This window comes from Thalia democratica, chromosome 1 (assembly GCF_965202585.1).
Source record: "Thalia democratica chromosome 1, ktThaDemo2.hap1.1, whole genome shotgun sequence".
In the NCBI taxonomy this organism is placed as follows: domain Eukaryota; kingdom Metazoa; phylum Chordata; class Thaliacea; order Salpida; family Salpidae; genus Thalia; species Thalia democratica.
In genome coordinates, this window is record NC_139165.1 from 46,626,255 (window position 1) to 46,698,343 (window position 72,089).

At 25.9% G+C, this 72,089-nt stretch overlaps 4 protein-coding genes across 4 annotated transcripts in view; 2 read left to right on the forward strand and 2 right to left on the reverse strand.

The window, feature by feature from the left end:
- Positions 1 to 5,321: 5,321 nt before the first annotated feature.
- On the forward strand, positions 5,322 to 13,307 carry LOC145842866 (leucine-rich repeat-containing protein 51-like). Its single transcript, XM_082950346.1, has 5 exons — positions 5,322 to 5,445; positions 7,993 to 8,106; positions 11,138 to 11,346; positions 12,320 to 12,468; positions 12,761 to 13,307. The coding sequence occupies exons 2-5, from the start codon at positions 8,013 to 8,015 to the stop codon at positions 12,885 to 12,887; spliced, it is 579 nt and encodes a 192-aa protein (XP_082806472.1). The 5' UTR covers positions 5,322 to 5,445; positions 7,993 to 8,012; the 3' UTR covers positions 12,888 to 13,307.
- Positions 13,308 to 18,947: 5,640 nt separating this feature from the next.
- Positions 18,948 to 35,067, forward strand: LOC145836623 (uncharacterized). Its single transcript, XM_082944413.1, has 27 exons — positions 18,948 to 19,738; positions 20,727 to 20,906; positions 21,465 to 21,699; positions 21,938 to 22,182; positions 22,566 to 22,779; positions 23,433 to 23,684; positions 24,538 to 24,594; positions 25,112 to 25,226; positions 27,902 to 28,048; positions 28,343 to 28,443; positions 28,876 to 29,003; positions 29,330 to 29,414; positions 29,609 to 29,669; positions 29,999 to 30,075; positions 30,421 to 30,564; positions 30,741 to 30,894; positions 31,182 to 31,447; positions 31,563 to 31,648; positions 31,873 to 31,996; positions 32,183 to 32,270; positions 32,536 to 32,624; positions 32,752 to 32,883; positions 33,435 to 33,613; positions 33,853 to 33,994; positions 34,194 to 34,346; positions 34,726 to 34,780; positions 34,946 to 35,067. The coding sequence occupies exons 1-27, from the start codon at positions 18,948 to 18,950 to the stop codon at positions 35,065 to 35,067; spliced, it is 4,422 nt and encodes a 1,473-aa protein (XP_082800539.1).
- Positions 35,068 to 44,227: 9,160 nt separating this feature from the next.
- On the reverse strand, positions 44,228 to 51,913 carry LOC145832813 (somatomedin-B and thrombospondin type-1 domain-containing protein-like). Its single transcript, XM_082940101.1, has 6 exons — positions 51,767 to 51,913; positions 51,288 to 51,414; positions 47,608 to 47,787; positions 47,295 to 47,391; positions 46,289 to 46,425; positions 44,228 to 45,116 (listed from the first exon to the last, which is right to left on the reverse strand). The coding sequence occupies exons 1-6, from the start codon at positions 51,875 to 51,877 to the stop codon at positions 44,962 to 44,964; spliced, it is 807 nt and encodes a 268-aa protein (XP_082796227.1). The 5' UTR covers positions 51,878 to 51,913; the 3' UTR covers positions 44,228 to 44,961.
- A 19,577-nt stretch (positions 51,914 to 71,490) lies between these two features.
- LOC145831407 (uncharacterized) overlaps positions 71,491 to 72,089 on the reverse strand; it is an 11,207-nt gene continuing 10,608 nt past the window's right edge. Inside the window, exon 18 of the mRNA XM_082938665.1 lies at positions 71,491 to 72,064. Within this exon, the coding sequence (XP_082794791.1) occupies positions 71,946 to 72,064 (119 nt within the window). The 3' untranslated portion in view covers positions 71,491 to 71,945. The remainder of the gene's footprint in view (positions 72,065 to 72,089) is intronic.

Sequence of the window (72,089 nt, forward strand, 5' to 3'; positions counted from 1 at the left end):
TACTCGTTGTAAAAAACAAATTGTATGTTAATTGTTGTAGAAGAGACATTTGTGAACTTTTTGACAACGTCTGTAAAAAGTTTATCGTTTTTAAGTTTGCTCATTTATTAAAATTAACAGGTATGCGACGATAAGAAATAAAATTGTTATGTTTCAAGAAGATATTCATCAATAATATGATATGATGTTGATATGGATAAATTGTCTGAATTATCACTTAAAGTTACAGAAGATCTAGAAAAGTTTTCTTGTGTCAAACTACCGCAGTGTTAGAATTCTTTAAAATATATTTACTTTAGGGTTTCTTACGAATATCTTCCAAATCCTAAAATGTTATTCTTTTAAAACTAAAATCACTTTTTTTATATTTATAAAGTTTATTCGTATCATTATTTTTGATAATAGTATTTGAGGTTTTCTGGCTGTATCTTAAAATAATGATTTTTTAACTGAATTAGATAGTACAAATTGCTTTCTAAAATTGTAGCTGTTTAATTTTATCTGGTTAGTTGGTTTTTAAATTATGTCCTTCCAATATAAAAGCTTATTTTAATCGTTAAGTTTTCTTTTGGTATTTTTTGTTTAAAAAATATTTTTAGGCATATTTAAGTTAAAGATTATTTTGTAGTTTTTGAAGTTCCCTAACTTAATATATTTCACAACTTTTGTTGTAATTGATATCTATAATACAAAAACACCCAAATATTAAGGAAGTAACTTTGAAACCAGGTGCACGTACTTATTTAGTCCTAGATAAGACGTTAAAAGGTATTCTTGACCCGATAGTCAAAATTTAGTTTCATACACCAGGTCCTAGTATTAAATTATTTTTAGAGTTAGTTTTTTTGTCATTTAACAAACAATTTTATAAAGGTTGTAAAAAACTAAAATTAAAATTTTGTTTTAACCACGTAAGTTAGCAATAAAATACAACAATTTTTTTATCTTTTGCATTACCAATATACCGGACAGTGAAAAAAAGATTATATGTTATCTCAGCACAGAAAAAAGGAACTAAAAACAACCCGTTAAAATAAAACAGGACAAACATTGAATTAAATATTAAGTAGGTTATTTCAGACAACTATAACATTTTTCGAATTTAAGTGATAAAATTTCGCTAAACTTATAAAAATTTATATTGCCTCAACTTTTTTAAGTACACTTCCGAAACAATTTAGATACAAAAATTCATAGAAATATAAATTGTGTACGTGTCGACTTACAGGTTTCGATTTGATCTTGCAATGTTTAACTGTTATAAACTGACTTTACCTCCGAAATTTCAAACATAATGTAGTCAACTCTAACGGCGTCGCAAGGTATTTTATTAGGGGTGCAGTAAGTTATAAAAACTCTGAACCTAAAACTAATCAAGACCTTATAATATTATTACTACATCAGTTTGTAAATGTACCAAAAATATTTGTTTGCTAGAAAACTCAAAGTAACTATAAATAAAAAATGGAAAAAAATACAACTTCTTTATAATTATAACTGATTTTATGAAATAAAAACTATTTTTCTCCTGCAACTTTTGCCAGAGTTGTCCATACTCGAGTTGGCTCTGCTCGATTTGGCTCTGCTCGAGTTGATTCTGTTCGAGTTATTTCTGCTCGAGTTGATTCTGTTCGAGTTATTTTTGCTCGAGTTGCTCATGCTCGGTTTTTTCCTGCTTGAGTTCTCCTAGCTTTAGTTGCCCCTGCTCAAATTTCCCCTGCTCGAGTTGCCCCTGCTCGAATTACTTTTGCTCGAGTTACCCCTGCTCAAAATCAAATTTTCATTATCTGTTATATTGTTTTAGCGTTGTAGTGATTTTTCAAAAATACGAGATCATAATTTTTTATTTAGATGGTGCTGAAAATTAGTGCAGATCCAGCGTTAAGCTACTTAACAAATTTTGTGTTGAAAAGTTGTACACATTTAAGATGCAGCTGACACAAATATAGTTTGCAACTCTAATAATTAAAAAATTTTAAATACAAAACATGAAAATAAAAATGAAATAAATTGCAAAAAAATTAACTACAGTCATGTGTCCTTTTGCTGTATTTTTGTACAACCTCATGACTACATTACTTTCTTATTTTTTTAACTAACATAAAAGTTTTTATATCATTTTAAAGCTCAGTTCCTTAACTTTAAAATAAATTCACTTTTTTTAGTTTGGGTTAGTGTAGGGGTGGGCAACGTAAATAGTTGACGGGCCGGATCCAGAAAAATATAGTCTTCAGCGGGCCGGATCATTTCAAGTTAGTAATCTTTTGGATTCAGCTGGATCCTTTTTAGATACGGATCCCATTTTAAACATATTATCCGGATCTGGCTAAATACTAATTTTAGACAAAGATCTGGATCCGAATGGAAGCTAATTTCAAAAAAATTTGGATCCGGTTAGATGCTTATTGATCGGGTGTTTCAGAATTTTGAATCAATACATTAATTACCAAGGTTCTCAAGTATGAAATTTTATGTTAAATTTAGTTAAGTATTCATAATTCTATATATATTATAACTCTTGGACCGAATTAATACTAGTTAGTTCTAGAAAAATTATAATTTTGTTACTAAAAGTTACTCGAGCCTAACATTTCAAGCTAAAATATAAAAGAATTGCTAACTATTCGAAATTAATTAATTTTGGAAATCCTTACCTGGAGTTTATAGTAATAATATTTTTTCAAAAATTAACAAACAATTCAATATTAAACTACTGTTATTTAATTTAATTAAGCTAAAGAAGATTTATTACATTTTTTTGCATGTATAAAAGAGACAAAACAAAAAATAATTCTGATATAATAAACAGTTTTACCATAAAAAGCAAAAAATAAATAAATAAAATATCTCGATGAAAAACTTAAAGTTGATCATGTATTAGAGTTGTTTAAATCTAGTTGCATGAAAGTTTTGGAAAATCTGCAAGTGCACAGAAAAACCGATTAGGTTTGAAGATAGCTCATTCTTGTTAATGTTTATGGTCGGAAATGTTTGTTTTTAAATGTATGAAGTATCGAACAACACAACTAGTTCCATGGTCATCTTTAGAAGTTTACAAACTTTGACTCGATAAATAATACATAAAATCTATCTAAAAATCTTATAAAAGCAACAAAAATTATATGTTTGATTTCAAATTTTCTTATTAACTTATTGAAAGAACAGTAAAGCCTAGATATCAAACTACTTTGGCTTGAAATTTTAACACTTTTACTTTCAAAATATCAAAAAGTTATAATTAACTTACTAAATTTAACTAAAATCTGTACTTTAAAAATATTAATCAAACAGTGCACCTAAAATACTTTAATAAGAGTACTAACATAAAATAACGAAATATTGAAAAAAAAAAAAATTAATATATATTTTTAGCATAACAAACATTTTAGTTTAGTAGACTTTTAGATTAAGATCGATTTCACTAGTGAAAATATTACTAAACGAAAAACTAAAACATAAAACTGTCACTTTATACTTTAAATGTTAAGTTTAAAGAATTTAGCAAGAATAATTACACTAAAAAGAAATCAATGAGACATTTTTGGATCATAAAAGTTTTTAACAAGTTGTTTAAAATCTGGAAGTTTATTTGAAGTAGATATTCTCAGTAATGACTGCAAATTGGTATAAGTAAGATTTGAACACAGCACACTTTTGTTTATATACATGGTTAAGAATGTTTGTTTGCAAAAATATGTAGACTCAAACAGAACAAATAACTTCATTGTCATCTTTTTAAATTAACAAACTTTTACTTGTTAAGTGAGTCTTAAAATCTGTCAATTTTTCAGTTTTGAACTTTTCTTTTTGTGTACTACCACATTGAAGTTCAACAGTTCTAACAATATTACTAAGTACATTTTCGGTTTCAAACGTCGACGGTGATGAAATAATGTCTATTCATTCACTTAATTGTTCAAAGTCTGCAAAACGACGACCAAACTTATTATCAAGTGGAACTATTGTCATCAATTGGTCATCACTAAACTTAACCATATAATTAATCAAAAAGTCCTTTATGAAAAAACAATAGCAGAAAAAGTGCAAATGGTAGTTTAAACTTAAAACATTTGACAAAAGTTTAAATTTGAGCAGTTTGACCTAAAAAAATTGTCGATGCTTAAAATGATATCTTTTTTTTTACTTTTTTAAACATTTAAAAAACAACTCAATACTTATCTGGAAAAGACAGCAATTTTTGACACTTCTTTTTTTTAAGAAAACATTAAGGTAGGTAAGATCATCAAAATTAGTTCAGCAAACAATTGCTTTTGGATAATTTGAGAAATGATTACTTCAACTGACTTCAAACAGAATAATATACTATAACAAAATAGTGTTTTATCACCACAAAATAATAAGCCATTTTAACAAACGTTTTCAGGGTCAAAGTCTTACAGTTTTGTTTAATGAAATAGTTCAAAAACGGTTTTGTACAAGTTTTGTAATAATTAAATTGGCTAGTCGGATTTTATATAAATTTTGAAAATGCTCTGCGGGCCGGATCATCCACTTACGGGCCAGATCAATGTTGTCCGCGGGCCGGATTCCATTTAAAATTAAAAAAGGTTCGGGGGCCGGTCATTTTCACTCTGCGGGCTGGATCCGGCCCGCGGGCCGTACGTTGCCCACCCCTAGGTTAGTGCATCTGAAGCAGAGCTCCATGAAAAACAGTGTTTTTAAAAGCTTTAACTTAGAAAATTAAACCTACTGTTCACTTTCTTTTTCTTTTGTTTGTTTATCTAGGCGGAGTAACAGTTTCAGAGTTCCACCTCACGAAACGCCCTGATCAATGCCAACTTTATTTTTTACAAATCGGCAAACATTTTAATTTTTGTAATTAGTTTTCTGTAAATTCAACCCATTTTAATTATTCTATAGAATTGTTTGTTTATTAACGACAAAAATTACGCTCAATTAATTGATCCTAAGACAAAGTGCACGAAATAATCTTTCGGTTATCAAGTTGTACACCGCTTGGATACCTTTTAACGTCTTGTCGAGGATAAGTAAGATTATGTTATTTTTTTTAAATTTAAGTCTAGCTTATCGTTTATTGAGTGAGATTATTAGGATTTAGAATTAATTGGTTGTATCACCATAAAGTTTATTGTAGTTTGTAAGAGCTTTTAAAAAGTCTTTTAAAAGTAAGTTTATAAAAAAAAATTTAAAAACATAAAAATTTTAGAGACTTTAAATTAATATCTGTACAAACTGTTGTAGTGACGTGAGTACACGTAACTTTTTTGGAAACATTGAGCTCACAATATTCTTTTTTAAATTATAAGTTATTCATTTATGATTTCTTTAAAATTTTTAGACATAAATGTCAAAGTTGTCCTGGGAAACATTTCTTATATAAATGCTTATTTAAACAATTTTTATATGACTCACATCACACAGTCAAGATTGTTATGTTTGTAAAGTGGAAAGTATTGTTATAGAGTAAGTTGCTTTTTGTCTACTTTTGTGTTGTGGTTTTAGTTCATAAAACTTAGCTAATTTCTTTTACATAGATAAGTACTTCTTAAAATGATGACAGTTATGTCTTTATACTTAAAAGTTTCACTTAAACTTTGTGTGTATTTTATTTTATTAATTGTTAATATTGGGGGTAAATCACTTTTTTCACAATTTGGTCTAGTTTTATTGAGTTTTAACTAAGCCTCAAGTTACTTTTTACACACTTTAAAAACTCAAAACAGTTTTTAAGATATAGTTGCTCAAAGTCTGAGAGTACAGTAGGTTCCTTATGGGAAGTAAAAACTAAAATGTTGAATAACTAGAAGTCACAAAAACATATCTTTTCCTATGTTTTTTGAGATAAATACAGTGCTTATTCATTTATCTGGACTTCACTTATCCGGCATTTACTTATCCAGACAGTTTCAGTCGAGAAGAAAGTTTTAAAATTTTCGGTTTTTTTAATATTTTTAAACAATTTTATTTAAAATACGACTTAAAGTTTATATTTAATTTTTTTTTGATATTTGATTAAAACTTAAGTTTTTTTTAGAAAATAAATGTATAACAGTTCTTTTATATTTAAATTTTGATTCAAACACTTTTTGTTTAAGATGAGGTGCATGACAAATTTTATTTAATTATTTATAAGTTATACAAGTTTGACACACTCAACACACCAGGTTTTAGAAATGGACAACACATCATAAAAAAAAAACAAGTTGCTTTAATTATTTAAAATAAACCAGAAGTTTATAAAATGGTAAAAAACAATGTGGCAAAGTCTTTTGTAATGGTTTAACATAGGCATAATAAATTTAGCATAGGCAGGTTGATTTTCTACAACATTTTGAAAAGTGAAGAAAAGTTTAAAGCAAAATAAGAAAAGCTAAGCTGTTTTTATTTATTATGCATAGCATAATATACAACAGTTATATTATTTTATGAAAAAATATTTTTGTACTTGTCTACAAAAATGGTTATCCGAACATGTTTACAGAAAATTATTGCCCAACATGTCTGAATAAGTGTATAAGTACTATACCTCAAAACTTTAGGAAATGTTCTATGCAATATTTAGAAAAATTAGTTGCAAAAAAAAATAAACCTTAAAAAATTTATAACAAATAAAAAGTTTATTTTTGCTTTAATTTTGTATAAGATTATTAATTGGTTTAATAGAAAAAACATTTTGAGAAAGATTTTTCTAAATACTGCAAAGAACATTTCCTGAAAGTTTAAGGTAATTATCTCAAAAATAGTAGATAGATTTTTAGTGAAATAGTCTAATTTCTCCGTTTTAAGTTTAAGCTTCCCATAAGGAACCTATTGCACTTTTTGTCTTTTACCAGCTATATATCAAAAGTTATTTTGAGTTTTGAAAATTTGTAAAAAGCAAACGGTAGCTAAAACTTAATAAACATAATCAAATTGTTTAAAAAGTAATTAACCTCTATGGCTTAAGTCTTCTATTTAAATAAAATTTTTTGTTTATTTTGAACACTGATGAGATTTTTGAGCGAAACTTAATTTGCCAAATAAACTTTTGTAAACTTAACAACTATATTTGTTTTTCTTTTACAAAGTTTAGATTTCTAATTATTTTCAACAATTAAGCGTTTAATAAGTCTAATTTTTCAGTTATTTTAAAAAGTTTAGTGTATAATCATTAGTTTTGCTTTTAATCTACTTTCACTGAAATATAAATATTTTGTGTTTAAATTAATTAAAGTAACTTAGTAAAACATTTAAGAGGTGAAAAACTATTTAATGTGCAATAGGGTGCATCTGTTGTCCCTCAAAAATTAAAATTTTGTTGTAGAGCTTAGTTTAACTTTTTGTGTGTGGCAAATCACATAAAACAACAGATCAAAAATAAAGTTTTCTAGCTATTTACTTTTTTCTAAAACAACCCCTATGTAAACTGTATGGGACCTCAAAAATTCAACCTTCAAGTTTTTGGCTGAAAATTTTTGTATATGTAGCAAATATCACAAAAATACATTCTACGTGTTTTCAAGACAATTTTAAGAAAATATGTAGGCACTTCTTGATGTTCTAAAAAATATTTATAATAAAACAAAGATAAAAAAAGTACATAAAATTTAAAAATTCTTTTACAAAACTTTATTCAAATTTCTGAAAATGTGTAGAATGTCTTTTTGTGATGGTTGCTACATTAAAAAAAAAGTTTTTAAGTTTAAACTTTAAGGTCCCATACATTTTACTTAGGGGTTGATTTTGGAAAATGTAAATAGTACAGTGGTTAAAGCTAGAAAGCTAATTTTTTGTGCTGTCTTTTTATGTGATTTTCACGTACAATAATTTAAACTAAGCTCCAAGGTTGGGACATCAGATGCACCCTAAACTGTGCAATAAGCTATACGTTCGACTTGCTACTTTTAATGGATTTTTTATTATTCAGTTGTCTTATTTCTTTAAAAAAATATTAAGTTGTTGATAATTAATACACAATGGTTTTAACTGTTTACTCTTAGCTGATACTAATGATATATCTTTGTTTTACAGTGACTTTATGTATGTGAACAATGGATACGAAACAAGAGGAAAACAATGATGAAGTTTATTGTACAGAGATGAAACAGCTTGACTTGTCATTTAAAGATTTAATCACACTGGAAGGTGGTAGAAAAAAGTTTGTAATATTAGAGTTAAATAATTTTTAAACAATATGTTTTTATAACTGAACTTATTTTCTAAACCAATATTTTAAGTAAATTGAAAAAAAGTCTTAATTATATTTGTCCTAGGGCAAGCGTCCAAAAACTTCAGCCTATGGGAGAAACATGAGTATGCGGCCTGCAATGTACTTTTTAAGCTAAAAACATAGGAGTCCAACATTTTTTCTTCAAAAATTGACATTAGCTCTTATATGAAAGTTTTGAGTACAAACTAAAGGCCAGTTTTTATAGAATTAAAAAATCTTATTTAACTTAAGAGATATTGTAGTTTTTCTAAAAAGTTTCCAATACAAGTGTATGGACTGCAAATTTTTAGTGTCAATTTTCTCGGAAATTTAAAAAATCACTCGACATCTATCTTCTCCTTAATTTTTTAAGCTAGAGACCTCAAGCTTTCAGAAAACATTCCATTTACACTTAAAAAGACTTTTAATTTTGTGATTTATTAAATATTAAAATATAAAATTTTAAACAAAAAATATAAAGTTAAGATGTTTTTTTGAAAAAAAAATTATACATTTTTAAATTTAAAAAAAAAATCTGGATTAAATTTATTTTAATGTTAGTGATAGACTTTCTGTGAAACTTTGTAGAAGATTGGTTAAAAAATGAAGGAGAACATAAGTTTCTAATAAAATAGTATTTTTTGCTTTTTGCGCTTTCTATTAGGAACCTACCTAGCACACCCACTTTCATAGCTTGTATCTCAAAAGTTACTTTGAATTTTTTTAAGTTGTTAAAATTATCTGATAGCTCACATAAAACTCTTCAAAATAAGATCAACCTGTAAAAGTCAAGGTGGATCCCTTCCTATGCCCTTAACCTTCTTTGACTGCTTCCACCAACAAGAAAAACAATTCTAAAATGTTTAACATCCCTAGTTGTTTTTTTTTAAATTGATAGAATAACTTTTTTTAACGCTAGCAAGGGACATATCTCCTAGATTGAAACATTGCTTAAATGATGTTGAAAAGAAGAGACTGCTGATACAGTACATAAGGTTGCTGTAGCATGTCTGTGCACTTCCTTGCTTTGTATAATGGCAGTTATAGCAAACAATGACCTAGACATATATCTTCAGTGCTAAGAACTTTTTTATAATGTCATGATCACCTACCCCTGCAACTATCACATCTTTTATTACTTTTCTGTATAACTTGTCACATTCTTCTTTCCACATTCACACCAACTGATTGTTGTGAAATTAAAAGTTTCTGCTTTGCTGCAAACACGGGTTGCAAATGTTTTAAATGGTTTATATTAGTTTTAATGCAAGTTCTGCTCTTTAAGCCCAATTGTGACTTTTATCACCACTACTGACTCCATCAGTTTGGCTACTTATTCTCCAGAATTATTCATTTGCCTAGGATCATTTGCCAACATTAGATTACCAAGTTTGTCATGCATGCTTTGAAAAAGCTGTATGCTTGTATTTTGGCTGCATATGTTTCACCCTGTTTTTAATACTTTGCACCTGCAAATAAAGGCAAGCCATGTTTCTTGGCTGATCCCTTGGTCAACTCTTGACCGAATCAGTGTAGGTTCATTAGCATTTGATTACCCAGAGTTCTGCTCATGTTCTACTTTGTGCAGGTCAAAAAGTTTGCGAACTAAAACACATAGTTGATCTGGCGTCTGGTAGTTGCATCAATGAATTGGTAACTTTATTACAACCATTCTCAGTTTGATTTTTTTTTGAAGAAAAACACCTCATGCTAAAGTACTTAATTAGCAATGAAAAATCTGAAACAATAACAAGTATATTCATAAACACACAAATCTAACACAAACATTGACATACAATAAAATAAGCTACAGTTCCATTGTTGTACAATATTTGTACATCAATAAAAATCGATGGCAAGGACATCAAAAAAAAAACTTTGCATACTTTGGTCAAAGTTTTCACTGTTTGACACAAAAATCAATCATTGCATTGGTAATACCTCATGCATTTTTCTTTGACTGACTGTAAAATTTTGGGATAATTAAAAGTTAAGTATTTGCTATAATTTTAACTTTTGTTGTGCCTGTGAATGCATCTCTCTGCTTTACATTAGCAAGTTGTGAACTTTTTGACTGCACAGGAACAGACACTACTGTCGTCAAACTCTACATTTTTGAAATATCAGCAAGTACAACCTAATAAGCTTAATGTCATCAATGAATGGTAGGTGTTTGTAAATTACTGTAACATTAAGTACTGTTGTATAATATGCAAAAGACTCAAAGAGAGAAAAAAACAAGGCTTTAAGAAACTTTAGCCCGAAAAGGAATCAGAGTTTATTCTATTATATTTATTTACTTTAGTTTTTTATATATTTTTTGTATCACTGTTTATGCTTTTGGTGTTATGTATTCTGTACCTGATTGATTTTTGAGCACAACATGCATAACCAGTTTTGGTTGCTAACAGGCCTTTGTTTACAATTTTTAATCAAAATATTATAAATTATTTAAGGAATGTTTAATAAAAGCTTTAGGTGTCTACATCAAACAATATTAAGCAGTATATATTTTGAGTAATTTTTTAAATTTAAAAGAATTACAATGAAAAAATTGAAGTCCATAAGTTTGTATCGGAAACTTATTTTGAAACTTACAATACCTTAAAAATTAATAAAAAGTTAAATTTGATGAACAAAAAGTTCATGTTTTACGCTTTCATATAAAAGATAATGTTTATTTAAATTTCTTGCCTTAACTTATGATTTTCATCAACTTGAAATATTACAACAGCTAGAAATTTAAAACACTAATAATATTTCTTTTTTCCTTAAATTTGTTCATTTTGTAATTATACTATATTGTTTATTAAATATCTTACTTATCTCTAGATAACAGTTCAAATATTAAGCAGGACCAAATTGTTTTTACTTGAATCTAATTTCTTCTTTTATAAACATTTTTGTAACAAAATATACGCACTAATTTCAACATAAAAAATTAAAACTATAGTTTTTATCAACTAGGGCTGGAAGATGAAATGAACTACATATTTTCCGAAATGAAGCCGAAGCTCGTAAAGGGAAACAAACTGGTAACGGAAATAGTCAAGCTGAACAACAACACGCTGAAGAGTGTTGACGGCCTTGTCGCCCACCTGAGCAAGTACATAATGCACCCACAAAACATGTCCTGGATTGACCTGTCCTTCAACCATCTCACCAACATTGACTCGGTTTGTATATATTAGTTTTTTTTTAAGTACTAGATGTTAAATGTATTGTTTTAAAATTTGTTTAGTATGTTTTAAACATAACTTTAATGACAAAGTTTTGCGTTTGTTGAAATAAGATTTTCTTGAATTTATAATGTTGTTAAAAAAAAACACTTTAATGCATTTTATTAGCTGTTATATACTTTAGCGTTTTAGTAGACCTATACAAAAGTATTATAGATTATTTTTATTGTGATTAAGAACTTGTTAAATGATATTCAATTAAAGTTTAATTTTTACTAAACTATTAAAATATAAAACTTTAAAAGATAGAAACTCTTTAATTTAGTTTTAAAAGGTATGTTGAAAACACTAGTTGATGTATACAACATTATATGATCTTTATCGTTTGTTAATCCAGTTAAAAGAAGATTTTAGTAAAGTTATTGGCACATTCTTGGTTAAAGTTGGTTAGGGGTAACGGTTTACATTTAAAATTTTTAGGTAATTTAAATAGGGGTTTAAATGCTGTAGATGTACTGCTCTACTTATATCATTTGCAGAAAAATATAAATGAAAAAGTTCAAAAACCTTACTACTGCAGCCAACCTAAACAGTTAAGTTGTACAAAAGTGTGTTGTCATTTTTTTACTAACCGTGGAACTTGTTTACTTTTCGAAACTTTATCCTCTTGGACTTGTCAACTTTTTTGCAAACATATTTTGATACACTTTGATACATTTTAGTTTTATAGTTTATTTTTAAATTTAATTATTTCCTACCATGGTTGCACTTAGTTATTAAATATCAATATTGACTATTTCATAGACCTGTGGTAAATAGAGACAGAAGACAGAAACTTTAGTGAATTCGCCTAGTAAATTAATAAACTAAACTCACTTTAACTTTTATTTTTAATAGCACAAACTGAGTCTTCAATTCTAATATGTCTATTATATTAAAAAAGTTATCAAAAAATTGATTCTTCTTATAGGTCTTATCTAAATTCATAAACTTAAGAATTCTGTATCTTCATGGTAATAAGATAAATCAACTTGATGAAATTAGCACATTAAAGCCACTAAAACGTCTTATAAAGTTGACACTCCACGGAAACAATATTGACATGGAGCACAATTACAGGTATATTATGTTTGATTGTTATAATGTTAGTTTTGTAATTATTATCTTTAAAAAAAAATGTTGTTGTATAGCTAACTAACTTGTTACTTATGAGATTCGTGTAATAGTTAGTAGTTTTTAAAAAAAAATAAGTTGAAAAAATTTACCAAATAAATTAAATGTCAAATAAAATAAAATATAATTTGTATTAAAATAACTTTGCACTTTAAAATATTATAGTATTTGCAGTTTTATAACGTTAAACTCTAATTGCCATCTACCAAAAGTACCAACGATAGTTTTTTTTTCGCAGGCAAATAGTTCTGAGCACGTGCACCGGCCTCAAGACGTTCGATTTCAGCGACATCACCAAGGAGGACCGCATGCAGGTCGCCACGTACAGAAAGAGCGGGAAGAGAAGCAAGAAGCATTCCTCGTGATTTTTCGCATCACATTGCCATCACTGTTGTCTGAATCGGAACATTTGTGCATTCAATATGTTTTTGCAATTTTCATTTGACAATCTTTCCTCTTTTTTCTTATGAAGTCGTTATTGCGTTTAACTTAACATTTTGGTTTTTTAGTTGCAATATTGTAAGACTCGAGATTGGTGACTTTTTACTGAATACAATCTCTAGCATTTTTTAAAGATATTGATAGACCAACGAATTTTGACATAAACAGCTAGTAAACTAGTTCTAATGTCTTTTGATAATTTTAAAAACCTCTGTTATGGATGTGTAAAAACTAGAAGTTTATCGATAAAAAAAAACGATTATAAAACCTATTGAAAAAACTAAATCAGATAGAATTGATAATAAATACATTTATTTAGCTTTAAAACTAAAGCTACTTTACATACGAAGATTAATTAAGTAAAAATAAGTTAAAAATTCAGTATTCTATAAATGATATTTTAGTATAAAATTTAATTAATCCTGCGCTTTGTACATTTTGATTACTAATGTGTATAAGTTGTTTTTTTAATGAGAAACAGTCAAATGTTGTTTTATACCCAGTTTGTTTTTGTTTATAGTTGTTCTAAATTTCATAATAGGTTTTTAACTTAGATGAAAAAGTAATACAGTAAATAGTAATTCAAATTTTTAAATTTTATTAACAGAACAATGTTTCACTCGTTTGAACTAAATCAAACGAGTGAAACATTGTTTTTTGTTAATAAAATTTAAAAATTTGAATTGATCTTTTCTCCTTATCATTAAGTCGAGAACTTTTATTGTGATCTATAAAGTAATATGTACATAATTTTTAGTAAAGCAATTATTGTTAAGCATAAATAAATTTAAATTTATGCCGTTAGTTGAAGATTTTCCAACTAAATTACTTAAGTTCTAATGTAGCTTGTGACTTTAGGTGGCTCTTATTTTTGTTTGTTTTTAACTATGTTGAAGTATCAGAATATTTTAAACAATTGTGATTGCAAACAATATTTAAAAAGCTTATATTACATAAAATAAAACAGAAACCTTCTTTTTATAAAGTCTATTAAACATCAGTTAACTTTTTTGTTCTCAATATTAAAGATAATAAAATTGCATAAGCAATATAAAAACTAAAACAATATTTTGTAAAGTAGTTAAAGCTCTGTCAAAATTTATGCTAAGTTTAAACACTTGCACAACATTTTAATTCAATTGTTGTAAGATTTTTTCTGAAATAATTTATTTAAAACAGCAGTTCTAATTTGTTTTAAAGGTTTACAACTTAATGAAAAATTAATCCTCACTTTAAATTTGACCTACTTATCAAAAGTACTGTTTATTTTGTCTAATGTGATACAAAAATTTTGTATTTATTATTATATAAACAGTATATGAACTATAGATCAACTTTTTAACTATAATGTAAATTTTTAGTGCTCAATTAATCAATTTTAAAAAGCACTAGGCTTAAAAATAGAATAAGATTTATGTTTTAATATAAAAAAATCTTCAAAAAATTATTCAAAACTTGTTAGTAAGTTAACACAATTAATCTAAAGATTAGTATGCTACAATGTTATGCACAATTATCTTTGTAACTATCTTCTACATTTACAAATTAATTCTTATAACAAATTTGATCCTAAAAATGTTTCTCTACCGTTTTTACGTTTCTGTTAGCTTTTCAAAAAAGCTGATTCAATTTATTAGTCAAGTTTGATTTTTAATAACTATAGTTAATTATACTGTTTATTAAACGATAGAAAAAAAGCTCTCTGAAAGTTTGATCTAAGGACCTGGTCTAGTAAAGAACCTTTCGGTTATCGAGTCGTACATCACGATCTACTGCTGTTAGTTGTTTCAAATAGTAAATACCTATACTTGATAGAATTCGCTATTATAGAATTGAAACTATAACAGTAAAACAATTGCGTACTAAGACTTCACAGGTAAAAAGTCTATTTAAATTTTAAGCCTTGAGAAAAACAGTTTCATGTACCGAACACTCCTAATACAATAATACTAAGATATATTTTTAGATAAATTGAAGCTTATTTACTAACTTGAAATTTTTTGACCTCGAATATACGATAAAAATTCTTTTTTTTCTTTTACTTTTTGTTCTTTTTCAATCTAAAAAGTTTAGATCATTCACCAGTGTGACCAGCAAAATTTTCAAGAATTTTTTGATTTTGTTAGACATCCTTTTTTTTTTTAGTTGTGGGTAATTTTCAAAAAAGAAAAGTTTTTCATTTTTTAAATTAAAAATTGCTTTAAAAACTTAAAAATATCATCATTAACATAGTTAAAAAGCTGTTGTGATATCTATTTTTGTCAATGCCAAAGTTGAGCAAAAATTCTTATAAAGGTTTTATTGTGCGCTACATAAGTTTATCTTGTTTATTATGTTTTATTTACAATAACTCTTTAAAAATATTTAATTTGAAGTGAACCAAAAGTGTGTGATAAGTTTTTCTTCGTTTTCATGTATAAACTCATTTTTTAAGTGTTGTTTCAAGTTAAAGCAAAAGTAGAAATTAAACAGTCGTAAATTTATAAGATGGTATTTTCCAAATCTAAAGAGCTTCTTAAACTTTTATTTTTGTAAAACTGCTGGTATTAGAAAATATAAAATACAAGCGAATAAATCATTATCAAATGAATTTATATTGTATATTAATTTTTAGACTGTTTTCATTTTAGAGTTTTATATTTTCCCTAAAATAAAAGCTGCTTAAGTTTATCTTTTTTCCTATAAAAAAATTATTGTCTGCAGAAAATTACTTTTCGTTGTAAGAATCCGGCCCATAAACAAAAATCTCTGGTCCGCTTCATTTTTTTTACTTTGAAAACAATTTGTGCACCACAAATAATATTAAAATTTTTATATGAAACATTTTCAAATGTGATCTTATTAACAAAATATGTTTTTCATAGGCATCATTTTAAAAAATTGTACTTTAAAAAAATAAAAGCTCTAAAACAGCAAATTGTAATGAAAATATTATCAATAAAGTGCAACTGCATTATTTTTTAAGAAGTACGGTCATTGAAAAGTTTTTACTGGTAAATCTGGTCCGATTATTTAAAAATTTGCCACCTCTATTTTGGACTACAAACCTCTACTCATGACTATGTTTTTTAACGTTAAGAATATGTTTATTCTAATTCATTTAGTTCTAATAACCGTATTTACTTTACAACTGATTTAAACCAACAAGTATCTAAAATGAGTAATAACTTGGCCTTATCAAATTAAGCGTTTTTTGACGTATCTGCATTGAGCTAGCAAAACAAAACTATTTTTGATAAATGAGTTGAAGCTTGTTTTGTCAATGATAAAGTTAATTTTAATATTGTTATCTTTAATTAAATCAAATGCATCTTTAGAAATAGTTACTAAGAAAAATAGTTTGATGAATACTGCACTGCTTATAAAAATATGGTTTTACTTTTGAAAAAGTATTCATGTGAAAATTAAACAAAACTCGAAATACCGAAGTGTATAGGACTAATTTGTGTAAGTTTTTATAACCGTGACTTAAGAGTAAAACAAAATTTAAAACAATTAGAATTTGCGCACCAAATAAAAAATAAACAAGTTTTTGAAAAAATCAAAAAGTAATGAAAATAGTAAACTTTAAAACGTAAGTTACTTTAAAAACCATTAAATTTTAGTCTGCTTAATAATCAAATATTTTTCATTTCAGCTATGACCTAACTGTTCATATATGGTGTTGGTGATCTGTATAGTTTCTTTTTGTTTTTTTACACTAAATTTATTAAAGAACACATAAATATTACAAGTCCTGGACAAGAAGTTAAAATGAATCCGTGATGTGTGATTCGATAACCCAAAGGTTTTTTCGTGCAACAGGTCATAGGACCAAATATTTTGATCTTTTTCTTTTGTAGTTCAATAAACTATACAACTACATCAAAATTTAACAGGCAAAACAACTTCACATTTCATTTAAGTTTTGACAAAGAATTGAGATACGTTTTAAAAAACTTTAAGTATTAAGCTAATTTTTTAAAGTAAAAGGTAGAAATTTTTATCTGTTGAAATATTTAAAAAAAAAGAAAATATTTTTATGAATTACGAAAAAGATTGATGTAAAATGGTTTTATAGTTTAGTTACTTGGTTATACATTTATTTTGATTTTAATAAAGACCAAAGGTAATATACATAACTTTATATAGTTAAGAGTTCTAAATTATTAAAAAGCACACTAAGCGTATATAAAAAATATTTATTTTTCAAGAAAGTAAAGAAAAAATAATATATTTAATTCATAAGCCTACTTTTAAAACTTAACTCCCTTAAAGTAGTTAATGTTTAGAAAAATATTATGATCAGTATTTAGTCTTGTTAAAAATAAAGCTTCTACTTTTTAAATAGTTATAAAACATTCAAAAAATTTAAGTTATGTTTTAAAATATTTAAAATAGTAACTTTTAAATTTTGAATTTAATTTCACTTAACCAAAAACTTAACTTTATTTATTTCTTAATAATGAGTTTTGCATTAAATAAATTATGCAAACAACGCTTTGTTTGTAGCAAAATTCTTTTTTTTTTCTGGTTGTGTTTAAAACATTATACAGTTTATTTTTAGCTAAAGTGTTGAGAAAATTGCTTTACTTTTTGCCACTAAACAACCACGCAAAATGAAAAAAACTTAATATAAAGTGTTAAGAAAGCAGATGTTTTGTTTTATTTACTATTTAGGGTTTTAAAGCTCATTTGTCTTAAAGCGAAGAAAAATGTTAGTACAGTTTCAGTGCGCATTTATATATATAGTACATCACATTAAATATTTATAAGTATTCCTAAGCGCAAAATTTTCTAATTTTTTATTGTTCGAATCATAATGCATCCTATAATTTGGCTTGTCTCAGATGTTAGTTATTCTATCCTTGTCTTCAAGCTGTAATCTTCGTTTATTTTTACTTATTAACTAAGCAGAGTAAATTTCATTACAGCTAAAAGTTTGTTAACAGAATTTTTAAAGTGTGTTTTTTGTTTAATGTATACATTTAGGCATTAAGTGTCTAAGTTGAGTTTACATAAAAATAAGACTAAATTAATTAGGTCATATTATAAATATAAAATCATAAATTTTGAAAGAATTACAGTACTAAGTAAGCATTTCAGTAATGAAATAAATCAAGCATTTATCTTTTTTACCTCAGTAACTTATTTTTATTCAAAAAGTATATGTATTTAGATTTTTTAAAAATAAAGTATTTTCGCTTGAGATTTTTACTATGTAACAAAAAGCTTTCGTACTTTAAAAAAACTTTTAGCAGATTTTTTCTCACTAAAAAAATTTGATTTTTTACCTTAGATTTATGCGAAAATATTTTTTTGCTTATTTAACAGTTTATATGTAAGTTATACAAGTTGTACATAAAAGTTTAGATATAGTTTTATAAAGTTTAAGTCAAATAGTTTTTATATAAGTTTAAAACTTTAACGTAAAACCTTTAGGCACTTTAAGCGCAAATTGGCTTGTTTTTTTAATTGAATTATTTTAAAGTATTTTTCCTTCATCATTTTAAGATATTTTTGCGACATCAAATTTTTATCAATGCACTTACAACAATTTAACACAACAATGGTATTTTACGTCGCAATGTTGTACTATGACTTCATAGGATATGACGTGAAATGTGATGAGTTTTTATCATTATACCTTCTTGTAAAACTTTTAATTACTAGTTTAACTTTAAAAAACATGTAAAATTTAACAACTAAATAAGTTAAGTAACATTTAAGTCTGAGGTTCGTTGCTGGTATTTTTATTGATTTTTTATAAAATAATCTTTTTGTTATTTTTTATAAAATTTGATTACTTAATGCTAATTTATGTTTTTTTACAAGTTTTAAAATATATTTAAAATGTATTTAATTTCAAAGCAAAAAATTTTGGTATTTAAATCTACTGTGTTATATTGTCGAATACATATTATTTATAAATATTTGACAAATGTATGTTTTCAGAATTACTCTATAAACACAAATGAAATAAGTAACAAACGAAAAAATAAATAATGTTTGAAGAAGAAGACTACATGGATATGGGGGAGACCCCTCAACTGAAGCTGACTCCTTCCACCCTGGAGCGTAAAGCAAAAACTGTAAATCACCCCGAACCGCGATTTGATTCAGACTCGGACGATTACGCGGACATGTCGCAAGCCACTCCCCGGCGCCATCAAGCGTCACCGGTCGTCATGCGCAAGAACAGCGTGAATTCCCCGCACAAGCGCGTGGCGAGAAAAATGACGATTTCAAGCAAGTACGACGACAGTGACTACGCCGAGTTCTCTCCAGCCCGATCCGCTGCAAAAATGACGACGCACGAAGAAGACTACGCCGTCATAAACGAACAACAGGAGGTTTACGCCGACATGAACGGCGTCTCGACGAGGTCCACGACCGTCTCCTCCTCGGCCAGCAGCTTGTCGGCCCATAAAAGTTACGGCGGTTACCAAGCAACGAGGCCTAAGAGCATCTCGATTACGCCCGACAAGAGGAACAACTCGGCGCCCGATATGAACCCGAGTTGCCACGACAACCTATACGCGGACATGTCCTCACCCTCGGTCGTCAAGCGGCCGCACGCCAGGAGCGACGGGCCGCTGACCAAGCCGCCGGTCTACTGGAAGGCGTCGCACGCCAACAACAAGGCCCAGTCGGCGAAGATGCACAGGAAGAAGTCCCCGGTGAAGGTGATGAAGACTTCGGAGAGCTTCAGGAACAGGAGTTCGGCCCTGTCCATGAGCAGGGACAGATTGGAGGAGCTTGGAACACTTTCTAGAGCGCAGCAACAACGTAAAAGGTTAAACTGTTGGTTTTTGGAAGTTTAAAATTACTCGTAAATGCTTTATTGTGGTATTTAATCAGAAAATTAAGTTTTGAGGTATTGTAGATTTGAATTTTTAACAAAATTACTTTACTCGTGATAAAAATTTAAAATCAGTTATATATAAAGTTATATAAATTTAAATATAAGTTTGATTTATTGTTAAAACTGTATATAAAAAAACAAATTTAATTTTTTCAACAACTTACAATTTTAAAAGTTTCGATATAACTTACCTCGTAGTGATGTTTGTCTCACTGTTTTAGCAAAAGTTTTAGCTGTAATAGCTTCTTAACTGTTTAAAAGTTTAAAGTATTTCGAATAGTTAACAAAAACTTATTAAAACCTTTAAACCATTATTGAGTTTATTTGCAAAAAATATTTGTAAGTAAAAATAGTCTATTTAAACATTTTTTATATTGATTTAACTACCAAATTAAAAAAAAACTTAAGCTAAAAATAGCTAAAACTATTGAAAATAATTTTAACAGTTTTCTGTAGCCTAATTTTGTTGTTAATAAATAGTTTTTTTAAATATTTGTTATCTTTACTGTTTAACAAAAGCTTTATGCTGTATATAGTGAAAAACTACTTTTATAAGGTTGAACCATGGTAAGGATTTATTTGCAAATTTCAATTTTTTGTTAAAACCAAGGACGTAGCTTGAACGAAAATTCAGACTTTTACTTTGTATAAAATTGTAATTTCTGTTATTATAAAATAGCTAATTTTTTAGTTTTTAATGATGTCTTTTTTAGTTACAGATAACCAAAAGTACTTTAAATACAGAATATCAGAAACTAAAATAATTTAACTGAATCATAGCGATGTAGGAATATTTAAGATACGTCCCTGGTTTAAATTAATAAACAAGTACTAACGAAAAAATAGTTTATAATAATATGTGGTTTGTAAAGTTAAAACAATTAAATCATAAAATTTACTTTCGACACTTAAACAACAGAACAGTCCCACAACACAAGGCAAACAGGGCAGCAAAAGCCGTGCAGAAATATTTGCAACTTTCGGAAATCGAGAAAAACATGTCGCAGATTCAAGTTTCGAAACTGAAAAAATCGGCCACCATGAGAAACATGTACACATCCACGGGGCACAGAAGTAGCGGCTCAACCACACTTGACAGGTATTAAAACAAGCGTTAAAAAAAGTGTTCTGTACTCAAAATACTTTAAATGAGAAACCACGGAAAAAACAATAATAGTGTATTTGGAACTTTTTTAAAAAGCAAACTTGTAGAAGCTTTCGAAAACTTAAATATAAGGTAACAGCTAATTGTTTTAGTTTTTTTATGAGTTAATTTTATGTTATGGTAATATGTACTTAGTTGTCAAACAGAATCAAAAGTGAAAGTTTTTGTTCTATTTTTTGTTTAGGACATTCAAACTTAAAAAAATAGTTATATTTTAAAAGTTTTGAAACGTTGTTAACATTATATTCATTTGATATTTATGAGTCATACAACATCTAATCTTTAGTTTTTATTTTAAAATAATTAAGTAAAAAATACCCAAATAAAAAATTTAAATGCAACATAAATATTGTAGACGTTAATAATAACTTGTTAGAAAGTTACATTACAACATAGAAAACTAAGTCGTAAGTATTTATTCAGCTTAAGAATAAGGATGTAACACTTAATTTCATTTTACTAGTTGTAACACTAGACTTACTTTTATTTAAGAAAATACATTGAATGGTTGGCTAGAAGCAACGAACAGAAGCAAAAAGTAGTAAGTAGCAAGAAAAGTGTAGAAGTTTTAGACACCACCGATGACTTTCAAGACGAGCACAATGGCTACCTGTTCCAAAAGAAGAAAGCAAGCATTTTTTCAAGATCTGAGGGCAACTTATCACTAAGAAGAAAGCCAAAAACTAAAACTTTGCTTGGAAACGGGAACAACAACAATACTGACCAGGTTTCTATTTTTAGAAAAATTTAAAAACCTTTATATTTCCCGGAAAAATGCGATAGACGCTTAGAATTTTTTTTTAAATACACAAATACAACAAATTGATCAATATAAATTGTATTTCACAAAAGGTGCAAACCATAAACGAGTACGAGGTGAAAAAATAGCGAAAGATGTTTAGAAAACGTGTATAACTAAATAAATACAGTATATATAAACCAATAAAAATTAAGTTGAACAAAAGGTTCAAACTATCAACGAAGACGAGGTGATAGAAATAGAAGAGCCGACCGAGAAGCCGCAGCCCAAACCGAAGAAGAAGGGCAAGTTCTTCTCCGTCGCGAGGAGCTTCATGGCGAGGAGCGACAGCAAATTGAACAAATACGCCAACTCACGTGAAGTGTTTGTCGTCCAATCAGAGGGGGACGCTCGTCACGTGACCACTGATGACGAGGTGGATAGCTCCAGCACCTTGACCACTTGCAACAGGTTCGTTTATTGAACGACAAAAAAAGCGATTTTGAAAAATCGTCCAAGAACCAGGTGTACGAAAAAACCTTTCGGTTTTTAACCGGCGCTGTACGTGCTTGCAATTCAGTTAAAAAAACAATTAAACTTTGCCTTGTCTTTGAAGCAACTGTTATTTTATTCAACGTTACACTATACGGTAAATATTATTTCTGATTTCTTAAACAAGGTCTCTGGAATAAAAAAAAAAACTTAACTTTTAGAACTACTTGTTTTTTATCTTATTGATTTTGGAAAATTAACTATGAAAAATAAATATTGCGATCTAGCATAACAAAAAAATTACTAGCTAAAAAATTTACTTGATGTAAGTTATAATTTTAATTTCAAAAAAAAAAAAACAGTGGCAGCAAAAGATCTACAATTAAGAAGACGATGTCTTTGGAGCGTTTGGGATCTGTTTCTTCGGTCGGATCCAGAGGAAGCAGAAGAAGAAACGCAAGATCAGATCTCATCAGTCCTCGTCACACAAAAAACTACGGGGATCCCAACCAGTTCTTCGTTAATTATGACATCATAAAGGGCTTTGGATTACGAAGGAAAAAGAAACAGCATCAAGTTAACTTTTTCATTTTATAATTTATAAAAGTTTAATTTTAACTTCTTAACTTAATATTAAAAAATTTACAAAAGAAACCCTTAACAAACTTATTTTTAGTAATAACAGAATGTTCCATGCCGTTATTTTATTGGTTCTTTTACAAAAGTATTTTGATTTTAAATTTGTAATCATACTTTTTCAAATTAATTTTGTTTGCCAGTAAATGTATGCTAAAATGCCTTATAAAAAGTATAAAATGTTTAACATGAACGCAATAACTTTTAGTGTTTGTTTTTTATGTTTTTAACGTGGCAAAAACTTCTTATTTTAAATTCATTTTAATTTGTTTCGTTATTTTTTTTTCAACTTTTATGTAGCTAAAATAAACAGGTCTATTAACTACATGTAATAATGTTTCTATAAATTTAATCATTATGCTATCTTTGAGATAATTTTACTATGTGCTAAGTTAAGAAAACCTGCACTTTACCTTATTTTTTTCAATAGGGCTCTTTTAAGGGACTTTAATACTATCGTTATTGTTGATAATATAAAAATAATCAAAGTATCTATATAGTATGTGCTCGACCTACTAAAAAAAAATTCTGAAACAATCATGGTCAATTTATTGAGCTAAAACCTAATACATTGACAACTATCAAACTATCAGGTAAACGTAAGGTCGTACGGAACACTTTTCGGAACTTTAAGAAGAAGAAAACGAACAGAATCAAGAAGTGAAAGCCTCAGACACTCCAGAAATCCGCTCGACGAAGGAAGCCCGCAGAGAAGCAAACCTGACATCAGGAAAATGTTTCCCCAGCAAGAATTGGTTTCTCCCGAAAGATTAAGAGTTGATTCTTCTGATCGGTTGTCAAAATCTCCGAGTAACTACAGCGAGTCACCAACACATACGTTAAAAGTTTGTTTGTATTTTTTTGATCTAAATTTAGCTTTTGATAAACACTATATACAATAGTTTACTTATATTTAAAGTAGTTTGAGCCGATAATTTATTTTTAAGCTTGTTCAAGGTACTATTTTCAAAAATAAAACTAAACTTTATTTTGTTTAATTATTTTTATCATTATTAAAAAGTTTGTTTACATTAAGTTCTACATTTTTTTATCAAGTAGCTTGAATATATTACAGAAAATAATTAACATGTACATTTTTGTTGTCATATTCACTTTATAGGCTCTTTTTCAAGAGATATATTTGCTTTTGTTAACAAATGGAACAGAAAATAGTGTATTTTATTTATTTTTGTTTAATAAAAAAGAACTTTTGAACAGTAATTTAAAAACTAGAATTTTTAAAGAGAGCCTAGAGTCCAGTTGTATATTCTAAATTTCACACTGTCTTATAAATTTACCGTTCTTTTATTTTTGCGTTGCCTCTCAGATAAGTGAAAATCTTAATAGCTTTTATTAATTATTACTAAAAGTATTTCTAAGTAAATGATAAAGTTACATTTCAGCTAAAATTAACTAAGTAAAAGAATGTGTATATATTATTCAAGCACTTGTTAAATTAATAACTAGTAAAATGTAGTTTTAGATAAAATACTGTTAAACTCACTTAAAAATAACTGGTTATTAGTCAAATAATTGTTATTGTTTAGTTTTCATAACTTTATTATTTTGAAATTAGTCACATGATTTGATTTTTACTAGATTACTGAGATTAAGATTTAGCTTGGACTAATACATAACTCAATAACATATGAAACTAAGAAAAAGTAACTACTTTTGTGACGGTTATTAACATCACAGGCTGGAAGCATACATAACAATGAGATGATTATTGATTTTCTTGACTCGAAATCTAAAGTAAGTCTTACTTAAATACAAGCTTTACTTAAAATTAATATTTTTTCCACTCTAATAAATAAGCCTTGATTATCTTTTATTGAAACTGAAAAATATAGCATTTTATGTATATTTTAATTTAGTACTAAAATTAGTTTTGTTCGTAGTTTTCTAGATATTTTTATCAAATAATTTTAGTTTTGATAACTTTTAAGTTAAAGACTTTTGATATTGGTTTGTGATAAGTGTATGTTTTATAAAACTTTTTTTTTAAACCATAATGTACGAAAGCACTCTAAATTTAATGTATTTTACTTTTAGAGTTGTACAATAAAATATTCATTAAAATAAACTATTGAGTTTCTTTTTTATAAAAAACTTCAAATCTTCCTAAATTTTAGCTTTCTATGTAAACTATTAAAACACTGCATGTAAACTAACTATATTAATTTTACAAATCTAAATCTTTGTAATATATGTGATTTTTACTTAAAACTTTCTAGATTGAAAAATTAATGTTTGTGTTACAAAATATCAGGATAACATGTCACTACTTGAAGCTTCGAAAATTGTGTTTGACAGACTTCACATGAACTCACCATGCACAACCGACCAACTGCATTCAGACACACTTTGCGTTTGTAAGAAGCTGAGTGAGTTTCAAGTTTGCTTGGTTTTTTCATAATTATTTATTTATAATGACACATTTTAAGGAAATATGTAAGTTATAAAGTACAAAGATTTTATAGGATTGTTTTTGAAATGCATTTATCATTAGTTATTGAGTTTTTATTATGATAATTATTTCTAAAACGTGAAATAGATTTAGAATATAATGAATTCTAAAAAAGGTAAAAATGCAATAGCATGCTACATATTTTAATTTATCTTAAGAGTTTTTTTGTATTTGATTAATATTTCTACTTACTGAAAGTTAAAAAACAGCTTTTTATAAGAATAAGTGATATGTCATAATTTTTTTTTATTATAAAACATAAACCTCGGTTAAATTATTAAACTAAAGGTACACTTTGCATGAAGTGCTTAAACTTATTGTTACTTTTTTTTTGCTTTTAATTTTTTTCTTTAATCTTTAAGTTTAAACTAATATCTTTTTTACGTAAATAAACTATTTTTTACTCGAAATTTTTTATTTACTAAAGTATTAGATTTGCATATCAAAACAAAAGTTTTTATATAGAGCAATAACAGTACAGCTTGTTTATACATGCTACTTATTTTAGATCTTTCAAAAATAAAAGACTGACACTTTAAAAGCCTGGTGACGTGCACATAAAATATATATTCATAAAGGTTTAAAACTCGAGTTTACATTATCTAAACTTCTAGGAAAACTGTTGTACATTTTGACTACAGTAAACTTTTTCTTATTGTAACAAGTAAATACATACAAAGCCTATAAGTAGATTTTGAGTTTTAAGTTATTTATGTTATGCTTAATTTTACAAAAAACGAAAAAAAAAAAACAATTGTATAAAAGTGTAAATATTAAATTCAAGAGATGGTAAAATAAATTGTATAGAAAAAATTTAGAAGCTTAATTCTAGCCTTAATATAACACCCTTTGTTAAGTTTTTATTTGTAGATGTTAATTTGTAATGTACATTTGAATTTTTTTTTGATGGCATATTTATTTGAATATTTGGAAAAGTAGCACTTTCTATTTATCTTTTAAATATTTAGCTATATATAATATATGTATTCAAATACTGCTACATAAAATAAGTTTAAATAGAAATTGTTCATGATAAGTTAAGTCGTATAAGAATATTAGTTTGATTATGTCGTTAACTGGTTCCTACTAATTAGTAAACATTTTATTTATGATTTTTCGATGTAAAACTAGTAAACTTAGAATTTTTTTAACTGTGTAATTTTATTTTTTAAAACATGACTCACCGAAAGGAATTATTGATTATTAAAACTTTTCGCAACATAAACTTCTGACCTTGCAACATTTCAAACCTATATAACCTTTTTCTTAACTAACAAAATGTTAAAACTTTAAACATAAATATTTTTTAACATTTGCTTTTTATATAAAAGTATTTATTTTATAACAAATATACAACCTAATTTTTAACACAAAATAAAATAATGCTTTGAAAAATAAAAAATATTCAAAAAGATGAACTGCAAAGTATTTTTAATAAAAATCATATACATTTATTACTAGTTAAAACAGATAAAACTAGATAGAATGCTTAAGTTTTTTTTTATATTTTAACTTTTAGTAGTATATAAAATTCAAAAAATTAAAAAAAAAAGTGTTTTGTTTTTTTATTAATATACTGTAAAGTTTTGTATTTATTTTTTTCTGTTAGTAATTTAGTGAAAAATTCTAAAAATAGCAAAAAGTTCTTTAGCTGAGTTATAATTTTGCAAGCTTACGTAATTTAAAAGTGTTGCAACGTAATTTTTATTTATTGTATAAGTTATTTTAAATATTACTAGTTTATCCTACAAGAAATAAACTTGTATTTTATTTACTTACATAAATTACAAACTTCACTAAAAAAAATTTTATTGATACAAAAATAATTAACTTTTTTTATTCATTCTTTTTTAAAGTAGACCTAATGCGATCTATTACTTTAGATCAGAATTTAGCTGATAGTTTTAATCACAAATTAAAATCAATATTACAAACAGTGTTGCGTAGTTTCACCTTAGTTTTTTCATGTGAGATTTTTTTTATATAAATAAACTATTAACGTTTTCATATTTTGTTTTAAAGCAATCTAATTTGACAAAGTTACTTTACTGTTGCTTAAATTAATTTAATTAAAGTTTTGGTATAATTAAAATAACAATATTTTAAATAAATGAAAATACGGAATACTTTTATCAAGATACAATACAACTTTGCACATAAGTTTTTTTTGCACAATGCTCACTAGTGTGCTTTATTGACAACTTTCGAAAAAACTGGTAAAAATGGTTTGTTTTTAAGCTAATTTTGTTTTTAAACTAATAAAATTTACCTATATTAGAGAGTTATTAACAGAAGTCATATGTATTTTATAATTGCTGTTCTTAGTATTAACACTTATTTCGTTTTCTTAAACTATAATTAAAAAATAGAATATTTTCTAAAAGATTCAGCAATGATTTTTTTACACAGAGGTCTAAAACACATTGAAACTTTCAAATGAGCTGTGAAAAATTATCTTTAAAAACTATTTATAAAAAACAAATCATGAAAATAAAAATCATTTTTTAAATAACAACTTGTTGCATTTCAACGTCCAATGTACAAACTTAAAAACCAACTCAAACTTACCATAACGGTAACAAAAACGCACAGTATCGGGCCAAGTGTTGGTAAATTGGCTGCTTCAATGTGTTCGATTCGTGCATCAAGACTGCATGATTAACGTGAACGAAGATCACGAAAAAGAAATAACAGTTGGAATGTGGCAGTTGCTTGTTGAAAAAGACCTTCTGATCAGCAGTATGTTTGCAGTTTGCATACAAATATAGTTATTGTAAATCTCTTAAAAGTAATAAACTTTGTTATCAGTGTAAGTTTATAAACATTGAGTTTAAGGCATATTTAATAAAGAAATTATAAGAGTGTAAAGATTGGTTTAGTCGAAAACAAACTGTATCCCAAGGTTACGTCGTTTTAATTTTGTAAAAATAATTTATATATACATAGGGTCCTTTTTGTAAGAAAACTAAGTATAACAACATATAAGCACTGTTTTATAATTTATTTTTCAACTTAAAAAGTGTTGTATAACAGGTGAAAACAATTTTGAATTTGTCGAAGATTTGACAAAGTATAAATTCAGTTCTGAAGTGACAAAAGATTACAAAAGTAGAGCTGCTATTCAGTCTGACAAGGTTAGTTAACAATGCACAATAAAAACATAACAACTGTTTATACTACGTCAAAATAGTTATACACACATACACTACTTTTAGCGCTAGCTCTATTAAGTAATTTTTTGTTGAACTAAAGTATTTAAGTTACTAGCTTATGATTCCAATAACAATAGAAATGTAAATTTTAAATTGTCTCTATACATTTAAAAAAACTTTTTTTACATGTACGTTTGCGTACCAAAATACTATTTAATTTATCATTAAAAAATTTGATTATTTACTTTAATTCAAATATATTGCTAGTTCTAGACATGACATTAAACTGTATCCTAGTGTATGACTCGATAACCGAAAGGTTTTTTCGTACTCCAGGTCCTTTGACCAAATTTTTAAGCGATTTTTTTTTTGTTCAATAAACAATATTTATAGTAGAGAGCATTATAAAAACAGTGTTTGGAGTTAGTCGAGTCCACTTCGGGAGTGATGATCTCGCAAGTGAAGAAGAACGAAATGGAAGCTTTCGATTTCCTCCGTGCTGAGGCGCCTGACGCTCTAGTGAGAGCTGTGCTGAGAAAAACGTGTGTAAGAGAAAATAATTTGAACTAAACGTAACAAAAAATATACATACCTCAATTGTTTTTACTTGTTTCACAACTTTGTGTTTAAAATGTTTATATTTGATGACATTATCGGTTTCATTATTACTAAAAAAATTAAAACTTTTTCCAAAAGCTTCTTATTTTAGTTTTATAAGTATTCTAGTTTGAAAACAAGATAATAATAGACTGTGGAAGTTTAAAACAACTTTCTCAGTTAATACTTATATTAAATTAAAGTGAAATTTATAAAATTAATTTTAAGTTATGAAAATTGTGTTTAAAAATGAATTAATGTTATGTTACAGACCTAAAAGCAGAACTATTGAAGATTTGCAAAAAATATATGAGGAAATATGCGATATGAAGGCACTTGCTTTATTAAATAACTCTGTTAGTAATAATTGATACCAAAACATATAACAACATTTTAATATTTTAAACTAAGTTATGTGTTTTTTACTTTTTCAGCTTTTATTGAGTAATTTTTACGTTAATTTAAAATAAGTAAATCAAAAAAACTTTATTGAGCTTATATTTTTATTAAATTTTTATTAAATTTTTCTTAAATTTTATTAAAATTTTAGATAAAAAAAGAATTAGCACGAGTGGCTCAAATAGAAGTTTTTGAACACAGCAATTCAACTGGTAAGTATACATTTGTTTTTTCATGTTAAAAATTTTAGAATTGAAAGCAAGTGATGTTGTTTTACAAAACTGAGTCAATTTAAACGTTTAAAAAATATATATATATGGCCTGACAGCTTCTTATAGTTTATAACCCTGCGTATAAGTATTTTTGTATGCATATCATTATATAGTAAATAAACTACTTAGTGTTAAGAAAAAAAAATCTTGCGATTAAAACAACCTTAGGAGCATATTTTATAGCTCTTATAACTTATAAGACATATAAGTATTACACTTCTTGAAGAATCCATATAGTCTTTGTATAGAAATATAAAATTTACAAACAGTTTTCAAGCAAGGAGACGCAGGTACTTGCTGGTATATTGTCCTTAACGGCAAGTTTCAAGTTTCTGTAGATGATATGGTTTGTTAGATTTTAATTATATTTTAAAAACTCAATATTTCTATAAAAGATACAATTTGATTATTTTTCAAGTTAGCATTATCGAATTTTTTAAACTTATAATCATAAACGTTTTAAATGTTTTTAACATTCATAATAATCTTCGTATGTTTTATATTCAATTGAATTATGTTTGTTTTGTAATTGGAATGTAAAAATCTTGAAAGCAACTTTTATAGTTTTTTAAAATAATTATTGAAAATTTTTATTTAAATTATAAGGATACAGAACTTAAATGTATGTAGTCAATTTTTTTGAAATCATTAAAAAATCCATAATATTATAAAATATTTTTAAATGTACTAGGTAGTGTGCTCGTATAGCGAGGGGGAGGAGTTTGGCCGACTTGCCCTTGTAAATGGTACTAAGAGAGCAGCTACTGTTACGTCACAATTGCCAGACAGTCAGCTGATCAGAATAAACAAAGACGATTATGCGAGAATTGTAAAAGTTTGTTAATTTAATAACATTTTATTTTTGTAGGTTCGGAGCTATTTAGAAGTATTTTTAAGTTTGCTACAATTTATTATAATATAAAACTAGAATGTAAGCTTTAAGACTATCTTTAAAAAATTGATCTGCCATTTATTTTGTTAAAGTAACAGTATTTCTATTAAAATTACTAGGACTTCGAAGAAAACACAATATCGTTAAAAGAAAACAATGAAACTGTTTTGATTTTCCAAAAGACAGCAAGTAGAGTCGAGAGTTCGTCAACATTGGGAAAAGAAGTTGAACTTCAGCAAGTTACTGGAGAGAAAGGGTACACTATTTCTTTAGGTTTGTTAGTTTGTAATAATCAATACAAAACAGGCAAGGTACTTTGAGACCAAAAACAATAACTTTTTTGTAAAAGTATAGCAGAATATGTTACTAAATTATAAATATTGTAGTTTGTATAACTTTTGTGTATAAAAAACTTAAATTTTAAGTACTTTTTTTTTAAATGACTTGTTGTTACAGAAGATTCGATATTGAATATTTTTTGTTTTTATACTTAAATAAAATTTATGATAAACTTAAATGTTATTTTTCTTATCATACTAAGTTTGAAATTAACTATGAAGGCAAGCCAGAAAAGATTTTGGAATACATAATAAGAAACACTCCCTTGTGGATATGTGGGGATCCTGACATCGAAGATTTCATTCTGACGTACCTGACTTTTATGACGACCAAAAAGCTGTGCGACTGCCTGATGGAACTGTACACGCGAAAATTTCCAGATGAAGACCAGGACATAAAGAGGAGAGTCGTTTATTTTGTCGTTAGGTGGAGCCACATTCACACCGACTACTTCGTTGAAAGGATGTTCGATTCGTCATTTTTACACGTCAGTTTGCCGACATAAACATATTACTATCAAAAATGCCTTCGAAAGAGTATTTTTTTCAATTTATAAAGCTAAATAAAAATGTTTAAAAATAATTAGAATATCTTATTTTTAGGCACTCGAGGATGCAATACTCAATGATGTATCAAAAGATGAGAAGTATAAGCAGCTATCAGAAGATTTCAAGCAACTTTGGTTTCAGTCAGTTTCTGTATATGCAAACCGCTAAAACTGTTTATAGTTTATGTATTTTATGATAAAATAGAACATTTAGTAGAGTTTTTAGTTAATAACTTTGTAAACTGTTAAATGCAGTATAAAACCGAGATCAGTAAAATCCTAAAAGAAAACAGTTTGAAAACAGTTTATTTTTAATAGAAAACAGTTTTTTCAATACTCAATTTAAAGTCGACACTTTTATACAGATCAACTCCGATGTCTTTGGTTCCTACTGCTGGAAAGCCTCTGATGAAACACAATGAAGTATCTATGGAGATCCACATTAACGACATGACATCCGTTATCATTAAAACTTCTTTAAGTTTACAGGTTGATTTTTATATTGTCTATAAGTATCTTACTAATTTTATGTGAATGTTAACCAAAACAAACAAAAGCTTGTAGCAGATATATGAAAGTATTGTTTTATTCATTATTTATTTTTGATGCGTTATCTGTTTTGTTTTTGATAAAATAGGAAAGTTATTAATAAAATATTATTTATAACAAAATCAGGTACCCGAAATAGTTAAAATAGCCATAAGAAAGCTGAGGTTGAATAAAAAAGAAAACTATTATTTATATGAATGGAAAGAAAATGGAGGTTTTAATTTTATTAATGACTAAACTTAAAGTTTTTATTGTTTTAAGTTTACAAATATTTATTATATCAAGTAAGTTTAGACTCAAACTAGTAACATATTTTTAAAAAATTTTGAAAAAAAACTAAAAGTAGCTTTAGTTTCTGTTCTACCTATTGACTATTAATTTATCTTTCCTTTGAAAGAGTTTATTAAAACCTACTTAATTTAAACAACTGTTTAAAAAGTCTTATGTTAAATTAATATACTAATAAAAAAAAACTACAGAGTTATCCAGTATACCTACAAAAACAAGTTCGGTTCCAACAAGTCTTTCAACTAACAGTAGGTTATATCTTGGAACCGAAAAAGAAACGGTATGTCGTTAAGTACAGTTAGGAACTTGCAATAATATACTATAGGTTGTAATTGAAACATACTTCTTTTAATAAAAAAAAGTTTGTTATACCCACATTTCAGTAACAACAAATAATAAAATTGTAGAAAAGATCGCATATTGAACACTACGAGCCTCTCACAGAAGAATTTATCGACGACTTTTTAGATCTACCGTCCCAGGAAATAGCATACGCAATAACTTTTGATGACGTTCAACTTCTCAACAACACCCACCCAGTTTGTTGAAGTTATATCAAATAACAATAAGCTACTTTAAAAATAAATTTGAATTATGAACTAACTTAACTAACTCTTTTTGAGCATTCGGGTGCAAAGTTTTAGGTGTTACTTTTAACGTAATATAAACAGTTCTATCAATAAATTAAAATTTCATATTAAGTAAATCTTTTTATTTTGTTACTGCTGACGTTTTAAATCTAAAAGTAAGTTTGCATATATTTATAAATATATATAGTTTGCACAAAAACTTTAACCTGTGTTAAACGAAAAGCAGCTATATGTAAACTTGTATATTTAAATTATGATATTTGAAAAATTATATCACAAATTTTCATATCAGCTATTTTTTTTTTTAGTTTTTAATACTATATTCATACAGTAGTAGTTCTTAATGCTTAAAGTTTTATAGAAGTATTTTGATTTTTTAAATAGCAACAATGCTGTTTCAAAAGACACCCAAAAGGTTTTCTCTAATATGAGTTTTGTATTGGTTAAATCATGACATCATAAATAAATCATATCTTATAAAAACTAAAAAAAATTTACAGCTAGAGTACATTTTGAAAATATTCGGTCCTCACAAGTACAACGAAACAATTTCAAATCACAACAAGTTGGCGCGAAGGTTCGACCAACTCGCCTATTGGCCCCCGACGCTCATCTGCTCCTGCAAGAACGTCCATCTTCGCGCTTCCTTGATAAGAAAATTTATCAAAATCGCTTATGTGTTAGTTGACATATGTAAAGAAACGATTTATAATAAACGTACAGTATATAATTCGTGAAAGTATTACTGCTTTTTACAATTAGCAGTACGCTGACTTTTACGCCTATTAGATTAAGTAATTTACAAAAATATTGGAGTTAGCAAAATACAAGAAAAACCATAACAATGTAAACAAGACAGACTTCTATGCAAAGTATTAGTTATAAAAATTTGTTTTAAACAACATTAATGCATTTTAGGTTAAAAAAGCATCAATGTCTCAATTCGTTCCTGGCACTGATAATAGGAGTTTGTAACCAATCGGTGACTAGGATGAGAGAAACTTGGACCAAGTTGCCTGTCAAGTACAAGAACATGTTGTCTGAAACGGAAAAGCTGCTGGTAGGCTTTTTTATTTTATAAAGTCTAGCATACCATATTATGTGTATGAAAAAGGGGTAAAGAAATACAATAAGTATAGTTTTTATCCAAAAGAAATTTTTGTTTTTAATATCACAACTGTAAGTAACGAGTATATTTTAATTGGCATTATCTAAAATTGGTTATAGTTTGTTTTATAATGAAAAAAAAAATAATCAAGGATCCGTCAAGAAACCACCGAGCTTATCGTAGTTACGAGCAAACACTAGAAGGTGCAATTATCCCGTATTTCCCACTCAAGATGAAAGACCTCACTTTCCAGCATGAGGGCAATGACTCCTGGAAAAACGATATGCTCGATTTTGAAAAAATGGTAGTTTTTTATTGAAGTTTTATCAGATTTAGTTTTTAAATTTTCAATTGAACAAGGATGGCAAAAATACTTGGCAACAGTGTCAATTTTAACTATTTATTATTAATGTAAATTAAATATAAAGATAGTGTTTTATTTAAAAGCAAATAATACCTTAGAATTATCAGAATTTATTATATTTTGTTTTACGTTTGGTTATTTTTAACAAAACTGTGCACTTTTCTCATATATAAACAACTTAACTAATTTAAAACATATTGTTTTTAGCAATACGAGTCTAGTGTTTTTATTTATTTAATTATTAAACAATACAAGTTTGCTTTGAAAACTATATTAAAATCTTAAAACTATTGAAACTCAAAAATTTACATTTTTGCAGCATAAGTTGTCACAAACGGTTGTAAAGGCCAGTCAAATAGAACTCGATGATTTAGGTGAGTTAATTTGTGAAACTTGATTTTATATCTTTTTAGTTTGACTAACTCTTATACAATTCAAAAATTATTTAATTACAAATAAAACATTTTTAACAACAAACTTTTATCGTTTTTTTAGAATAAACAGTCTTTTTCAAGCTATGTATAAAAACCACACTTTAGAGTTTGAGTTCGATGTAGAGGACATTACAGAAAAAATTAAAAGTCACGTGGGCGACATCAAAGTGATCACTGATCAGAAAAGGCTGAATAAAATGTCCAACATCATTGAGCCGAGGACGTAGAGTCGTGACATGCGAAACTTTTAATTGTGAGGAAAACAGAAATATCGAAGGAATCAGCGGGCTTGGGGCTGAATTTTGAAGAAGGCAAAGCTAAGATTTTTTAGCATATTAAAATATTAAAATTATAAAAAAAAAACTATTTTAAGCTTACTTTAAATATAATTAAGTATGTAAAGTAGTATTGGTGTTTAAACTTGGTGTTTTATTAAGTTCAAAGTTAGTACAACAGTTAAAAGTTATGTTGTTATTATCTACTTATTTTCAAGACTAAAACTCTTCATTTGTTATGCTACTGTAATACATTTTTTGCTGTGATTACGTGCTTTTTTCTATGCAATTCATACTCATCTTCACAAAATCATTAGTCGAATAAGTTTCCTAGTACACAAATCAAGTATTTAACAAATGCTCAAACTTAAACATTAACAAAGCTTTGTTGCTTATACTTAATATTTTGTGTACGTTGTTCTTGTATTACATTTTTTTTAATTTTTTACTGTGCTTGTATTTATACAAATAAAATAATGAATACTTAGTACTTTTACAAGTACAGATGCATAAGGTTTTGGCTTTCACAAAGTAATTTTATTAAAGTTCAAAATTATTTAAAGTAATTAAAAATTTCTTTTTCTTGTCATTAATAGTTCAAATTTTTTAAATAAAAGACCAAATAAAAAGTTAGACGCTAAAATATGTTTATCTAAAGTAAGTCCAAAATAAAAGTATTAATTGTTAAGTATTTTATATAATCTACTACAACACTGTTACTCAATATACTATTTTTAGCTTTTTTTTTACACAATTTTTATCTAATTTTATTTTAGATAGTCACAAGATTTTGCTTACGTGTTAGGTTAAATAAGTACTAACTTCATATTTTAGATTTGTTTATGCGTCTCAAAAAGGTTTTATGCTTAGTATAAATTACAGTAATAAAAGTTATATTTTAAGTTTTGGTTTTAAGAAAACAAATAAAGAAATCTCAACTACTGGAGGAGAAATAATGAATTTATTCTTTCAAGAATTTAATCTACAAACTAAGTTTTGGTTAAAGACCTCGTCAGTGCTTAAATAAATCTAAATAGGTATGGAATAGTCATGGAAAATAGCATTTAAACAATTTAACTATTAAAAAAATTACTCAGAATTTTTACTTAAAAAACTAAACAAATTAAATTTTAATATTAAGACAAAGTTAATATGTGTAATAAAAGTTATGTAAGTTAAATATATAAAACTTGATAACTTAAACCTAACTAAATAAAGTTCTCTATACTTATTTTTTGGTTTAAACAAATTAACTTATTCATTAATCTTGACATTTTTTATTGTTTTTATTTTTAAAGAAATTATAATGCATTTTATTTTAGTTATAAAAAGCGTGTTTAGAATAAAATTGATTTGGATTTTATAAAAGTTTAATCTATAAACAAGTTATATATATTTATACGATTCAAGTTTAAAGTAAGTTTAATTTTCATAAAACAGTTTTACTTACAACACTGAATACTTTTATAAAAAATAACAAGTAAAGTATGACTTTTAAACTTATAATCACGTTTCAGAGTTAGTATAAAATATAAAAACATTTTTATTCACCAAAAAATTAATTTAATCCAATAATTGTTAAACTCAAAGTATATATTTGTTTTTGTACATTAATTATAAAACGCTTTTTTTTTGATAATCTACTATTTCGTTTGCTTTTTTGTTGGACATAATTTTCTTAGAACGTTTACTCCACTTATTATTTAACATACATCTCTGTTACACAGTATTTTTAGCTTTAGTTTTTTAGTACTTTTAAATACTAATCGTTTTGCAACGACACTAGTTTTGTTAGAAGGCAATTGAGCTGAATTTATTTCTAGAGTTTTTAATTATCGGTTGTCAAAATAAGAAAAATTTATACGTGCATATTTTACATACACTCCTTCAGTCTAATTAATGAGCATTTAGTCCTTGAAATAGTAGTAAAATCAATATTACTAATATAGCGAACTATAAAAAGCTCTACATAATCTTAACTAATGGTTTTTATAAACTTCAATCAGTTGGATAGTTTTAAAAATTTTAATCTTTAAAGTAAAACGATATTTTTTTCAGGATGAGCTATCTACTTCAAAAATTACAACTTTTCTATCTATCAAAATTTTCTTTTTTTATAAAGAAATATTTTTTCTTAATTATTTCAATTTTACTAACATTGAGAGGAAAAATATTATAAGTAGATTAGGACATTGCATAACAAATTTCAGATTTAAATTATAAATAAACTGGTTAGAACCATGGCTGTAATGAAAAATATTGTGAGAATTTAACTTGAAAAAATTAAACTTTACAGAATGTTAAAAAGTGATATACAACTGCAGTAAACTTGTTTCAGAAAAAGTTAGATCTATTATCAAAAATAGCAAACATTTAAGTATTAAATAATAATTAACAAGCAGAAATAAAAAACCTCGGAGCTTTGAATTTAAATACTTTTACTAAATATTTATGTCTATTTATTGTAATTAAAACTTTAATTTTGCAAATAATTTTTCATTAATAATGCTGTATCATATAACTTAAAAACGTTTAAAACTGAATGATTTTAGTCAAGTTTAATATATTACTCGCAATAAAACATAGTTTTATAAGTTTATATCGACAGTTTAAGGCACACTGTGTACAGAGTAAAACACCAAACACATAAGGTCGTACATTTTTAGCTTGGTGACAATGATCTGTAAAATAGTTAAATATTTAAACTTTCTACCGTCTAAAACGGAAAACAAAAGAAAAAACCTTCAAATTAAATACAAGAAACACAAAAAAGTAAGAAAAAACAAGTGTAACAAAAAAAAAATTCAAAGTATGGTTTATAATTCGAAATTTAATACAAACTTTTATACTTCGTGCAGTGTATTAATGTTTAACAACTTTAGTTACAACTTAACCAGTTTTACTATAAGTAAAGTTGTAATAACACACATACTTTTTTCCGATATTTTCTTGTAAATAAATCAAGTTTTTGTATATGCAAGCTTTTTTTACATTTACGTACGAAAACAAAAGTAAAATTATTTGCAAACACTAGGTTATATCTTTGAGCAATTTGGTTAAACACTGATTTCGAAAAAAAATTGTATACACCACTTTTTAAACATTAACTTAAATTAATTTGCTAACAAAAGAGGTAGGGTAGAATTTATGGTATTAATTAGAATAATAAAAGTACTATGACACCTGCTTATGTAAATATGTACATAGTAGTATTCAAAAGTTAAAACTTTGATCATAAACTTTAAAATAAAATTAAGATGTCTACAAATGTTTTAACAGCTGCATAACAAGAAAAGACAAGGAGTTTTTTTTTCTTTTAAATTTTTCAATCATTGTCTTCAATGTCCATAAAGTTTAACGTTAATTAAGGTACCAATAATGTTATAAACAAAAATTCTTAAACAATTCAAAGTTACTGTTCTGGTAAAAAAAAATTGTATATCATTTTAAACACTTTTAGTTCGTATGCTTTAAAAGTTACCTTCAAAAATGGCTTTACAATTTTTTATCAAAAAGTTTTAAATTTTAATTGTATCATTTTTACAGTTTATATGAAATTTGCTAAAAAGAAAGTTTCGTAAAGCTTATTAAATTGAATAAGTTATATTTTGATGATGTGAAATATATGTTTTTTTAAACTGAATACTCTAGAAGTAAACTTATTTTACAATTAAGTAATAACAGGTAATAGGCTTATAAAGTTTTCCTTTTTACACCTACTATACTTTTTTGAAAAGTATAGCTAATGGTATAATTCTTTGTTATTTTTTTTCTTAATTAAATTTAAAACTTTTGACAGTTATTATATGTGAACTAAAATTCTACTGTTTTATTTTTTAGGTATAATTTGTTATATTTTATTTTAAAACTTTTATTTATAGTTAACAACCATTTTTTAGAAAAAACTATTGATGTTTCTTTATAGATAAAATTTTATATAAAACTTTTTAAGACTTATGTAGCAAGTCAATGTAACTACAACTTTTTACATAAACTTAATTAAGCAAGTGAAGCGCAAAATTAACATCAAAGAAAAAATTAGATATTTTGCTTCTTTAAACACCAAAAGTTATTATAGTCGCCTAACTTATTTGTTACTTTAAGAAAATAAAACTTTGCATACGTTTGCAAATGAATGACCCAATTGTGTTTTGTCCTCCTTTGAACTTGAATGAGTTTTGTTGATAAAACTTGGTAATCCTTTTTATTAAAGCCACCTAAGGTTTTCATCGTTTAAAACGTCTTTTTAAACTTGCTGCAATTTCGCAAAGACTTTAAACTACTAATAATTACTGTTTAGTTAGCAATTACTTGCACAATTTACCAGAACGCGACGCAATACTTTTCGACCTTTTCATCAAACCATTTCATCTGCTGTGTGTTTGTTTTTGTGACGACAATGAAATTTAAAATTGCCCAATCGTGACTAACATTACATCATATGACACAAATCAGTCAATCAAACCAAAGCGTTCAGTTAACAATTGAAATGAACAGAATTACATCTCCGGTTTGTAGATGTCTATTTAACTTTTATTCAACATTTCAATATTGCACTGGCTTTTTATCAAAATGTCTTGTACTTAATAAAACTCAGTCTGCAGACAAGTTAATTGAGTAATTATGAAAGAAACGAAAAGCTCTGTAAACTTGCATTTGTCCGCTAAAGCAGCCGATTGTTACAATGTGCCTTGCGAACTTCGTCAACCCAAAGCAAAATAGCTTATTTTTTATCTCTCGCAATGTTGATTGATAACCGTATATTGGTGGGGTTCTCTGGCATGGTAATCCGTGCGATTAGAATAGTTTTTTGATAAAAACTATTAACGCTTATCAAACGGTTAATCTGATTATGCATATATATATATATATATGTATATAAGTTTTATATTTATTCACCGGTTAATAAATTTAACCAGCAGTAAAGTAATAGAGTAATTCGATAATACTTTCCTGTATGGTTTAAAGCTGTCAGTCATATATAAAATTTTACTGAAATTTAAAAGTTTTTTTTAAATTACTTCACAATTTATATATAAAGACCAACTTTTGACATCAATGTACTAAACACTACAAAAACTAAAGCAGTATATAGAATAAGTTTTGCTTAGGTTAAAATTGGGTACAATTATGTTTTAACTTAACTAAATTAATATGTAGGAACGTTTCTTTTGCCTTATGTTTTTACTCTTTATTAATTCACAGTTTAAGTTTGTAGATAATAGAGAATTGTTGAACAAACTCTACTTTTTCATTAGCTGTTGTAGGACACCATAAAATCATTCAAGTAATTAAACATATACCAATTGAAAATAATTAAATACAAGTGCTATTGTGAACTGTTTATTTAAAATTAACAGTTTTGTTTTGTAATTAAATAATTTTAGTTATTACACCTACTCTTGAAACAAAATGCTTTACTTTTGAAGTTGTTAAAACAATATTTGTTTAGTCTTAAAGTATTTAATTTAAAAAGTTAGGAGTACTATCATTTCAAGTGAAAACTTGTTTACTTAGTTTTGTTTTAGTGAAGATACGAAGTTTATGCACACTAACGAAGCGTAAATAAAAGATAAGAAGCTTTTTTTTTTTGGCTCCTTTAAAAATTACTAACAAAATACTAATTTTTACTTGATTTTTAAAAGACTTACTTTTTCTAACTGCTAACGTATCTTATAAACTCCAGTTAAAGCTTTCATTTATAACTTTACATTAAAGTTTAGTTCTAAATGTTTTTAATTTTTTACATAAACTACATTACTTTCAAGTACATACAGTAATTTAGTACCGGTTAACTAGTTTTAAGGATTTAATACACTAACATTTAAATAATAACTTTTTAAAAAAGTTATTACACTTTTAAACCTGTTTGTGTAAAAGTAAGTATTTCAATTTTTAAATAAAATTAGTTGATGATAGAGTTAAAGTTCATACAATAAGAAATTTTTTGAAATGATTGAAAACATTAATGTTTTACACACTTTTTAATGTTTGTACAGTTAGTACTCACTTCAACAACAATAAAAACGTGTTTGCAAGTTAAAAACTAGTTTTGTTTAAATAACGTTATACACATTTTATTTGCTCAAAAATTGAATAAAATAGTAAACCATAGTGCATAATTTAATTTCCATGTATTCACAAAGCAAAAAGATATTTTATCCGGTTTGGCTAATTCAATTTCTGTGTAGGGAAAGCAATTACGATTGGATAGCAAGTCAAAAACGGTATATCAATGAGACCGCTCGTAAAACGCTGATAAAATTGATGATAAAAAAAAGAATTGCGTCAATAGATTTTATAGTCTCCATAAAACAATAAAATTTAACACTTTTCCTAAAACTTCCTTTTGATAGATATTGTCTAGAAATATTGTGCTACGAAAGTATTCTGTAAATTATGATATAAATTATATTATACAACCCTTATTTAGTCCATTTTAAATTTAGTTGAGCTTATTTTACAAGCCTTAATTTTTTTTTGAAAAATATTAAATCATTTGAAATGAATTGTCTATACTACTAGGTAAAAATTTGGTTGTTTATTAATTTTTTAAAGTACAAAAGTTAAATTTACTGTTGTTTTAAATACTGACCTATATTCAACACTAAAGTTTTTTTTTTTTTTAATTATTTGTTTGCAAAACTGTTTAATTAACTTAGATAATACAACAAACTATTTATTCACTCGTTATTATTTGATTAAGTTATTTTTAGGTAACTTTAAAAACCCCATAAAAAACTACTAAAAAACTAAGTTTTTTTGTTGGCATTAAAGATAATGTAAATCTTAAGTTCAGCATAATACAAAATAAATTATACAAAATAGTTATTCATACTAATTTTGAGAAAAATGTTTTTCGCTTTTTTTTTTACTTTCGAAAACTTAGGGGTTTCTAGAAAGTGTCAGGAAAGGTTTAAAAAATTAAATCCTGATTTTTTCGAACCCGCCTCATCCCTCCCGTTCAGTGCTTCCTTGAAAAAACTCGTGCAAAAACAATTCGTGCAAAAGTTTTAGCAACTAATCCAATTTGTAGCCTTCATACAATCCAGCTACGTATTCTGATAAATTGCTCACTTTGATATCAACCAGGTTTATAGCTAACTTGATTAAAAGATCAAGCCGCTTAAGTTTTTACCAGAAATAGGCTTTTATAATTGTCAACGCGCTCTGCGCGTTTTTAAGGAGCGGTAGTAGGAAAATTGAAATTTCTTGATAAAAGAATTTAATAGCCTTTTAAAGCCGCCTTTCTGAAATGAAAATAATTGGCTTTTGATAAAAAACTGTTTCAAATCAAAAAATAGCTGTGTCTTTTTAACACAGAGCAAAAAAAGTTCGAACTTATTTAAAGTATTTGGTTTGTGTAAAAAGACAAGGAAAATTTATTAAAAACTTGCACGTTTGTATTAAAGATAACGAAGCTTTTTTTATCAAAGATGTACGTAAGAAAAAATAGAATGTTTGTATGTTTTTTAGTCTTTCTAAATAGTTTCCTAATATGGTGATTGCCATAACATGTATTTTTTGCATGCTTTGCAGCTATATAGTTGTCTTAAAAGGTTTTAAATTTTAACATGAGAGGAAATTTATAACATCTTTAGTTTTGAAAACACGTAAAGTAATTATGACATATTCCATTTGCAAAAGTCAAAAACAATCATTTTGTGGAAAACATATAACAAAATATTGTTTTCTTGATAAAATCGTGACTTTTTTTCTATTTTTCATATCAAAGCAAGTTGTTTTAGATGTTTATACGAATAAAGAATAGTTATCAGCTTTATGAAAAAAAAGACTAAATTAAAACTATTAATGTTTAAATTAAAAAAATTAAACTTACGTCTTGGTATATTTTAGTAAATGATAAATTATCTGTTAATCAGTAAAATAAGTATTTAATTAGTGTAAACAAAAGTTTAATTGAAAAAAGTATGAAGATATTTATCTTAAGTTGGCGACTGTTCAAACAAAAAAAAAAAGATTAAAAATACCAAAAATACTCAAACATAAACAATACATTTTTGAACTTAAATTAAGTTTCTAAATTAAACTCTTAAAATAGTCTTTTTTACGATACTATAAATTCGTATGATACATCGATTTGCTTAACTAATGCTAAAAATAAACCTTCTATGTATAAACTTGTAACAAAAACTTTTATTATCTGCTGTGAGAAAGTTTTTCAATTGTTATTTAAGCTGCAGGATTTTTATTATTGTTTAAAAACATTTCGGTGAGTTTTTCTTACGATATTGTGCAGTGTTTATAGCGTTTTGAAATATAAACCACTTGAAATCACTTCTGCAAAGTTCTGCTTCCTTTTATTTGCTTTACTTAAACATCTTCATATTATACTTGGCCACGCCTTTGTCTTTTTTAAGTTTTTTTACTTGTTACTTATTTAAAGTGCGACCTACTTTTCTTAATTGTTTCGTATTTAAATACTTTCCTCATAAAAGTTTTATTTGTAGCATTAAAGAATATTTCTAGTACAAACTCAACAAACATCTGGTATTTTTTTAATTTTCACTTTTAACATCCCATAAAATCAAAGTTAAGAAATTTAGAGTTATACAGAGAATTGTAACCTGATATTGCTATATTTTTTGTTTAGTAGTCCAAAAAAGTACAACATTAAGATTTTAAACATCTTGTTTTTTTAAGTTTGTACTTGACCATTAAGTTTTATTTTCTTCAAAACAAATGTTTTCAATATAATTTGCTTCTAACTTAATAAAGCGGAAAAAGTTAAACCTTATAAACACTAGTTTTTTTAATTTTATAATACGAAAAAACAAACAATGAATGAAATAGTTAAAATTAATTTTTATTGTGAAAATTTAATAGCTTTTACTTTACTCAAAAATGCATAACTAGTATATTTGTTAAACTTTACGTATTAAATTTTAAACCTAAAAATTCATTGCAACAGATAAATAATAAATCTAACTGTTTTGAAGTAGCAAGGCTAAGCAAAAATAATCATAAAGCCTTATAAACAAGTACTATAACTTATTTTAATTAAAGAAATTAATATCATAATTTTAATATAAACTAATACCAGATGTGTAATTTTTGTTGTTTATTTGTTTTAAAACTTACAAAAACGCCAGATGACAACAACAAAACGAACATTTGAATGTGAGGAAAAGGGGTTGTGTTATTTTTGTCAAAGAAAACTAAGTTAGTAAAATTTTAGCTTAGAGCAAAACTCAACGTATGTAGCTGATTTAAAATTAAAGAACGCGGTTAAACTATCTAAACTTTAAATATGTAAAACTTTTGTTTTCTTAAAAGGTTACTTTTTATGATTTAAATATCTGAAAAAAAAAAGAAATATTGAGTAAAAAATATTAAAAATTCCTAGAGAATAAAGCATAGAGAAGGCTATAAAAAGCAAAAATAAGGCGTTGAAACATCAAATATAAGCCGTCAAACTATGTTTTGATTTTAGGGAGTCAGAAATTTTCGTTTATTAAAAATTGGAAAGGTGCAAACAGATGTTTTTGTTATGAAACTCCGAATGTGACGTAAATGAGGGAAGCTAGTACGGCAAATGAAAAACAATAAATATTCACAATTTCAAGCTAGCTTTTTGTAGGTGAGGTATCGTTTTTAGGATTTTTTGTAAAAACTAAAATTTGCTGAGTTTTTCTTTGTAAGACTTCGTTAATCAAGCAGCTAAGAGGAAATATGCTGCAATGCAAGGTTGTAGTTGTTATTGGTTTTTGAATCTTTTTCTTTTCGCTATTGTAACAAACAGTTGTGACAACTGCACAACACAATATGCAGTAATTTAACATTTATCTTTAGCTTTTAAATGATTGTTGCGTTTTTTGATTAACGTTAGACGAAAATGAAATCCTCGCCCATCTTACTCCCGCAAGTGCAGTTCTTCTGCGGAGACGTAATTGGGGTCCACTTTCCGTAGCAGGGGCGGCCCGACGTAGCCCTCCAGCGGTAGCCCCCTAAATACGACTGAAGCGCTTCCGTGTAAGCTCCTGTTTAAAAAAAAAAGTTTAAAAAATATTCAAAACATGATCTAAATTTAAAGAAAAAATACTGTTTTGCACTCTAATGTCGAGTTCAAGGCCAGCTTAACCTATATTTTTTATTTAGTCGGAAAATTTTCATCCGTTTTAGAGTAAATTACAGGGTCGCTAATTCGGCTCTTTAATGTATGAACTAAAGTTGGCTTATTTTTCACAAAAGAGAACACCCAGACTGAAGCAAATCGTAAACCCGAGCTTTAAAAATTTCCACAAAAAACTTTAATTTGGGCGTTTATGTTCTGTTTAGAATTTCAAAAACTTAACTGGTGTTCTAAAACGACTTTTGTTTGTTATTTTTAAAGGCTTGACTTATGAATAAAAACATTTAGGAACTTGTAAATAAGTTATTTTGTCAAAAGAATACATAAAAAACTTATATACGTGACCGACAAAAGGATAAAATACTTACATTTTTACAAACTATTTCAAGCAGAAACATTTTAAACGTCTATTAATTTGGTACTGAAAGAAATAAAATAAAATAGTTATTGGTAATTAAAAAATAAAAACTTTGGAATGAATTGATGTCACTCAAAAGATAAATTAAGTAACTTGTAGGCATATAATTTTCAAATTAAAGGTTAAATTTAATGCACTTCACCTTTTGAAGCACACATAAAAATTGAATAGACAGAAAATTACGGCTAACAATCGCATCCTTACGTCACAATGTTTTTCCATTTAAAATCGCATTAACGTTTTTATACCTTCCTTCAGCAAAATGTGCCATTACGGTTTGAAACTTGTAGATTTTTTATTCATAATATTGGTCAATAATGTAAAAATTTAAAGTAGTACTGTTTTTAGCTCAAGTTTTTAATAGTAAAACTCTAAAAAGTTATCGTTAAGTATAAATAAACTTTTTGAATAATGATGCTAATTGGCTCACTAAAAACATCATAGCTAGAAATTTACTACTATTGTTACAAGTTTTTTTTATGCTTACATACTTTTGCTGTTCTACATGGTAACTTTTTGATACAGTTTATGTATACAAGTAGCTCTGCAAATGTGATAAATATTCAAAAGAATGCGAAATCTATAAAACTATAACTTGAAAGTTTTCAGTCAATACATAAACAAATAAAAACCATTAAACTAATTTTAAATTCAACTCTCACCTTTGCACTTGTCGTTACTTCCCATCGCCACATCGTGACACTCAACGCACACTTCTGAGCCCACTTTGATCACGTGATACGGCGAAACGTACTTGCAGCTCCACAGCATTTCGTCCATGCGGTAATGCATGCAGTAACTGCCCAAGACAGTTTTGCGATTAAAATTAAAAATTCATAAAATTTTCAGAAGACTTTTAAAACATGATAAAAACGGGATTAAGTTTATTAGATAGCATTGAAAAAAATTAAATGAATTTTTCATTTTTGCTGCGTAAAATTCATAACAAAGCATTTTTTACACTAATGAGTTTGTGTTTGTTATAAAAAACGTTTGAGAAAAAAACCGTTCTCACAATTAAAGTACAATTGAAACTTAAAAATAATATTTTTGATATAATTAAAACATAATGAAGTCGTTTTTGTTTACAAATCTAAACAAGAGTAATTAAAACCAAAATACTTATACCAAATGTAATGTATAAGTTTATCTATTTTTTGATAAAAAAGTATTAAATCAAATTAGATTTAGACTTTTTTGTTTTCATCTGTTTAACTCATAGAACATTACTTTACAAAAGCTAAATTAGATCTCAATCTGACACAAGTTTGCATAAAAAGAAACAAAAACATTGCATATAACAGCAATTATGACGTCATAAGCGGGTATTTACATTTCGGAATGAAAATTAAAGTAATGTCCAGTATTGGTTAAGAAGTTAATGGACTACGTTGGTGTCAATTTTTCTAATGTCAATGAACTTGAGCTACCCCAAGCAAAAATTATATTTTCTCTTAATTTTTCTAAGGGAAATAACTTTCTAAAACTTTTACTCCCTTAAGTGAAAAATTATATTATTACTTGGCTTTTCCTTCTTTATTTTAACTTTTGCTTTTATATAATCCAGGTAATATTATATAATATAATGTTTAAAACAACCGAAGGTAAAACAATTGAAATTAAAAACTTTTTAAAAACAAAAAAAATGACATATTAAAATTTACCAACCTTGGTCGTACGATCCTGTCAACTACAACCGGTCGTTGGTAATAATCCTCCTTGTTTCTGTGTTGACTGAAGTAAGCTGGCAGTAGTTGCGCAATTTCTGTAAAAGTTTGTTTTAAAGTGGCGTGAGAAGTTTTGATATCATTAGTACTTTTGATTTTTTTCAAACTGAGTTAAGTCATGGTATGTTTAGTGTAAACTTAATTAAAAGGAAGTGCTTTTTTTATTTGTAAAATCAAAGTGTTTTTTATGTGTATAAAAATAAGAGTTTTACTTTGTTACTAGTGTTGAAAACTTTATCTTGTTTAACACAAACCGTAGTTTGGACACCTTTCGTCGTTGTGGTAACAGCCTCTTCTTTGAATCCTCTTTCCGCATGGCTTGCCGCCGTTGCTTGGCAACTGACGGATCTGACGCCTCCTTTCTTGGGTGCCGCTGTTGCATCTTGCCGCGCATCCGCCCCACGCAGTCCACTGCGACATTTCGCAATCCCGAGCTGTTACAGTTGGTCATTTAAAAAGGTTGAATATAACCTTGCATAAGATCTTTAATTGACATTTTCATTAGGCAAATGGTTATTTGCTAGCCGACTAGTCTGTACAAACTTCACAGCATGATTGACTGAAATAGTAAATTTAAGTGCAAATTGGTTTTTAATAACATTGATGTATAAAATTACTGAAAATAAGTAGTTTGAAGGAATTTTCTATTCAATAACATAGGAGATGTCAATTAGTAGTACATTTTTCAACCCGAACACAAAAGAACATTTCATAAAATTATTATAATTTTAAGTAATCACTTCAGTATAAAACTGTGCTTTAAAAATGAAAAAAGAAATTGTTCATCGTACGTAATTTGCTGTTACTTTTAAAAAAATTTAAACAGATTTTAAAACCTGAAAAGAAATAAAAAGTTTTTTGTAGATTGATTACTCGAATATTGTGGTAGGTTGAAATTTATATAATCAATCACAACAGTACGTTTGTTTGTAACATTAAGCTAACTGTATAAACTTCAAATAGCTACTTTGTGTTATTTTCACGAACTTTAATTTCTTATCTTAAGAAAGATCGATAACTAGTTGTTGTGATCTATCATTATTTAGTAAGCCGAAAGTTTATAAATCGACACCTAAAAGGAAATTCAATTCCTTTAGTTGACAATTTGTTAAAGAATGAATACAAAGTTTAATATGAATAAACTACAACATTTATAACTTTATTATTTTAAACAACATAGTTTTTCTTTTAAAATGAGACATCTCGTACATTATTTTTGTTAAGCTTATATCATATATAAATACCCTTATATTTAAAATCAAGTAGACTATAATACAAGTTTTTCTTGAAAAACTAAAAATTGAACATTGTAACTTCACTAAAATACACTTGTAAATAAACCACTTAGAATTGTAAAACAAAATTTAATGAAAACTTTAATTGAATTAAGTTAATTAAATGATTTATAATATCTGTCTCCGATTTCAACTTTAGTAACTAGACCTAACTGAATTTTCATAGCAATAGTTTTTTTTTAGAGAGTACCCACAGGTGCAGTAAACCTAACCACCAAGGTTACAAAAAATAAAGGAATAGCATAATGATACGATAATTACTTCCTGCGAAAGTATTGAAAACATGTCCATACAACTTGAACAACTAGCTTTTGTGGCTTTCTCTGAGTTTGGTTGAATAATCTCTGTTTGATTGGCGGTTAATTGATCTAACAGAAATTTTGTGTATTAAATTGCATGCAGATAACTTGATGGCTTATCAGATGTAAGGTTATTACTTCTTAAAAGTTTTACTAGCTTGTTATTTTCACCGCTAATTCTTAAAAATCGTGTCTAGACGACATGTATGTCAAAAACAGTGTGTGTATTCATATTTCCAATGAAGCATTCGGATAGTTATATAAAACCTACAGTTTATTGCAACTTTACCAAGTTGTATTTTGAAAATTAAAATAATTAAGTAATTTACCTGGCTAAATTCACGTTTTATAGTTTAGCCAAACAGGATACCTACACTACATGAATATGTATTTGAAAAAAATGCTTTTGTGTACGACTATATATTTTCTGGATAAGGTAGTAAACTCAGAAACGTTTGATTAATCTTTTTAAAAGGTAAAATTCAACTACAGCATTGCACCTGCTTGTCAACAAGTAATAGCAATATGTAAACAAGAAGTTCACGCATGGCTAATCAAAGTTTTCAGATGTTTAATTTTAAGCAGTGACGTAAAACAAAAGCATTAAAGCTAAGTAGGTAGGCGGTGGAATATGTAAAATTCTAAAAGTTCATACTCGTAATTAAATTCATCAATCACTGAGTTCAACAACAAACAAGCGAACATAAATCAGCCAATTTCGGTTTTAAAATTTCTTTCGGACCTTTATAGCATCAATCATTTATCAGTTATTAAAAGGAAACATGTGTCGCATAGAAAAATTATCGTTGGTAAGTAAATGTCATAGTGGTCCACGAATGTGCATAAATGAATTTTAAAAACAGTTGCTCACCGTTTAACATACTGAATTGACATTATCATAAAATTCAACGACGGCTGTCGTTACGAAAATAATACTCGGCTTGTTGGACGGTAGATCGGGTTAAGATTGAAGAAAATACTGAAACTTTACTGGTTGCAATTATCGTTACAGTTTTAGAAAGTATTTAAAGTATTCTTTAAAATCTTTACCTTCATTTTTTTTTATGAATTTCGTAAATATTTTCATACTAAACTTTTAATTTAATGTTAAATGACTTATTAGCAAAATTTCACTTTGATCAAACTTTTAACAACAAACAAAATAACAATATCAAATATAAGACATAAATGATTGTCACATTTTTAATATAAGACAATTTGTAATCCAAGCGAAATGATCGGTCGAAATGAGGAAAGACAGCAAGAAAAACACGCTCTTTGCAGGTCAAATAAGATTAAGTATATAATACTAACAAACAGCGTTTTTAATATTTAACATGCTAAAACTCAAACTTTTTTAGCAAGCTTACCATTGATCTGTCAAAAAATATTCAAAATAATAGTTGTTAGGATTAGTGGGTAAAAACTCATGAGCTGTACAAACTGCATGGCATGTTTGTAAACTTACCATGTTTTGAAAGGTGTGAACGCTGTCTAAACACTCTGGTCGTGTTTTATTTTCAGATTTATAAAGATACTGACTATTTTGTGGTCATGTTTTCACTTGCGATACTTTGCAAAAAGTCCAACTTTAAAACCTTATACAATAGAGTAAAGTTTAGCCTTGACATTTAAAAATGATAATAGAATGTCAACGGATAAGAACACATAGTAGCTGTATCAAGTTGTAAAGGAAGTTTTGAGAAAACTACTCGCTACTATAAAATCGCTGTTTTCAAAACAATGTTAAGTTTCATTCTAACACGGCTCACGTCCATCCTTGTCTGTCACATGCTAAATTAGCAGCAAAACTGAAACCCTGTTGTTTCATGTTGCATGCATAATTTCTCATGTGAGATCTTATCGGGCTAAAAACTTTACAAACGTTTTCTTTTATCTTTTTGTTTTTATTAACGCTAATTTGAAAATGTTTGTAAAAAATTCCACCCTATTAGTCGAAAAAGTTTTAATGTTTTTATCCAAGTCTTAGAGCCTCTAGCTTGCTGGAAAACTTTTACATTATGTAACTAAATTGAGTGAATTTGTCGCAAACGTTTAAGTAAAAACAATTACTGATTTTATTAGAACTACAGCTTGTTTTATACTATCAAAGTTTTCTATTTAAATAACAATATGCTTTTCTATTATCAAATGAGCTGTTCTAAAAAAGCATTGATGGAAAAAGTTTTTACGTACTAATGATTGCAAAAAAACAAGATTCAACATTTACAAAAAAATCACAACATTTCGTAAGCTTCAATTGTTCAATGTATTATATTAACAACATATGTTGTTATATATTATTCGTAAAGTTTAAATTTTTAATTATATTTAAACAACCTTGGGACAAGCAGAAAGGGCGGTAATCGTTGCAGCAGTCACGTGACTTGACGCAGAACTCGTCGCAAAAACACTGCTCAATGAACCGTGACTTGACGAATCTCCCCCCGACGTATTTACAGTCGACCTTTGAAAATTATTTAATTAATTTTTACATTTTTTAAATTCTAATTTGATCTGCAGACTTAATTATACTAAAACAAAACAGTTATTAAAAGGTTTTAAGAATGCATATTTGTAAATATTTACTTTTTATTTGACATTAGAACTATTTACAAGTCAATTTATTTAATTAGGATTACGCTAACTAAAACCAAAAATAAAATTGGAAATAAAATCATATATAAACTTTTTCCTCAAAAATGATAAAAAAATTTAGTTATACAAAAACAAAAATCATAATACAATCCGAAACAAATTTAGTAGTTTTAAGAATATTGACGAATCGTTTAACAATGTTTTAATTTAATCAAACTTACATCTTTACCATTACAGCATCTTCCTAACTTTCTGCAACTAGCATCAGTAGAGTAAGGCAGAGAAAGCAATGCAACGAGTAGAAAAACTAATAAAATGCTTTTGAAGTGCATCTTAATTCTTCAAGAGCAGATGTACAATACCTAAAATCTAATTATCACCTACTAAATACATATTAGTTTTTTATACAAGATTATTTAAATAATACTAAAATAAGACTGATCTGTACCGGGGTTTAACATGGTAGACGCCCCCTTTTGGGCGTTTTTAGCTGAACAGTGGGTAATATGTGGTAAATCGACAATTGAGGGGGCGACTTCAGATTACTGAAACTTTTTTTATTGGTTTTATCAAAATGCTAACCTTAAGAATTTGCATGTTTTCCTTAAGTGAATTGTAAAAGTTAGAAGAGAAATGTTTATTCTAAAAGTACACTCGTAATCTAAAAAAGTAACTAGCTACATTTGTAAAATCAGTTATCAGTTTAATAACTTTTTTTTTAAAGTTAAACCAAACATTTAGTTATAAGTTTTGTTAAAACCCTTTAGAAATAAAATCTTAAGTTCTTAATTTTTAGGTAACTTGAATTACAGTTGCTTTGCTAACTTTAAATAATTGAATTGTCATAACTCTACTAGAAAATATAGAAAAGTCTTTGTAGGTAATTTAAGTGAAATAATTACTTTTTAATTAGTTCTGTGTTGACCTGTACTTTAAATTTAAGTATTTAATAAAATATTATTTAAAATTTAAGTTTATAACAAAAAACCTCTTAATATATGAAAAAAATTAACTTAAAATATTCGATCAGGGGGTGATTTAAACTACTTAACCCGAAAAGTGGCCGATTTGGTCACTAAGTTTGTGAAACCCTGGTCTATACTTATTTTAGCAGTTATATCAGCTTTAAGTTGTTCACAAACTATTTACAGTAAGCTAGGCCAAAAGTTTTTACAGGCACAAATTTATTAAGACGTAATAAAACAAAACTGTAACAATATTAAACACATCCGATACAAATTGGTCACGCCTGAGAAATTCTAATGCATGACAACAGACACGGCAATTACTGGCTGTTATGGTAACAAGTTCGAGTTCAATTGATGTAAGTTATTTTCTATTGACAATTTAGTATGTTGTTACGTTTTCTCAACTTTAATCATAGTAACTATTGTGTTGATTCAAATTTAAAGTGGTAAAAAAACTTTTTGTACAGCTCTTATTTCAAGTAAATTACAGGTAAAATTGTTACAACCTGTGATTAAAAAACTAGGTAAAGTATGTTTTTCTTTTTTTAACTTTTCAGTTAATAAAAAACAGATATATTTAAAGTTAGAAGCCAATTATAGTTTTGAAATAAAAAGGAAATAAAAATAATAAAATACAAATTAAATAAACCATGTTTGTTACTTTATAAGTTTAATAATTTAACAAATAAAATCATAATAAAGTTTTGAAAAAATCGGAGGAAGACAATTATTAAAAAACTTGCATTATTTTAGAAGTTAATTGTTGATTTTTTTTAAAGAACCATTTAGCTCCATTATGCAAACATGTACAATTCGTACTGTTTTAGCAGTAATTCTAAAAGCGTGCACAAAATTATTATTTTTGCAAAGTAAACTTTGACAAATGTGAACTTTTTTATACCAATTAAAACCAAATTCTGTTTTATCATAAAAGCTTTCTTCAACTAAAGTAAGATATGAAAAAATTCTCTTATGTAAGCTTAAAATAAGACTACTGCAGTCTAAGTTTATTTTTTTTAGCGAAAAATGTTCATTGAAGATTATATCAATTTATCGTCATTAGTTTTAAAAGCTGAGCATTCTGTTTGAGTTTATTCGGTACAAAAAGGTAGAATACCAACAAAGCTAAGCATAAGTTAGCATAAAAGTCTTGGTTCGTATAAAACACAGACGATTACTTTTAAAGCATAACATTTTAAATAAACCTAAAACAAAATAACTCAAATCTATCTAATTTTGATGTTTAGCCTTAGCCACATGAAATTAAAAAATAATAAACTAGTTAAACTATAAAATAATAAACATCATAAGCAACTTGATTTTTTTTCAGTTTAAGTACAAAGTTATTTACTAATCCTATATTAATTTTTTTCACAAAACTTAAGCTGAAAAATTAAATAAATAGAGAAAGTTTTAACTTGTTTGTGTGCCAAGAAAGTCGTTAATGTTTAACTAAAAAATAAGCTTTATCTTAAAACGCTTAGCGTTTAAAAATATGTAAGTATTAGCAACCTCTAAATATTTTATATTGAAAACTAAGATCAAGTAGCTTGCTTAAAAATACCAATTTGCATTAAAATCTTAATCAAATCTAGGCTATGTAATCTCGTAAAGTAAAACTAGCAAAATAAAAAATAAATATAAAAGATTATTTATCAATCCATATCTTTTCTACTTTTCTAGTTGCTGAAGCAGTAAAACATCTCTTCATATTGTTTTGAGTTAATACAGTGCAGAAAAAAAAATTGTTTTGATAATAAGTTTCACGTTTGATATAACTAAAGTAATCTTATAATTGTTGATAGATTTAAAGTCATTGCTTTAATAAGTAGTGAAGTTTTTAAAGCGATCTAAAAGCTAACGTTTTAATAAAAATTGTAAAATTTACATTATTAGCGCTTATAAAACTAAAAGTATGATAAAACATTTGTCTCTTTTTTCTTATTTTTTAATGTTCTACTAAATAAAAGTACTCACTTTTACATCAAGCGGTAACTTTTTTATACATTATATTAAGTTACAACTTCGTTGAATAAAAAGTTTATAGTAGATAGTCTATGCATAAAAGGTTTTTGATTTAACAAAAAATATGAATTTTGATAAAAAAAAGTAGAAAACCTTTCTAAACTACATAAAATGTCCTTTAACGGTTTTTCAACAACGTATAGTAAATAAAGTTTCAGTTTATTGTACTTATCGTATTAAATATATTTAGGGTAATGTCCAGACATTTTTATAGTGAAAACTTAACCTTGTTTTTATTAAGTTTGAACTTATTTAAAAACTAACTGTGTATATTTAACAAAAACATTCTTTAAAATAATTACGCTAACAATATTTAAAGTACTAAAGTCAATTCAAATATATGGAGTTTAATTGTTTTTGGAAATTAACTGTTTAGAAAATAAATACTTTTAAAAGCTACTTTTAACGTATTAAGTGCCTTAAAATAATAAAAAGTTAAAACTGATCTATATCAATAAAAACGGTTTTTGTTTAGTTTTTTTAAAACAAAGGTGTTCATAATGTCTAGTTTTTTAAGTTTGAAAAAAAATTGAGAAATGTTTATGAAAAGTTTACAAGTATATGAGAGCTTACGTTTTAAGTTATCATTGACCCTTATGCGACTTAACAATTATTATTTTTTTTTATCAAATTACGAAAATATATTACTTACAAAATCGCAATTTATCAAAAATACTTAGTTTAAGTAAGCTTTAATGCAGTAGTCGAGAAAAATTGTTTAAAAAACCAAAAAAGCAGCTTTGAAAAAACACTAATCCAGTAAGTTTGCTTTGATCTAGCGACATAATCTTTTTATCAAGAATTAAATTGAAGCAGATGTATTTGCAATTTGGTATAAAAAATAGAACAATTTGTTACCTTTTACACTTTTAACACGAACATTTACAAATGTTTCTTTAAAAAAATAATGAAATTATTAATCTTTTGTCTAAAATACTTCTGTTTTCGACTAATACTAATATAGTAAAAAAGAACTTAAAATGGATATTTTTATAAAAACTTTTTATATTTTTTTATATTTTGTTCAAGCTTGAGTTAGAAAATTTATTAAATAGAAAATGTAAACAACGACTTGAAATTTTAACAGTTTTAAACGCTTACACTGTTCATGCATCTAAAACTAATTAAATGGTATAGAAAGTAAGCTGTATAAAAATAAGGTTTAAAAGATAGCATAAAAATAAATTATGAAAAAGTTTATAAGTGTGATAAATACTTAATATGAAATTTAGTCTTATATCAATACCAAAGTAGACTAAAATAAAGTGTTATTAATACAATATTTTATAATAAGTAAGTTATGAAATAAAGTATGTTAAAAATTAGTAAACTTAATCATAAAAATATTTTAATTAGTAACCAAAATGTTTACTATAAATAACGCTAAAGTACCAGCTGATAGATTTTAAATTTCTATAAAAACATAGCTTAGTTTCAAATAGTCTAAAAGTTTCAAAGTGTTTTACTACATCACATTTTAAATAGTTCTAAGTTTGTAAAAAAAAATTTAGTACCTGATAAAAAAAATAAATGTTATCAGGTACAGTTAAGATATTTGTAATGTACAAAACAATAATATAGGTGCTTTTAAATGAATTAGCAAATTATCAGAACCCTCAATTTTACCTACAGAAAAATAAAAGTTTTTATCCACTCTGAAACCTTTATTAAAGTTGTAAAACATATAAAAGCTAATTAATAAACAGTTAAAGCTTTCATAAGATTTATTTTATTTTAGAACAAGCTAAATATGTATATCTTTTAGTTTATATAAATATACAGTGTTACACATAAAGTAGCCTTTTTATTTATTTTATTAAATGAAGTAAACACTTGATAAAATGTCTAAGTATTTATATAACTTAGTTTTTAGTTTTAAGCTGATAATTGCAGATAGTTCAAGGTTACTAGTTAATTTATCTTTTTTTAATGATTAATAAGACTACATCTATTTTCTGGTTTTTTACAAGTTATGAAATACTACCACACGTAACATAAAATCGATTAGTTTTTTTTTAGTGGTGACAACAGTAACTTTCATCCAATTCCTTACAAATATCCAAGTGTCCTATTTATCCATTTCTTTGTTTCAATTTTAATTTTTGAAGCCTTGCAAAAGATTTAATTAAGTCTGAATAACGATAAGGCGCAAGTATAACAAAATTTTATACACTTGAAATTGTTTATCATGCTACTTAAGTTTGTGTGGATTTTTTCAATAAGGTTACATATTGTAAAGTAAATAAAGTAAGTGCAGTGACCTTTACTAGCAAATTCAAGTTGTAGAATACTTAGATAGTCTTATATATATAACTAATAACTGCTTTCTTTTGTTCTTTTAAGTTTACTTTTTATCTGAAGACCTACTTCTTCTTTTTTCAGATAACTTTTAAAACAAGTTTTAATTTATTTTGTGTGTTTGAAAAACTAAATGTATACTACTCCAACTGTATTCAGTTTAAACTGGGAAATAGTCATTTTATGTACCTTAGTTACTAAAAAAATTTTAATGTCATCATTTTTTTACAGTTTTTATTAAAATATTCTTTCAAAATTTATCACCGTTTAACCTTCATCTCATCCTAGTTTTAAATATTTTTAAACATTTACAACGCGTAAATAGTTTAGTTCATACTTTAAATACAATTTAAGCAGAAGATACACACGTTTATTCGAAATAAAAGAGTTATGTCGTTTATATGTCACATTAAGTAGCTTTCAGACCTCTAATTTTTAAATTTGGGGTGTTTATCGTCGTTTTTTAAATTACTTTACTCTATCAATGAAGTTGAAATGTCTCAGTTATTTTTTAAAACTCTAATGCTTTTGTTGAATTTTTTTTATACTAACTGGTTTTCTGTTACAACTAAAGCTTTATTTTAACTACTTAAAACATTATTAAGATAAGATAATTATAGTTTAAGTTATCATATTGTTTTAAGTTCTTCTGTGGAAATTACACTCTATATAATAATACTATAAATTAAGTTTAATTTTAGTTATCAGTTATTTTTTTTCATTCAGTAAATAGAAGTAATAAAAAGACTTAAACTGAAAACTAAGCTTTACTAAAAAAAAATTCAAACTAAAAGCTATCAACTTGCGACAATAGAAGATAAAAAACAGTTTGCCTAAGTTCTTAATTGCACTCATCTTAAATACCCTTTATTTGATTCAATAAAAAAGAGTTTGAATGAGCAGTTAAAAATCTATCACAATTGTTTGAAAAAGTAATCGGTTACAAGCTATTGTAGATACACCTTTACAAAACAAAGAAAATGAATACAATTCTTTATATACAAGAATAATTACAAGTTTCTATCAAAATATTCAAATAACTAACTTGCTACAAAAAAAACAGCTTTATCTGTAATTTATATATTTAGTAATTAAGCAAGTGAGACAATTAATTTTATAATACTTATTTTTTTTAAGATGAAAGTTTATAATATTATATTAATTTTTAATATTTATACTTATACATTTTTACAACAAGAAGCAGAAGAAACTTTAAAACATATTTTTTAAATTCTACCGTCAAAGTTGATATAGCTGTATTTAAAAAAGTTCAAACTGTTAAGTCGCTTAATAAACTGTTTCTACATATTTTACAAAGAGTTATAAATATACCTTGAAAGTTTGTTAGTGCTTAAAAAAGTAATAACACTAATTTTCAATGTTGCTAATAATCAATATATATATAAAACCTTTTAAATTTTGATTTCGAATTTTACTAACTTCCTATTTACAATATATTGAAACTCATCTCTACGACTTAATTATATTGATACGATTTACATACAGTTTTTACGCTCTTATCCTATGTTATCTAACTCACAAAAACTTACAATAACTTAAATATACATATTTTAAAAGTTTGTGAACCAAACTAATTCAACTATTCTTAACAATGCAAAAGTATTCTAGTTTCGCTTTTAGTTCTCTATTCTTATTTCTGTACGTCTCATTTATAATAGTACAATGCAAGTTAAAGTTAGTTGTAGATTTTAATAGTTTTAAGTACTTATCTAATTATTATATTCCTAAAAATCCTTAAATTACATAAGCTTGAAAAGAAACAATTTAGATAAAATGTTATGAAATTTAACTTACTTTAAATTAAACAAGAACATTTAAATAAATTATCTTAACTTTTACACTCTATATTAGTTTAGTTATATATATAATTTTCCAAAAACTTATGTACAATTTACAAACGTTAAGATTAAAATTTTGCGAAAAAGCTAATAAAAAAAAAAAATTAAAAAGGTTTTAAATAGTTAGAGAGTATAGGATAAAATAAAACAATTTTTTTAAAGTTGTTGTGTCAAAGTTTTTTTTTTAATATAATGATGTACACGAGTTAAGAACAACTAAATTTTTTGTTTTGCTTAAATTGCAAACTTTTTGAATAGAAAAATAAAAGTATGCACATTCAGTAAAAAAGTGTTATAAGTTTTAAAATTACTCGATATAAAATTTGGCTTACATCAACAACATTAAAACGATACTTGATGACAAGTGTATTTAATTAGACGACTATCTCGCTTGATAGTGTCAATCTAAAATTTGATTGTCTTATACTTTAAACAAAGGACCTCATCAATTAATTACTAGCCATTTACAAAATAAATTCCTTAAACACTTGACACTTTGGATCTTTAATCGCCTATTACAATTTTAAAGTTTTAAATGCTAGTTTTACACTTATAGACATGCCCTAACCTAATAACAGTTTTATAGAAGGAAAATAATAATTCTTACTAAAAATATTTTTTACAAGTGTTTTTTAAAGTTAAATGTTTTCATAGGTATTACTATTACTCAAATAAGTAACCCTATTAGGCAATTTGAAATACAGCAATTAAAAAAAAACATTTTTTTAAAGCTTAAACTTTGATTTATCTTCACTTTGATTTATCTTAAAAGTTTATTAAGATATTTTACATTACTTTATTTTTGTAAATAACATTAATAAACATTTAATTTTTTCATACACACATCTAATGAAAGAATAAAAAGTGATACACTGATTGTCTATGAGTTTTAAATTTACAGGGTATTAACAAATTAGTAACAATAGTTTAAATCAATGCTTAATGTAAATTTTAAATATGGTTTGTAAAAAATTAACTATATTTTATTTGTAGATTACTTATTACGATCAATCACAATAAATTTACTTTTCAATTGGAAATACTTTCTATACTGAAAAAACTTTAAAATATTTAGTAACGAGAGAAGCTTTCAAAATAAGAAAATTAAATTTTGCATTCGTTTTTATGTGAAACTCGATAGCAATGCAATCTTAAAATTTTCAATAAAAAATTCATTTTGTGAAATGTAGGTGGTCTTGAAAAAAAACAAGTTTGTTTGATTTAGAACTGACTGCAATTGCCCTCGAAGTGGCACTGTAATTATACTGCGTATGCCTAAATGTCAAAACTTGCAGCTCAGTAATCTGCCGAAAACCAGAGATTAAAGCAATCTATTTTCTTAACGAGCCTTGTAATTGTTCGAAACTAAGTTTTTTTTTTCATTGATTGTTTAAAGCTTAATTAAGCCTGCATTGAGCTATTGAATTTTGTAGCTCAGTATTTTTAAGGTTGTAGTTACTACACAGATTAAGACTAATTTGTTTTTTGTATCATTAAAAACTAAAAGCATGTTATATTTTATAACGAAATATATCGTATTTGTTTTTTAACTGCTATAGTACTTAAAAAAAGTCAATATTCTAATTCGCCATTAAGATTATGATCTTTTTTCTTATATTACTTCTTATGATCTAGTTAAGTTTTTGCGTAAAAATATGATAACTTATTTTGTTAAAGTTTTAAACTGTCATACCTTTTTAAACAAAAAAAAATGCTTTTAAAAAGTTTAATAATTGTAAAAACGAATAATTATTGCAAACAGTTTTGGTTAGTTGGAGTAACTATTCTTAAAAAAAAAAAGTTTAATCAGATTCTTTTAGTATTTTTCTCTCTGTGATGTTTTTTTTAGTAAAAATCTAAAAACTATTTTTAAGAAAGCTATCAAAAGTTTTTTTGAAGCAAAGTTATATTGCTTTATTAAATGTATTTATATTTAAAAAATGATTAAAGCCAAGAATATTCTTTTTTAGTATTGTAAAAAGCAGGAAACTCTCAAACTAGTCGGTAATTTTTAAGTAATGATTTGACTACTATTTAATTTTCTCTAACTCATTACTTAAAAAGTGTTGTACGCTTTTATTGTATTGGATATGTGACAACTCACATCTGTTTAAGTTCTTAAAAAATGTACATCTCATAAAATAAACAAAATTAGATTAGTTTCCAAACAAAGTTTCGTTTTCTTGACTGCTCGGAAAACGAAATGCTTTTAGTTTTCAAGCTATTTAATGTTTCTCATTTAATCTAGCGGTTAAAATATGCTTTTAATAACATCCTAAGTATTTCTGACTAGTTAAAAGTGCAAAGCTAATCTTAGGAATACTAGATTTTAATTATTCTAGTTATTTTTGACAAAACTGAAATTCATTTTAAATGGTTACTTATGTAGAAGTTTAAAGTTAAAAAAACAATAACTAAATAAGAAACAAACATATAAACCTATCTTCTCTAAACTCTTTTTTCAATTTAGTTATAAAATAAGATATTTTCTATAACTTTATATCTTTCTCCAAAAACATCATTTTCTAGACATAGGTCTACAAAAGTACCATGGCTTTAAAATATATTTTTCAGTGTCAACTAAATATTTTGTTGCAAACTTTTATTCAAGCCGTTGAAACGAATTACATTATAAGTATGAACAATGACTGCTTTTATAATATTTTATTTAAATATGGTTTTATTTTGATGCAGTTTATCATTAAGGTGGTATGGGTTTTAACACGACGTTATAACTTAACTTCAAGTTTACTTAAATATTTAGATATATATTTCGACATTTTTTTAATACAGATAAATATTTAAGTACTTCTTAAGTTTTAAAAAAGATATGACTGTGTACAGCACAGTGCATCTAACTAAATACATAGTTAGACATCGCTTGATACACTTTTAGGTTTTTATAAACTATAAAGTGTTAACTGCTTGTCGTTTGTATAAGCTTAAAACTAGTGCTTTTTATATTTTAATTTTTGGTTCATTTTAAATTTAACTTAAGCCTATTACTCTTGATAATCTAAAACTTATTTAAGTTAAATAATTAAAAACTTATGGTTTTTACTAGAAACAGTTTTGATTTTCAAAGACAAGTGAAAGTCTTTTTAGATCAGCTTACGTAGTAATAAAACTAACGATAAAATTTATTTTTTGTTTGATAGTAATTTATTTCTAAAAAACTTAAGTAGTTAACTATAAATGTAATTGTTCTTATTACCCGTTGTACGTTTTGTCGAAGCATCTATAATAAATACCGGTTTAAGATAACACCAATAAATTTACAAGTAAAAAATATTTTTTTACAATCAATTATATTACATCTAATACGAAAAACGTCATAAAATTTAAAGATTATATTTTTACTTTACCTTTAAATTATTTTTTTTTTTTTTTTAAACTAGCCTACAGTATTTTTGGATTTAGAAATAATAAGCTTTATGTCATTAGTAACTAACAGTACGTGCACAACTATTTTAGAAGATATAACATGTCCTACCACCATGGTCAAAAAAATTCTTCAACTAATAATTATAAAAACTCTTAATCATAAAGTTTTGAAAATCCGTTGTTTAATTCAAATGGTTCTGTTTTAATTCCTATATTTAACCCGAATGGAATGAATTTTATACTTATTATAAAAAAAAGATGTTTTTTTTTCTATACAAAAATAACAGGTAAAAAAAATTATTTTTATTATGTTCTACTTTTAAGGTTTAAAATAAAAAAGTACATGAATACAATATTTGAGAAAAATAAAAATATATCAAGATAAACAGCAAATTATTAATTTAAATTTATTCATGATCAACAACAAAGTGTTTTTCTAAATAAACCAAACTACTTTAAATTGAAAATTCAAATAACACAGTTTTAGAATTTCATTTCTTACAAAATGACAACTTTTTGGTTTAGATTCTTTATATTGCTTTAATATGATAGAAAAAAGTTTGCAAGTTCAAACAAAAAGCTAAAACCAGGAGCATATATCAAAGTGTACAGATACGGGTGGCAAGTCAACGGGATTTAGTGGATGATTGATTACTCCTAGGACCTATTTCTATTTGTCTTTCTGTTGAAATTATCTCATTTTATGTTAAAGTATATTTTAATACTTCTATCATTTAATTTGAATAAACTTTAAAAAATTTAGAGACTAACTTGTTTATTTATTTAAAAAAATTACAAAACCTTAGTTGTTTTATTAGAAGAAGTTTACCAAACTTAACTATTATTTTATAAACAAATACACCCACTTCCTACCCACCATAGTCATCCTCATTGTTTTCGTACGGGTTCATTTCCACAAAGTTTATCGGCACGTACCTGCCCTTGCCCCTGCTTTTGAACAGCATTATTACGTCATCCCAGGAGTTCAGCGGGGGGTGAGCCTCGTCCAAGTGAACGGTGAACTTTCCCGTGTTGTGCTGGCGAAGTTTGAAATGACGGAATTTTCTAAAAACATTTTATACGACGTAATATTAGAAAAAAAAAAACAACTAAAAAAATTTTGCTGAATAACTTTTCGTGCTACTGTCTTTTTTAAAATGTTTATGTATTTGTTTACTCACGGTAGAAACTTTTAAGTAGCATTTTAATTAAAAAACAATCTTAAGGTGAAGATGTTCCGTTATTTGTCTTAAATTTAGTTGAATTTTCTTTTAATTTTTTTACTGCAGTATTTATATTTTTCTTCAATTTTTACTTATAGGTAAGCATTAATTAGAAAAATATTTACTACTTCTACTAATATATTGTAATACTTTTTATACTAATATTGTTGAAAAATAAATAAAGAAATTATAGAAAAATAATTATAACTTATAATTAATCAAGATAAAACTATAAATTTAAAAAGCACAGTGTACATTACTTTAGTCTAAAGCAAGGGTTAGCAAACTACGACCCGCGGGCCAAATCTAGGTGATGATATATTTTTTTTTTAAATAACTTGTGTTTAATAAAAAAATTTAAATTTTTTTATAGTTAAATTCAAAAAAGTATACAATAGGGTAAAATATATAAATTGTTTACAAATTTGATTTAAAAAAGAGTTTTTTTTATAATCTTTAAACTTACGTTAGCCTATAAAGACAGTTTTTAACAGTTAAGTCAAATATCTATTATATGCTTCCAACTTATGTTTTAAATTCTAGATATAAAATGTATTTTTAGAATACATTTCAATTAATTTTAGTGTAACAAAGCTCATGCAAAGCAACTAAACACATATCACTAGTCACACAACTAATCAAAATTGTTTGTTTTAATACTAATAAGTCACGTTGTTGATCTATTTGCAAATAAACCAAGTTCAAAATCAAACAAAACTGACAAACACGCAAATAAGGGGTGCAAGTCAAAAAGTTAAAATTGAAAACACTCTTAGATAATTGATTTATCAAAAGCTAGACTTTCTAAACTAATAACCAAAGTATACTTTCTGAATTAAGAGTTTTATAACTATAGTTATGTGCCTGGTTATCTATCCGGTTGGAAATAAGTTATTAAACAAACAAACACAAAAACACCATAACTGCACATCATTAACTTTATAAAGTAGCTTTCGAAGTTTAAAACATTTTTTGTACTGAAAATAATTTTTTTGTAGCCGAAAAAAAACTATTTCAAATGAATAAGCTTTTAATAAAGTAATAGATTTAACTTAAATTCAAAATATTGAAAACATTTACAACATCCAAATTAAAAAAAAACAGTAATGTAAACCAACCCGTTCCCTTCCATCACACTGACTGCGAAGTTCCAGTGATCATCACCCCGCTTCCTGATAAGTAAGTTGCCCCTGTGACTTTGATCGTACAGAATGCTCTCACCCTGATCACGATCTTTCGCTTCAACATTGAAGCACCTAGGGTAAAATTAATATTTGAAAACTAACAGTACAAGTATAAAAACAGTTTAATACCGTTTTCATTTTATCTAAAAGCAAATAAAACTAAACTTTTAGATGTTTAAATAGTATTTTTTCAATAAATCATTATAATGTTAAAAAAGGTTTGACTTTTATAAATTGCTAAAATATAAAACTTTTTTTTTTCTTCTTAAGCATAACCCTGGTAAAAAGTTATACTGATAAACATCTTTCAATACTTTTAACGATAACTTATACTTATATTTCGGTTTTTAACCTAATAATGTAGTGTTAATTGAGTTATACTAAATATTCGAACTCTATTTAAAAGTACCTGTTTCTTCTACGTTTTTTTTTTCTTTTTCAATAATTAAATTGATGTTTTTATGTTCAAAATTTATTTAAAGCGTAGATTTTTAATAAATATAAAATATCTTTAATAACTTAAAGCTTTTAATTAAGATACACTAAGGTGTGTTTTAGCTATTTTCAGGGCAAACATTCAAAGGTAGTGCTTATACGAGCTAAAAGTTTTTATTACAATAAACAATTTAGTTTGTCTAATTTTTGTTAATGAACAAAAGTATGAGATTAAAAAAAAAAAGTTAATTAAATTACTGTATTTAACGTATATGACTTTTATTGTTAAAAAAAAAAGTAGACAAACTTACTCTGGTAACTTTGTCAATCCAAGCAAAGGTTTTCCTTTCAAAGTAGTAGAACTTGGCTGTAATAAAAGCAATCTATTTTAGATACAACCGTTTTTTAACTAAGCATAAGTTTAAAAAAGGAAAACTGAAAAAATTGTTTTTATTAGAACCATGTGACTTTATTCGACTTTTTAACTAACAAGGCAAAAATAATTTTGCGGGGAAATACTGCAAATCAAAATGAAACAAAAAAAAATTAGTTGTAAATTACTCGACTTATAAATAAACATTTTTCTAGAACTTGAATACTACTTTACCATTGTTTTTGTTAATTTTGCTTACGATAGGTACAAAGGTACATAAGTTTTCTAAAAAATTTTCGTAATTGTTGGTTATTACACCCACAGTGTAACTTATTAAGCATGACTTAATACTTCAAAAAACTAATATTTTTTGTTATTATAAGTACTTGAACAATTCTGGGAATAACAATAAGTTAATCTTAATAAACCATTAAACCATTAACTAATTTTTAATTACAGATTAGAATCAATGCATTTATAGTATTTTTAGATCTTAGTCTCAAACAAATTGAAATATAAGTTTGTTTTTTTCAGCTTTAACTATTTAACTTAAAACTGTTTGTATATATACATATGTATACATATTATTAAGTACTTTTAATTATTAGTATACCTCTACAAAGTAGTATGAAAAAAAAAGTAATCAGTACAAACATTTACTTTTGGAGGTCTGTCTGGTGTGTCTTCATGATAACAAGGTTTTGTGTTGTGATCAAGAGTCGCGCTTTTTCGCAAGTTGTGGGGCTTTCGAGGAATTATAGGTGGTCGCAAAGTTGAACTTTTGCCTGAAGCTGGATATTCAAAAATGTTCGGTGCTGATTTACGAGGAGTAACCATAGGAACATAATCATCGTTCTAAGTATTATTTTGTTTGTAAAATTTACATACGATTATACTTATTATTAAAAAGTTTTTCTTAGCATAAAAGCATGATTAGCAAAAATAATTATTAATAATTTTTACATAAACTAAACACAGCTTTCCGAATTTTATATCAAATTATATTATACTTTTTAAATTGAATCATTTTTTAGTTTTTCTTGAGTAACAAAGTAATTAATACTGTATAATCTATAAATTTAGTTAAGCTCTTAAAGCTTCAGACAATAATATTTCAAATAAAATCATTACTTTTACCTTTGATGGTCTTGGAGGTGGTTTTTCTAAAGACGCTTGAACTTCTGCAACTTCCATATAAGACTGTAAAAAGGTAGTTTTAACTTGTTAATTTATATTTTTTTTTAATTCCTTATTTACTATTTACTAATAAAAACTTAATTTATTACATACTAAAAAATCAATTGTTTTACTATTGTTATACTTGTTTTTAGTAATTACACTAAAGCTATACAACGGAATCAAAATATTAAAAAACTATTTTAAACACAGTTATATAAACTTTATAAAACAAAAAACTAAAAATTAATACATATTTATTCAAGTTATGCTAAAATAAAATACCTTTATTGTGTTTAAATGGATAAATTTTATTAATAACAATAAAGTTTGAAACTAATTATGTATTTAATGATTTTAAATAAGAAGTTGTACTTTGAAAGACTTACTTGATCTGTGTCAATATCGATGGAAGTCGGCACTTTTCTCAGTCGTTCTATTTGAAAATTGAGTTGCTTTTCCTCACCAGGTAGTAAGTTGTCAGGAACTGCTAGCTTTGAAAATTAAACGTATTTGTATTTTTTTAATAATAGTTATTTCAATTAATAACTACTTTTTTCTGTCTACCTAATTTACCTGTATTTAAACTCTTATAGTATTTGTCTTCTTAATGAACTTCAAACATATTAGTTTGTTTATAATATTTTTAATTTCTAATTACTAAATATTAAACAAGAAAGTAGTAAGTTAATACGCTAGTTCTATTTTAAAAGTGTATCTAAATAGTAACAGTTTATTTTGTAGTTTGTATTAATGCTATAAAATTCTTGAGTTATAATAATAATAAAAATTAAATTTATTTAGTAAATTAAACTTTTTTTAATTACATTTATAAATAAGATTCATAAAGTCAATAAAAAAACGATAATTTTTTTGTTTTTAAGTAAAGGTCTAGCTAGGTTGATTTTTTTGCTTTAGATAAAGAAAAATGAGCTGAGTAGTAAACCTTTTAAGTTTAGTTAGTTAAAAATTAAGTTTCTGTTTTTAATCTTTTTAGCTACAAATACTTTGATATCTATTTATAAAGTATAAGAAAACTAAGATTTTATACAAAAGGATCTATAAGATTTATTTATAAAAGTTCACATATATAAATAATACAGTCCTGTTAAATTAAGGTTAACAAATACAACTTTTGATTTAGACCATAGTTTTCAACTAATTCAGATTTATACTTACTTTAGATGTAACGTAGAGGTATTTATACCACTTTTCCATTTCTAAATGGTCTTCTACTTTGAAACCGAAGTTGATGCTTTGGTTTTGTCTAAATTTTATAAGTTATTATTTTAGGTGGTTAACTTGGGTGAAAGATATATATAATGTTTTTTTAACTATTTATAACTACTTAATTTTTATTTCAATTCTAGCGGTTACTTCAGCTACAATTTATACTTAACCAGATGAGAACAGTTTAAAACTGATATAAAAGTAATTTATTTAAACTACTCACAGGCTTGAAAACCAAATTAGCATATCATTTTCGTACTCTTTCTTTATTTTTGTTATTGATGTTACTTTGTCCATCTCAACCATAAATTCCACCTAAATAAAAAAGTCAAACAGGTTCTGTTCAGAAGTGAAAATAGTTTATTTACTCTAACTCAATGTATAAAATTTGTTATCAGCTTTAAAAGTACTTTACTTTTTTCATTAAATTTATATCAAAACTAGTTAAACTGTTTTTTATCAAAAACCTTGTTGTTAGCGTGCACACCATTATTAGATTTGTAAAAAAGTAAACATCTGTTCAGCAAAACTGCGTAGTACTCTTTAGGGAGACTCTGTTTTATTTGTTGATTATTGTAAAATTTTATCTCTAGGTTTCATAACTAGCCCTGTAAGACATAGAACTGTAGTTAGTAATTTCTCATATATCTACCACTTGTTATTTTAGAAGTTATACAATGCACGAACTTCAATTGATTTAAAACTGTACTATAATTAGGACTAATAATAAATGTCTATAACTATTTACTTTTGTTTTATCTAATTTTTGTATTCTAAAAACTTTTGATATTAAACACTATACTTGTTAATTATAAATACTTTCTTTTGCTATCGAAACTTTAAACTCACTGCCATGTTAGACAAAAAATAAACAAGTCCTTCTTGAAGAATGTTGTCTCGTTGTGATGTACCCACCATTTTGTCCGTAATAAAACAAAAAAGCTTAAAAGGTTATATATATGAACTATATACAGTACTGTTTTTAGTAAGCTGTCAATACAAACAAGTTTTCAAAATATTTAAGCAATCTAAGTGTTGAAAAAAACTAGTTGTGCTATAATTTGAAAACTTACTAAATTTGAAAAAAAAAGTAGTATGATAATAATGAAATATTGTTTACTTTTATTACTATTTAATCTTTATATTTAAAGTTTTATAATTTATTAGAAATTATGTACGTTGTTTTTATTTTTTTAATCAATTGTTTGCTTGTTCATAAACTTTTTTTATTTTAAATGTTTTATAACCGCTTGACCATTCAATTAAAAATATATTTACATTAAAGAAAAAACTAAATAAAGTTAATCGGTTATAAAATATCTAATCTAATTTCAGTTTATTCTCGTTCTTTTTTTCTAGCTTTAAGACAAATTTAAAAGAAATTCTACTACCTGTTTTATATCTATAATAAAGATTTTTTTCTTTTTGAAATATAAATCTAAAACTTGTTTACGCTGAACGTTCAAGAAGCTGTTTAATATTTAATGATTGAGCGTGATGATAGGAGTGATTTCAAGTGTAAGCTTCTAATATTTATGTAACTCAAAAAAAGTATTCAATTTTACACAAAAAATATGATTCATATACTTAAACTTCAAACTAAACTGTAAAGTATCAAATTTATATCGCTTCGATAAAACCATTGGATTGAAATTTTGTATTGAAAAATTTATTAAAATAGCTAGAAACACAACTTATTAAAATTAATGATTAATCAAACTAAATGCTGCAAACTATTTTTTTTTCGGAAATTTTAATGGGTTGTTCCCAGAAAGTTCTTACTTATTTAGGAGCAAACATTACTCTTTAAATAATATTTTTGTACCGCAAACAAACAAGCTAACTGAGAATAATAAAACATATTTGATACAATAAAATTTAAGCTCAACACATTGAATTATTTTGTCTTACCTTTGTTCAATTTACTTTGATGTTTCAATGATTACTTTAAAGTTATAAAAATAATTTTAATAGAAAGCTACAACTTTTGGAAATTTTTAAATAACTTAAAAAACAAAAAAAAATTAACTAAATCCTACAAAAGTTTAACGTTATATTAAAAATTGAATTTTAAAAAAAATCTCTTTTTTAGTTGTTAATAAGTAACAAAAGCTTAAATACGTAAAAGCTTATTGAAAATTAAAACTCAGAACTAATTTATATTCATTTAAATACATTATTCTTTAAACTTTGTTAAATACAAACAAAACTTAATAACACGACACTTTAAACTTTAATAAAGTCTTAACTAAATACTTGTTTTTGAAATATGATTGTATTATAAAAATAATTTCTGTTTTAGATTAAATACTACACTTAAAACTAAGCAAACTCATTACTTTAGTTTAGGTATTTATAAAAATAATTTTTCTACTTAAAGAAAAAGCATGTAAACAACTACTAAGAATATTAAGATGAAAAAAATCAACTTTTAATAATTTGATATTTTTTGTTAAAGAAATTACTATAGTTTTCTATGCAACTATTTTTTGAATAATATATTTAATACTAGTTTAACTTCATAGTTGTCTTATATCAGGCAAGGTTTTAAGTTTAATATACCTTCAAAACTTCAGTAGCTTTATTTCATCATCAGTAAACACATGATTAATGTGTTATTTAAATATATCTAAAACTGTATTTTGAAAATATAATCTTAGACTTTTTTAGTCCTAAAACAAACAAACTTAAATGCTTTTAAAAAGTTGTTTTTTTTTATGCAAAAAAGTTTACAAAACTTTGTTTTGTTGTGGAGCTTCTATCAATAAAAACTGTTTTTACAAACCTTACTAAAAATTACTAAATAAAGTTTAAAATTACAAAGTTAAAATTTGTTGTTTTTAATCTTTAAAGTATTTAAAATAATATTCAAAAAATAGTTGCATAGAAAACTATAGTAATTTCTTTAAGATAAAACATCAAATTATTATATTGTTTGTTTTTTTTCGGACTTAAAATCTAAGATAACATTTTCAAAATAGTATTGTTTGACTATTTTATACCAATAAATAATTTAATTTTTCTATGTATTTAAACAATAGCATTTTTTTAGTCTTTTTACTATTTTATACAAATATATGATATAATTTTTCTATGTATTTAAACAACAACATTTAGAGCGAGATAAACAAAAACTACACATTCAAAATAATTTAAACAGGTTTTACTACTGGCTCATTTTATTAAAGAAGTATATAGTATTATAATAAAGTTAAAGTTTTCTTTTTTACGTCATTTTAATTGCAACTTCATAACACAAAAACAATTTTTTTTTTAATTGTGTATGAATTAGTATAACTGAAACGAAACAAAAATCTCAGTAAGTTTTTTTTCATATAAATCGAGTGTTGAGATTTACAAAAAAAAATGTATAATAAGATTAAAAATAAATCAATAATTATGAAATTCCTTGCCATTCCACTTAAAAACTATAAAATTTTACCTTTATAAAAATTTTACATATAAAAAAACAGCAATATAAAAACCTGTGTAACAATATTCTTATTTAACGATTAACTTTTAAACAATTTTAAGTTGAAACATACGAATAACAATAACAATGAAAAATGAAAGTAAGTAATAAAGCAGCTTTAAATAAATATCTTAAAAACTTAGGAAATTTTCTTAAATATAGTAGTTATTTTAAATTACAATCAAACACCAACATAGTTTCAACCAATAGTTTCGTTTTAAAGTTTTTTTTTAATTCAGTTTTAAGGTCAAATTAAAGCACTTTTGCAAATAAATGAATAATTAAAGTCAGAAATTATATAAAATTTACTGCTGTTACAATAATAAAAATATAGTTTGATTTAAACCTTGTTTAATTTTAGTAATATTTTATAAGCTGCCTCAAGTTAGTTTTATTTAAGATAAAAAATAAATTTAAGTCATATAAAACCTTAGTATTTGTTTTAAAACGGACACTATAGTTTATTGTATTACTTAAGGAAATTGTATCACAATGTGACAATTCATTTCTATAGGGTACTATTTTAATGCAGACATTTTAAAAGGTATAAAAATAAGGGTAAAATAAACCTTTTTAGATTTAATGCTTTATTGTTGTTTAATTTAGACCCTTAAGTATAAAAATAAAAAATTATAACTAATAATTGTAAATACATTTCATTAAACTCTTAAAGGAAACAGCATTGTAAAACAAATGGTTTGTGGGTCATTATTTTATACGAAGCGCTAATTTTTTTCTTTAATAGTTAAAAGCATTTTTAAAGTTCTAAAAGTTTAACACTTTCTGCATGTTTTTCTGCAGTACTTCTGTAGATAATTAGTGGAACAGTACTCTATGAATTTTCTGCAATATTGTGAGAAAACTTCATCCGCACACAGTTTATCACTTGAATCTGTAAATTATTTAATTTTTTTAGA

Excerpts from the sequence above, each read along its gene's own strand:
- LOC145836623 (XM_082944413.1), top strand. The coding sequence starts at position 18,948 with ATGTTTGAAGAAGAAGACTACATGGATATGGGGGAGACCCCTCAACTG. Across the intron at positions 22,183-22,565 it reads ACCTTGACCACTTGCAACAG|TGGCAGCAAAAGATCTACAA; the intron begins GTTCGTTTATTG and ends AAAAAAAAACAG. Across the intron at positions 34,781-34,945 it reads AATAGAACTCGATGATTTAG|AGTTTGAGTTCGATGTAGAG; the intron begins GTGAGTTAATTT and ends ACCACACTTTAG.
- LOC145842866 (XM_082950346.1), top strand. The coding sequence starts at position 8,013 with ATGGATACGAAACAAGAGGAAAACAATGATGAAGTTTATTGTACAGAG. Across the intron at positions 11,347-12,319 it reads ATCTCACCAACATTGACTCG|GTCTTATCTAAATTCATAAA; the intron begins GTTTGTATATAT and ends TTCTTCTTATAG. Across the intron at positions 12,469-12,760 it reads GACATGGAGCACAATTACAG|GCAAATAGTTCTGAGCACGT; the intron begins GTATATTATGTT and ends TTTTTTTCGCAG.
- LOC145832813 (XM_082940101.1), bottom strand. The coding sequence starts at position 51,877 with ATGCACTTCAAAAGCATTTTATTAGTTTTTCTACTCGTTGCATTGCTT. Across the intron at positions 51,415-51,766 it reads GATGCTGTAATGGTAAAGAT|GTCGACTGTAAATACGTCGG; the intron begins GTAAGTTTGATT and ends TAATTTTCAAAG. Across the intron at positions 45,117-46,288 it reads AAGTAACGACAAGTGCAAAG|GAGCTTACACGGAAGCGCTT; the intron begins GTGAGAGTTGAA and ends TTTTTTAAACAG.